General features: G+C 38.9%; 1 long non-coding RNA gene across 1 annotated transcript; it reads right to left on the bottom strand.

Moving 5' to 3' along the window:
- Positions 1 to 34,919: 34,919 nt before the first annotated feature.
- On the bottom strand, positions 34,920 to 38,092 carry LOC133819591 (uncharacterized). The gene is made up of 3 exons (XR_009886400.1): positions 37,938 to 38,092; positions 35,582 to 35,751; positions 34,920 to 35,496 (listed from the first exon to the last, which is right to left on the bottom strand). It is a non-coding gene; the product is annotated as an uncharacterized LOC133819591 (long non-coding RNA).
- Positions 38,093 to 72,089: the final 33,997 nt, after the last annotated feature.

Here is a 72,089-nt window from a genome sequence, read left to right as displayed (position 1 = left end):
GTTCAGCTCGCATTTATTCTTAAATTGATCATGCTTTTGTCAATGAAAATTGGTTTGATCTTTTTCCGTTTGCTTCTGCTGTCTTTAAATGGGAAGTTATATCAGATCATTGCTCTTGTATTGTCAATATTCATTCCAAGGTGAGTTTGGGTACAAAGTTGTTCAGGTTCTACAATTTTTGGGCTGATCATCCTCAATTCTTGGAAGTGGTGCGGTTCAGCTAGCAGTTACCTATTCACGCTACTGGTTTAAGGGTTGTTTTCTTAAAATCCCTGAGGCTGAAACACAGTTTAAAGAAGTTTAATCACAATACCTTTGGAGATATTGGTTTGAGTTTTGATATGGCTAAAGAAAAATATCAGGAAGCTCAGTTAAAAGCTCAAGCTTTCCCGACTGAGTTGTGCTACCAGCAAAGTGCTAAAGAAGCTGCTGAAGCTTACATTATTCAGGAAAAAATGTTTTACAGTTTTTTGTCTCAAAGAAGTAAAGTGGACTGGTTACAGAAGGGAGACTTGAATACCTCATTTTTCTTTGCTTATCTGAAGTAAAGAAGAGCTACTAATGGTATTGCCTCTTTTGTTAATGATCAGGGTCAACTGGTGGATAGTTTTCCTGAGGTTGTCTCTCATTTTGTTGAGCATTTAAGAGGTTATTTGGGGAATCAGAGTTCAGCTTCTGGCAGCATCAATTTGGCTTGTTTAGATTTGGGTCCCAAGCTTTCTATTGATCATCAAACATTACTGTTAAAGCCCTTTCCAGCTAAGGAAATTAGGAGAGCTTTATTTGGTATTCCCTCTAACAAATCGCCAGGTCCGGATGGTTATGGATCTGGATTTTTCAAGGCTGCCTGGCAGATTGTTGGTAAGGAAGTCTGTTCTGCTATTAGTAATTGTTTTGAATCAGGGAATTTTCCATTAAACTTGCATGAAACTTCTTTGTCCTTAATTCCTAAGGTGGCCAATCCTTCTCGAGCTATTGATTAAAGGCCAATTGCGTGATGCACCACATTATATAAATGTATTGCTAAGCTCTTATGTTCTCGTTTGGCATTGGTTCTTCCGGCTATTGTTCAGCCAAACCAGGGGGCGTTTATTAGAGGCCGTTCAATAGCTCATAATATCATGATCTTTCAAGATCTTATTAAAAATTACATTCGAGCTGTTACTTCCCCAAGATGTGCTATAAAGATTGATTTGAGCAAGGCTTATGGTACGGTAGATTGGCAATTCCTTGAGGATCTCTTAAAAGCTCTCTATTTTCCTACGAAGTTTATAGGATGGATTATGATGTGTTTAAGGAATACTTCTTATTATTTACTCATGAATGGTCGTGTTCAAGGTAAATTCAAGGGTAAGAAGAGGCTGCGTCAGGGAGATCCAATGTCTCCTCTTTTATTTGTTCTTATCATGGAATACTTGACTCGGAGGCTTCAACTAGCTGCTCTTGATCCCTCTTTCAAATTTCACCCAATGTGCAAGAGTTTAAAGCTTGTCAATCTTTGTTTTGCTGATGACTTGATCATCTTTTGTACGGGTACTCATTCGGCTGTTTTTTCCTTAAGATTGCACTTGATGATTTCAGTTTGGCTACTGGTTTGACCATTAATTCTGCTAAGTCTCAAATCTTTTTTGGCGGAGTTTCTTCTACTGTGCGGAATGTCATTTCTCAGGAGATGAATCTTATGGAAGGATCTTTTCCACTCAAGTACCTGGGGGTTCCTATGAGGCCAACTAAGTGGCGTCATGAGGATTGTGATATAATTTTGCAAAAAATCAGATTAAGACTTAATTCTTGGTCCAGTAGACACCTCTCCTATGCAGGCCGAATGCAGCTTATCCATTCGGTTTTATTTGGTCTCCGTAACTATTGGATGAGTATCTTTATTTTACCTCAGAGTGTTGAAGGAAATTGAGAAATTATGCCGTAGCTTCCTTTGGGGTAGTGCTGGTATGAGAAGTAAACCTCATTTAGCCTCTTGGAAGAAGGTTTGCCTTCCAAAAGCGTATGGTGGTCTTGGTTTTAGAGATGGCGCTCTTTGGAACAGAGCTATTCTTGCCAAGTACATTTGGGCTTTATCTGAGCAGCCTGAGATCTTATGGGTTAAATGGGTTAACTCTATATATTTGAAAGGCTGTAATTTCTAGTGTTACACTTTGAAATCTGACTGTAGCTGGTATTGGAGGAAGTTATGCCACATAAGGGAGAAATTTGGTCTAACTGAGATTAAGGCAGCAGGTAGTTGTGGGAGGTTTCAGCCATCAAAACTGTATAATTCAGATCAAAACCAGCAGATTGTAGATTACTATTCAGCTGTCTGGTGCAAGCTCTCTTTACCTAAGCATCGATTTCTGCTTTGGCAAGTGATTAATGAACAGCTCCTTACTAGGGATAATCTGTTCAAGCTGCATATTGTGGTGCCTGTTCAATTGTGTCCGGTTTGTGGTTGCTTTCCTGAAAGTCACCAGCATCTTTTCTTTACCTGCTGTTTATCTACTCAAGTGCTTCATATTCTGTTTAGCTGGTTTGGGTTTAGTGCTTGGCCGAGTGATTATTCCAGCTGGAGTATTTGGCTAGCTCTTCCTCGGCGTGGTCTGCTGGCAGCCTTGCTGAACCTTGCTGTTGCTGCCACTGTGTACAACACTTGGAGAAATAGGGAACAGAAGTGTTTTTGATGACTATTCTTTGACAGCTAACTGTCTTGTTAATGAGATTAAATCTGTAATTAAATATAGACTTTACTTGGTTAAGTTTAGAAATTTTTCAGTCCAAGAGCTTTCCTTGTTAAGGCATTTACAATGTAATTAGTGTTGGGGCTGTTGGCAGGTTTTCATTTTCAGTTTTGTAGTGCTTAGCACTCTGTTTGTACAGCTTGTTTTGTTCAATGAAGATCCTTTCCTTCTTGATCAAAAAAAAATATAATAAACCTGAATGCCAAAAAGAATGCAAATCGCATGACAAACATTAGGTAGAACAAACACGATGCACACCTACCAATCCCGAAAATGGAAAAGAGAACGCAAAAGGTAGAGAATCTAAAGGCATGGCAGGGATGGAATTGACCCGATTGGGTATCCAGAATCAAAATTATGGCTTAGAGAGAACAAAGTCAAAACACGACATTAATTGAATATTTATAAAGTCTTATGTTAAGACCTTATAGTTAGATAGAGGGTTGGCAGATGTTTACTGAACACTTCAACAATGCGAACGACTTACCAAACTAGACGCTTCAATGGTAATCCAATGACTGGTCAATATTGCTCATGAGGTCTCTATTCTCACAGATAATATATCATTGTTATTTTCTTTGTTTACTTTCTCACTATCAACTAATCCACACCTGCTTAAACTCCTCTCTTCACCTAAATTTGGTTGCAACTTTTTCACTGCAAAATTGAATGCCAAGAAGCTCTGCATCCTTGAATTGGAGAGTCTGTTCTGGAGCATTAACGACAGACGAAATCAAAATTTGGGGACAAGAAATTGAAAAGAATCACGAAGCTCCATCTAAAAATAAACTGGTGATTAGTGGAGTTACTCATGTTTAATGACTCAATATCCTTATACTTGTTCTATGTGGGACACCATACTCCAATATCCCCCTAAAGAAGGTGACAATTTTTTTCTCACCAATCTTGAATCACCTGATCACAAGTGACTCTTTTTAAGCTCGCTTATTTTTTTGGATCTCAAGTGTCTTTTTGCACTATGCGGATCATGTGCAGCTTATCTCACTATTTGGATCTCAAGTGTCTTTTTGCACTATGCGGATCTTGTGTGGCTTGGCTCGCTCTTTGGATTGGTGTGGATCGAATGCCCGCAAATGAATTGGCTCATGATACCATGACAAGAATCATGAGGCTCCATCTAAAAACCAATTGGTGATTAGTAAAGTTACTCATGTTCTTATTAATGACTCAATATTCTTATATTTATTTTATGTGGGACACCATACTCCAATATAAATCAATAGCGAAAAATGTATGTTATCTCACGTGATTAGCAGGTCCTTTATAACAAGTAGTATGAAAAATAAAATAATAATAATCGGGAACCCATTATATAGAGAACCCAAACTTTTTTGTTCTTTTTTAAAAAGTGACTTCAACAAAATCATGGTGGAGGAAATTTTTCTGTTAAAAAAAAATTATTTTCTTGCCAAAGAGATGCATAATCATATTAGAAGCTGCTGCATTAAAATATTACGATCATATGAGATAGACATGCATCTGAAAAATTGAACAATTAAACTCAAATGGCATAAAAATTAAAAGTGTTTAAGAACTTGAACCTTTTTTTTTTTTTTGCCTCCAGAGCTTGAGCTTCTCCTTAAATGATTGATAACATACCTAAAAATTAAGAGAGATATGCATTGTTAAAAAAAATAAAAAATTAGTGACTAATTATTTTAAAACTATTTTAATTGAAAAAAGAAATTTTTAATTGACAAATAATATATAATAATAATAATTTTTGAATATATGATGTCTTTTTAACTTTTAATGTTAATAAGTAATTATAATGATGGTTATAAATAATTATATTGATATATAGTGAAATATTTTTTTGGATATTGATTATACATTATTCATTGCATATTATTATTTTGAAACGTTATTTACAACAAAGTCAAAATAAAATTGGCACAATAATAATTCAGTAGCATAAGACAAATATAAATGATAAATTATTTCATCCTATTAAGTTGAATTATCGTATGATTAAGATTATAGAGCTAAAATCAATTAGAATATATTTACGCTACCATTTATTTTTCTAAAAATGTTGATCGAATCTGTCAGCAAGCAAACAGATTTGCACATAAATTTTCAAACAGTTAGAACTTGCGCATAGAATATAGAAGTTTTAGAAAGTTATACTTTCTGGGAAACATTGTTCAAACTACCAGAAAAATCAGATTTTATACCCATATTCTAAAAATCATAACTATCAATACATACATATATATATATATATATATCATTTCACTGTGAAATCTTTCCAATTTTAAGTTTTACATGTTAGGAATGCGTCAGAAAAATTTCAAGTCATTCTAATTAGCTTTTCCTAGTGAAATGATTTTTCAAACTTCGTTGGTCAATCTGCCATTTAAAAAAAAAAAACTATTTCACTCTTTGACTTGTAAGAACCATAACAACATGAAAATTTAACCTTTTTAAATGTTTCCAGGACCTAAAATCATCTACAGTTCCTAAACAATGGATTAGAAAAATAAAAGCATTTAAACAAAGTCACTTAGGACTTCCTTGACACGTTGGAAGTCAAGACTAAGAACTGCAAGAATCTAGCTTTGCCTTAACCCTTTCAAACTTGGATTCCTTAGCCCTAAAAGGATTCTAATCTACAAGCATGCAACATATATCCACTATCATCCATCAAGTATAGATTACAACTGTTGTACCTGAAAAACACGAGCTGATGTGTCCTACTTTGCGGTACAGCTGGCAAGAATTTAATGAAGTTGCTCATAATTTTGGGAATGCGGTATAAGTTACCAAATGGGTAGCTCGAGTCAACCGTAGGTCGACAAAATATCTAGGAGATCGTCTAGCCTGATCTTCATATCGTGGCACGAGCTTCTCAATGTTCAGATCGGTTTAGCCTAAAAACATCTAGCTCACATAGTATGCATTCAGCTCACTGCCGACGCATGAAATCCACAAATTGGGAATCCTGAAGAGTCGGAGGCTTTATATGCATAATTAACATATTGTAATCCTTGCATGATAAATGTATAATATCATGCAATCAATGAACTTAAGGTATTTATTTGTACGCTTTGAAAGTTACCCAAACTTGTAAGTTACTCAATATGTCAAGTTACCTAAATTTGTCCATTGAACTCTTATAAATAGAGAGGGAATAGACTGATAAAAGACCAAACTTTGTATGCAAAAACTTTGTCAAAATTGTCTTAAGCAATTTTTTCAATGATCCTAAAGAGAATAACATAAACTAGTGGACTAGGTGAATTTGAATCACTAAACCACGTAAAAATTCTTGTGCGATATTTACTTACGGTTTACCAAAAAGCCTAATTAGGTGTTTCAGACTTCTTAGTCCACTGTTCGCGAAAAATTGTGCCAACAGATTGGGGCTTCCATTGAGAGATCAATTAGGCTTATCAATATTTTTAGCAAATTTTTCATCCAGCCAAATGTTAGTATTAAATTATCAAATCTAAAGTACGCAGCGGAATATATGGACCCATTTTAATAAATATTAATATCAGTCAGAATCATACACATATATAAATAATAAATCACATACAAATAGATCAAGAATTACCTCTTGTCACCTACCAAGAGTTCTTGAATCTTTTTGTATAAATCAATGATTTTCCTATCAAGTGTTCTGAGATCTCACACCCTGATCTTCCAGACCAAGCCTCAAACACACAATGACGTGTGGTGGCACGTACGATTCAAAATGTTGATTTATGTGACTCCCCAGATGTACTCAACACATGAGATCTAGAAAGTTTTGACAGAGATAATGTTTAGAATAGTTTTCAAGTTTAGAGAAAACTATCGCTTTTAAGAGAGAGCCTGATTAACCATGTATTATCTGAATATCACGTATATCACATTTATAAAGATATTTAATCTAATTAAATAATCTTTATTTAATTAAATATAATTAAAATTAAAATTGATTAGATATTTTCATTTAATTATCTATTTAAATCATATTTAAAAGAATAATTATATAACTGATTAAACAAATTTATTCAAAATTCAAATCCTAGGGATAAAAACACTGATGATAGGCGCCACACACTGTACTGTACAATGTGTGGCCCCCAGCCCTATTAGGGTTGCCCTAATTTTCTCATTTGTTTATTTAATCAACTTTTAAGATAAGATACTTATTCCAACATAAATATCAGTTAATTTAAAATTAATTTTATCTTAAAATATCAATTTTAAATTAAATAAATAAATATCAATTATAAATAAGATATTTATTATTTTCTCTCTTTATATTAACCCAAACAAGATTTATTTTCTCTCTTTATATTAATCAAAATAAAATCTATATAGTTAAATAATTTATTAAGTCACAATTAATCAATTACCCATAATTATCAAATAATTATTTCATTGCCCTAGAAAATTAATTCATTTGCAATTTAGTTACTTCTCTTAACAAATCTTTCTTTTGACATCCTTACCCTTGACAGTGTAGGACAGAAGTGATCTGTGGATCATGGACCTATAATACAATGCTCCAATAAACCAGATTATTAATTAAACTCTTTAATCTAATAATCTAATTTATTAATTCCATGATTACTCCACTATAAATATGGAATTGCACTCTAATTATTTATAGAATTATATTACAGAGTTTTCTCTAATAGTCTATCGATATAATCAATATATGTAATTCTGTCCTCCATTATTTGTTTGTCAATTATAGTTGTTCAAAATTATCGTTTTACCCTTCTAATTACCTCTTGATCCTTAAGTACCATTAATTCACTAGAGAATAATTAATCTATAATATAATTATAGATTTGAGCTCAATAACTATTCAGTTATAGAATCAACCCTTACGGGACCCAATATTGTAATTCATGTTCCCAGCCATCCATGATATTGAATCTCCAAAACAAAAGTCATTAACCTCATTATTCTAAGAGACCTTAACGAGTGAATCAAAAGATCCAATAAACATAAACAGAAATTCATAAATACCCAGGATTTAGACTGGTCTACAAATGATCATCTATTATGATAAGAATTAAATCTTTATGTCAAACGACAAGTTTATAAAGATAATTAATTCTCATCGGTCATGTCATATATAATCTCTATTATTACAACAAATTTACTAAGATCTCTATCCACATCAATAATCTGAATCTAGATTACTTGAATCTCATATGCTTAACAAACTGTACTAGTAGCCATTCATTAAAGATTCCTTACTTTAATATGTTACTGACTGTTTTATTCATTATATATGATCTTAATTCTATCGTACTAATACAAGATCATATTCTCGTGAATGAATAGGGCATTTTCTTGATATTATTATATAATTAATTCAAACAATAATTATAACATTCAAATATAATAAAATTGTACTATTATTTAAAACCAATAAAATGTCTTTACATGCTTTTAGGGCATTAATCCTAACAATCTCCCACTTGTCCTTAAAGCAAGTGAGGCATCTCCCTTAATCCCATATTACGCACGTGACCTATGAATGACTTTGTAGGAAGTGTCTTGGTTAACGGATCAGCAAGGTTCTGTTTCGATGCTATCTTCGTAATAGTCACATCACCTCGGTGTACAATCTCTCTTACCAAATGGTATTTCCTTTCTATATGCTTCCCTTTATTGTGGTTTCTTGGTTCTTTGGAATTAGCTACTACTCCACTGTTGTCATAGTACAGGATTAGTGGCTTATCCATATATGGAACAACTTCCAGATCAGTGTTGAACTTCCTCAACCAAACCACCTCCTTAGCTACTTCACAAGCCGCTATGTATTCTGCTTAAATGGTTGAATCAGCTATGCTGGATTGCTTAATGCTTCTCCAGACCATAACTCCTCCACCAAGAGTGAACACTGACCCAGATGTCAATTTTTTACTGTCTTTGTCTGATTGGAAATGAGAATCAGTGTATCCAGTAGGATTTAGCTCACCCCCTGAATATACCAGCATATAGTCTCTCTTTCCAAACCAGGAATTGATTGATAATGACTTACAATCCCAACTGCATAACATATGTCGGACCTAGTACACAACATAGCATACATCAGACTCCCAACTGCTGAAGCATAGGGATACTTTCCCATATCTTCTTCCTCCTGAAGTGTCTTGGGACATTGTTCCTTAGGGAGGGAAATTCCATGTCTAGTCGGTAATTGACCTTTCTTTGAATTCTCCATAAAGAATCTTTCAAGGACCTTATCTATATAATTAGCCTTAGAAAGTGACAAGAGCTTGTTCTTCCTATCCTTTAGGATTTGGATTCCCAGAACATAGCTCACCTTGCCCAAATCTTTGATTTGGAACTTTTCAGCTAACCATTTCTTTACGTTTGACAATGTCTCTACATTGTCCCCAATGATCAAAATGTCATCAACTTAAAGAACAAAGAAAACCACCACTTTTCCTTTGATTTATTTATACACACACGCTTCTTCGACATTCTGTTCGAAGCCATATGTTTTAATTATTTCATCAAAACTAATATTCCAAGATCTAGATGCTTGCTTTAATCCATAAATGGATTTCAGCAACTTGCACGCCTTTTGATCTTCCCCTTTCTTTATGAACCCTTTTGGTTGTACCATATAGATACTTTCATTGAGATAGCCATTCAGAAATGTTGTCTTGATGTCCATTTGCCATATCTCATAATCATTTTCAGTCGCTATGGATAAGAGGATGTGAATGGATTTAAGCATGGCCACAGGAGAAAATGTTTCTTCACAATCAACACCTTCTCTCTGAGTGTAACCTTTGGCTACAAGCCTTGCTTTGAAAGTCTCTACTTTCCCATCTACACCTATGTTCTTCTTGTATATCCACTTACACCCTATGGGCCTGACATCTTCAGGTGGATCCACAAGTTCCCAGACAGAATGAGAATACATCAATTCCATTTCTTGGTTCATGGCTTCTTGTCATTTCTCCTTTTCAGGAACATCCACTGCCTCTTTAAAGGTTAATGGATTGTCCTTGTCTGTATCAGAAACAAGGACATGTGCCTCATGTTCGTAGAGAACAGGTTGTCTCACAATCCTCCCACTACGACGTTGCACCAGGGTTTCTTTTCCAGGAATCATGGTTTCCTCGGTTTGTCGTTTATCATTTAATGATGAAGATGATTGTGATGGAATCTTATCAGCTATGAGTTCCTCCAATACTACCTTGCTCTGAGGATTATAGTTATTCATATAGTCATGTTCAAGAAAGGTCGCATTTGTTGAAACAAATACTTTTTGATCATTGGGACTATAGAAATAACCACCTCTTGTTTCTTGAGCGTAGCCAAAAAATGCACACTTCTAACCTTGATTCAAGTTTCCCTGATTTTGGTCTATGAACATGAGCAGGACATCCCCAAATGCGGAAATGGTGAAAACTAGGTTTTTTTTCAATTCCACAGTTCCAGTGGCATTTTTCTAATGGTCTTAGATGGGACTACATTCAAAATGTATGTCGCTATTTGAAGTGCATATCCCCAAAATGAGAGAGGAAGTGAAGAGTAGCATAAGATAGATCTGATCATGTCCAACAAAGTCCTGTTTCTTCTTTCAGAAACACTATTTTGCTGTGGCGTTCCTGGTGCTATGAGTTGGGATAGATTACCATGCTCCAACAAGAAATATTTGAATTCTAAATCCAAATATTCTCTGCCTCAATCAGGTCGAAGTGTCTTTAGAGTCTTACCCAACTGCTTCTCAGCCTCAGCTTTGAATTCTTGAAACTTACCAAAGGTTTCACATTTCCCAAGCATTAGGTAAGTATGACCAACTCATGCCCAACTCTTGCTTGTACATTGATTAGACCGCAGACATCGCTGTCTACAAGCTCCTAAGGTTCTTTGGCTCTATTTCCTTTCACTGAGAAAGGACGTTTGGTCCTTTTACCTTCTAGACAAGATTCACAAACCAGAAGAGTTCCAACTCTTAGTTCTCTCAAAGGCCCATCTTTTGTTAACTAGTTTATCCTATCTATACCTATATGACCAAGTCTAAGATTCAAAAGATATGTGTCATCCTCATTTGGAACTTTTTGTCTTTTGTCACCTTGCAGTTTTGCTACTTTAAATAATTTTGAATTATTGAGCATTCGTGTAACGCCCTCCTAATCCAGGACTGTTACACTGTGTAAAAATTGTGTCAAACCTGCTAATCAGGTTATTTGGCTTAAAACGTGTAACTAAGGTTAGTGAAAAGGGTTAGGGTCAAAATTTTTGGTTAAAGAACCGTTGAATGTTATTCCAAAAGTATTATATAAACATGGGATCCCAAAATATTACAACACAACTATTAAAAAGGGTAAATACATATTAAAAGTTACATCAGCTGGCCTAAGCAGCAAAACAAGGCTATAACCCTAGTTCCTCTAAGATAACCCTGGTTATGATGGTCGAGCAGCCGCATATGTACACGCCGCCACTGAAGCTCTCCAACTCATGGCTGTCAAGCTTTTCTCTCCCTTTACCTGCACCACAAAGCACACGTGAGTCGAGGCTCAGCAAGAAAACGGAATGTATAACAACAGAGAATATAACTTTAAATAACCATTCAACAATAATCAACAACATTAATTCATAGCCAATGTCATTTAGTTCAAACACACGATCATTGGATCGATCTGGGTCGTTGCCCTGTTCAGTTGTCTTTCATGCCAACTCTCGGCCCTATGCCCTAGCTACGTGACCATAGAGTCACCTAGGGCCTCGCCCTTAGCTCTGTATCACTAGCCATAGAGCTAGCCCAACCCCCGTGGTTCACCATCGACCTTAGAGTCACTCAACGTAATAGTATGTTGCTGGTTTAGGCCAATGCCTCTCGAGCTGCGTACAGCGCGCTATTGCCGTCCTTGACTCATAAGTCAAGTCCTGATCCAGGATTGCATATCTTACTTATAAGAAACAGATGTGAATAGGCACATCCCGAAAAATTAAGCACATATTCATGCTAATCATATAATCCCATTGGATAACCATTTCTACAATACTAAACATATTCACATAATGGGACCACATGCAACAAATATAAGCACTTAAGAATATATCAACAAGCATTTAGAACAATAGCCTAACATAACCAATCCTGAGGCCCAAGCCCTAATCATAACAATATATAACAGACAGGCCAAGCCCTAATCACATACAACACGTTCTGGGTGCAGTTTTCTTACCTTTAATCCAAGCAAGCGCAAACAAGGACGACCCTCGAGCACGATCCCAGTTCCGAGCCCTTAGCGATACCCTTAATAAAAGTTGAATCTCCCAAATTGCTACTGAGTTAATCCCCAAGACCTTAGCTTAAATCCTTGTGTTTCTAACCCAATTCCTCATTTTGGCTTCAATGGTTCACTTGGAAAGTATCTAGAGAAAACGAGAGTGAGAGAGAAGGAAGAGAGGGTCAACTTTGGGCAGAGTTCTAAGTGTTTCTTCCCTTTTGTCTTATCTAACTTAAGTCACTTAAGTCACTTAAGTTAATCCCAAGGCTCAGAATACCAAAGACCTCCCCGAGGGAAAAATGGTACATTTCCCCAATATTCCCTCCTAAACACTCTAACTCCAAATATATCTCCAATTATTTATTTTCATAACCCAATAACCCAAATAAATATCTAATACTCAAAATATCCCTTGACTCGCCCCGAGTCGGGTATCGGGTCCCGTTGTGACTTTCCCGCTAGCTTGCTCCCTAGGATCGCCTCGTGCCGAATAATCCAAATAAACCCACATAATAATGTGGTCTCTCACATATATCACATATATGCACACAGATACACATTTATGCCCGCAACGGGCAAAATTACCAAAATTTCCCTTCTAATAAGAAGTGACCCACATGCATATTTAATATCCCTAAATATGCGCATTTAGTCATATTATCACGTAATTAACATAATAACAATTAACATAGCAATTAAACACATATTTTCACATATTGCCATCTCGACCCCCTAATCAAGGCCCTAAGCCTTATTAGGTAATTTTGGGATGTTACAGCTATCCCTCCTTACGGAAATTTCTTCCTCGGAATTTTATCTGAACAACTCGGGAAACTGAGCTCGCATATCTGCCTCCAGCTCCCAGGTCACTTCCTTGACCCTGTTTTTCCTCCCTAATACCTTAACCAAAGGTATAGTCTTGTTCCTTAGGACCTTGTCCTTCCTGTCGGGAATCTAAACTTGTCGCTCCTCATAAGACAAGTCTGCCTCCAATTCCAAATCCTCATAACTCAGTACATGAGTCCCATCTGACACATACTTCCTCAACATGGAAATATGGAATACATTATGCACACTAGACACTGCAGGGGTAAGGCCAACCTATAGGCCACCTGCTCGATCCTCTCCAGGATCTCAAACGGTCCCACGAACCTAGGGCTCAGCTTGCCCTTCTTCCCGAACCTCTTCACCCCTCTCAGAGGTGAAACCCTAAGGAAGACATAGTCTCCCACCTGGAACTCTACGTTCCTCTGCCTCAGGTCAAAATAGCTCTTCTGCCTACTCTGAGAAGCGAGCATTCGAGCTCTAATCTTCTCGAAAACCTCAATGGTCCTCTGGAGTGCATATGGACCTAGATATTTCCTCTCATCCATCTCATCCCAGTGAATGGGTGACCTACACTTCCTACCATACAACATCTCATAAGGTGCAACTCCGATAGTAGATTGATAACTGTTGTTATAAGAAAATTCTATCAGGGGCAAATATTTACTCCAGGACCCTTCAAAGTCCAACACACACGCTCTCAGCATGTCCTCCAATATCTAAATAGTCCTCTCAAACTGACCATCAGTCTGAGGATGATAAGTTGTGCTAAACTTCAGCTATGTACCCATCGCCCTTTGCAAACTCCCCCAAAACATGGAAGTAAAGATAGGGTCCCTATCAGACACGATAGACCTCGGCGTCCCATGAAGGCGAACTATCTCTCTCACATAAAGATCTCCATACTGGTCAACTGTGTAATTAGTCCTTACTAGTAGAAAATTAGCTAATTTCATGTACTGATCCACAATGACCCAAGTAGAATTGTGTTGGCCAATTGTCCTGGGCAGGCCTACCACAAAATCCATCGTGATATCTTCCCACTTCCACTATGAGATATCCAGAGGCTTTAATAGTCCTGTCGGCCTTTGATGCTTAGCCTTGACCTACTGACAGGTCAGGCACCTCACTACATACTCTGTCACATTCCTATTCAACCCAGGCCACCAATATAAAACTCTCAAGTCCTGGTACATCTTCGTGGTGCCTGGATAAAGAGAATATGGGGTGGTGTGAGATTCATCCAAAATCTCTCGTCTGATCTCAGTGTCCATCAGAACACAAATTCCACCCTTATACCTCGGTAAACCCATACTCGACACCGAATAGTCCTTAGCTACTCCAGCTAGGACGTCCTCTCTAACCTGCCCCAACTGTGGATCATATAACTGTCTCTGCTTGATTGTCTCCAAGAGAGTAGATTGTAAAGTGATATTGGCCAACCGGCCCACCACTAACTATATCCCCGCTCGAGACATCTCATCAGCCAACTTCCTCGATATCTGTTTGGCACTATATAATTGTCACTTCTCCTGCTACTGACGTGTCATAACAACCTACTAACTGGTTCTGATTTGCAGGAAGACTCCAAACTCTTTCTCCTGACACATGCAATATCCTGCCCATCAAAGGAAACTTCTACCTACTGAGGCATTCCTTGACCTTGGCAAATCTCCGCAGAGAAAACATCACGATACCATCGTCCAAGACGATCACAATTCCCATTCAAATAAACCTTTGAATGCTCTATTCATCTGATTCACAAACACTTGGCATTGAACAATTTCCCAAATCATAACTCAGCACTCCCAGTGCCCTTACCTGATACAAACCATCCTTTATTTATCCTTCTCCCTGATCTCTAACTGGTACTAACCAGATCAAAGATCCACCTTAAAGAATACCATCTAACTCACTCGCTGAACCTTTAATTCTTACAACTCCGCTGAGCCATTCAATTCAGTGCCCTAAAACTTGTTTCCATTCCTGACAACAATTCCATTTACCATTCTATCTCTTCACATGCAGGAACCCTGGCAAATCCCCTGGAAACACATCCAGAACTCACAGACTAATCCAATCTGTCCTGACTCCACTGGCATAATCTAAGTGGTATCCACCACACAATCTAAGAGTCCCATGCATCTTTCTGCCATAAAACTCTAGCTCTTACTACAAATGTCATAATCATACAGAATCCATACAATGTGCCAACTATCACAAGGCTTCCCATTCTCAAGCTCAAAAGTTACTATACTTTCCTTGCCATTTAGCATTGCCCCATAATTATTTAACCAATCCATACCCTAGATTTAAACCCAAGCCAGTCATAACCAGCTTTATCAAAATCACTGATGAGTCCTTCCACAATAATTCACCTAATCTCTTAAATTACTAGTATAGTATCACATTTCATCATAACATAACAATATGGAATGTATAGCAACTTTATGCCTCTCTATATGCAACAAATAAAGAACAGCATGGCACCAAATCAGTCAGCACAAAATAAAGAGCAGGACCAAAAACTGACCTGTCACCCCCGAGGAACTAGTCTCGGTCTTAGACTCTGACTGCCTCGGAATAAACACTCAAGTTGGAATCGAGCTGTCTATCCCCTTCTGCTCATCCTCTCTTAGCCTTGGGAAATTCTTCATGATATGCCCAACCATATCACATGCAAAACATGCCTGTGCTCGGCATTCTCCTAGATGACGCCTCTTGCACCGAGTGCATATTGGATAGGTCTTCCAGCTTTTCCTCTTTCTTGCTCCAATAAGTGGAGATACCACTATCTAAGCTCCATGCCCCCTAGCACTCTTCTTCTCATCTTTTATGCTCTCAACAGCAAGAGCCTTCTCTACCACCTGAGCATAGGTAGAGACTTCATGCACTGGGGCAACTCTAATGCCCTGAGCTATTCCAGGATTCAATCCCTAAACAAACTTTTCCTTCTGAGCTACATCTGTGGGTACCATGTCTAAAACAAACTTGGCCAACCCATCAAATATGCTAACATACTCGGTTACTGATGCCTTTCCTTGAACGAGATTCACAAACTCATTCATCTTAGCAGTCTTAGCTGCATCACAATAATATCTTTCATTGAACAGCTACCTAAATTCTTTCCAGTCCATCACAACTATATCTCGTGTTTGGGATACTATTTCCCACCACATCCGGGCATCATCCCGCAGTATAAATGTCGCACAAGCCACCCTATCGCGACCTACCAGCCCCATACTGTCAAGAATGGAACTGATCATGCCCATCCATTGCTCAGCTCCAAATGGATCTAGGCCTCCCTCGAAGACTGAAGGGTAATACTCTTGGAATCTTCCACATAGAAATTCCCATCTGCTCTCAACTCTAGGCTGAGCCAAAGCAGGTGCCACTCCTGGCATAACAAAGGAAGAGGTGCTCCCCAACAAATTCTGCTGTTGCTTCAAACACCTAATCTCTTCCTCATGCCTCTACAATCTTGATGGAAAATCTGTAAACATTTGCTGAAAATTTATAGGAGTAGATGAAGAACTAATACCCTGGCTGTAACTCCCAGCCTCTGTATAACCACCACCAGGCCTTATTATCTGCCTTGAATATAAACCTGCTGATTGAATCTGCAGTCAATAACTTGACCCATTAATCATGATGAGCATATCAAGAGTTTTTCCCCACAGGATCAATCTTACCACACCACATTTACAAACCACTTGCGGTGCTAAAAACATGCCCATGGCATTCATACATCAATTCATGACCCCTACTCTTCCAACATTCACACCATGCCCCCAACTCCAACATGCAAATATTTTAATTATATATTCATGGAGCAGATAATCATATGATCACATTCATATAAATATTCACGGAGCATATAATCATATAGTCAAGAGCCAGGCTCTATCAGAATCTCATGCTCCCTAATACAATGTGCAGGTAAATCATTTACATTCTATTTAAGCAGTTAAGCACATAACTACAGAAATAGTTACCATTCCCTGAGTGAAGCTATCTTTAGTGACGCGTGTACATGCCCAGCTTTTCTTCAGGAACTAGAAACCTTGGCTCGCTCTGATACCAAGTTGTAACGCCCTAAACTCCAGGGACCGTTACGGTGTGCCTTATAAACAGTGCTAAACTCGCTAATCGAGTCATTTGGCCAAAATCGTGTAACTAAGTATGATTAGCGGTTTAGGGATTATAAATTTTAGTTAAGATATAACGTTTCATTAGAACGTTTACTGTATACATTGGGATCCCAAAAATATAATTTAAGGGTCTATTACAAGAAAATATTTACAACCTGCCGATCTAAGCAGCAAAACAGGGTTTGACCCTAGTTTCTCTTTCAACCCTCGGCCGTGGCGGTCGAGCAGCCGCGTATGTACACATCGTCACCTAATCTCTTCAACTCAAGGATGGTCCAGCTTTCTTTTGCCTTTACCTGCACCACATAGCACCCATGAGCCGAAGCCCAGTAAGAAAACTTAATATGCTCATGATCAGTAATAACATGTCATCAAATCATAAGCCACATGCCTAGCAAATATAGCCCTATTCAAGCAGGCAAATAAATTCACGAAATGATGGGCATCCAGGACAAAGAATCCTGCCCTCCTGAATGGATGACTATCAAGTCAATCTCAATCAAATAAGTGATTTAACACTGGTGGTTCCGGTAACCATACCAGGCTGATAGCCCTAAATAGAAGAGTGACAGTTGTAATAGTCACTAAAGTGGGTTCCGTTCCCATTAGCCATGTGACGATAGGGTCACCGGGGCTTTATAGATAAGTGATCATTTCACTAGCTTAAACAAGATAGGTGCTCGATGAACTAGTCACCAATATAACCTATCGCATGACCATAGAGTCACAACTGTAGGATTCCGCTCCCTAGCCATGTGACAAGCAGTCACCTGGGCCTTTGGCCCTGGCTCTAAGTAACTAGCCTAGACTAGTCAAGCACTTATAATTTTCATCGACCTTGGGGTCGGTCCAACATCAATGCTCCCAAAGTCATTAAACGCTGAAATCGATTAGATCTAATCTTTTGTCGACTCTGCGTTCATGACGCTTATGCTGTTCTCGGCTCTTAGGTCCGTAATACGCGACCAGTGCCGACCCTGACTAGTCAGAGCCATACACAAGTAAGCAAGGCTACCAAACATATATCATATGTCAAATATTCAAATACAGGGCATTCAGCATGCTTACTTAACAATTTCTAGCACAATTAGGATCATGCATAAACACAGAGGCACAAGTGATGAGGACATCAAGACTAACGATCCAATTCAAGTTCTAGTTGGTCCGGTGAGGAGGGCGCGAGCTAGGAGATTCAAAGAAGAGCTTAACAACTTAGTCCGGAGAATTCTACAACAGGAAGAGGCCAAGTTCACTACTGAGGGTGAACAAAGGCTTGTGCTACTCATCAAAGTTGATTCAGTTTAGGAACTTGATTCCTTACTTTAATTATTTGTTTTAGTTTGAACTCTATTTTCATGTTTTATTAGAGTCATTGTTGGAGTCAAAGACATGTCGTTTTGGGCTTTTTCATTATGGGTATTTTGGGGTTTTTATATGTCTAAAAACCCTCTTTGTATTTTTCGTCTATATTAGGCCTTGTGGATGGTTTGGAATTCAGATAGTTTTGGTTAATGAAAAAACATTGTGAGTTTTCTTCTTGAGTTCTTGAAGAAACTTTTCAAACTTATCAAGGGTTTCCTTGTGGCGTTCAAATCTGACTTATCAAACGGATAATCCATCCCCGTTTGTGGCGTCTTCCTCATACCAAGGTTCGTGCTTTTCTAAGCATTGGGTCGCGGTTTCCATTCCAAATTCGAGTGTTCTTGGGTTGTTTTTCCAGATTTTGTTTGGGTTTCGTCACAATTGTTGGCGTGGTTCGTATCAACAAGCTCTGACCAATCTCATATTCAATATTCACGGCATGCCCTAATCACATGTTTCTCGTGCATCACATGCATTACATTTAAACTTCCAACATGCATCAAGAATAACCATGCATGTCACATATACACAGGGTGCAGTTTTCTTACCTCTGGTTCGAGTGAGAATTAGAACAAGAACGACCCTTGAGAACGATCGACCCTTTAATCCCTTAGTGGTCACCTAGTCATAAACAAATACAATCTTCGATTAATGAAAATCAACAGAGATAGGGTCTTGATTTAAACCCCACTCTCGGGACCCTGAAATGTACCCACACAATGAGTAGATTCGATCCCAGGCCTTAAAGATTGAAACCCCGAGCCAAAAACCTTTAAAAACACTCAAAACGGGGTTCTAAAGAAACAGGGTAGTTCTACCCCCCCTAGCGCCCCAGTGCTCAAGACAGAACCAAACCGCCCCAGCACCTCCTTAGGTAGCGTTGTAGCGCCCCCTACTGGGCGCTGTAGTGCTACCTTCAGCCAGAAATTGCCCAGAAACTTCTTCCTTCGATTCCACCATTTCTAACCCAATCCAAAAGCTTCCAAACATGAAATTAATTCCCAAATGAACCCAAATACCATCTCCACATGTCCTAGGCACCACAACCCCAAGAACCCTAGCCAAAACTCCAATCAATGCCTAACTTTCCAACTCAAAATCCAACTGAAACTCAACTAAGAAAATAGGGAAAAAACAAGAGTTCTAATGGCTAAAAACCCACCTCAATTTCAGCAACACACCCTCTTCAATGGTAGAGCATAACCCTAGCTTATCACAACTTGGTTCCTTGGCTTGATTCCTCAAAAAGAACTTGAAAATCCAAAGAGAAATGGGGAAGAAAAACCATCAGGAGAGAAGGAAAGTGAGACTCTATTTTTGGTAAGCTTCTACAGCCTTAATGGCTGATATAAATCCTTTAGGGTGAAAAGACCTAAATGCCCTCAAGTCTAAAATAAAACCTTAACAGCCACCAAGGGAAAAATCATCCTTTCGCACCTATTTTGTTAATCATAATTAACACCCTCCAATTCCCGCTATTCTCAAATACCAATAAATCATATCCCATTACCCCTTTAATTTCCCGATAATGTTCTAACCATTAAAACCACCATGTGACTCACCCCGAGCCCCGAACTTAAGCCTGTTATGACCAAACTGAACACTTGCATTTCATGATCGTCTCATGCCGAAAGGCTCAAACAAATCCACATATAATGTGGTACCATTCATGACTCACCCACATGCATGAAAATACACAATTACGCCCTCAACGGGCCAAATTACCAAAATGCCCTTATAATTAAAAATAAACCCATATGCATGCATTTATCATCATATCATAATATGATTCACATAAACATGCATATAATCATTTAATAACATAATAAATCAATTATGGCCCTCCTGGCCTCCTAATCAAGGTCCTCAGCCTTATTAGGAAATTTGGGGCATTACAATCACCTTTCCTGTCTACATAGGTACACAACCCAGACGCTGCCTCGAAGCGTCACAGTAAACCACAAACTTACCTTGATCTGTAGGAAGGCTCAAAAATGGTGTGGTGATCAAACTCTCCTTGAGCTTCTAAAATCTATCTTCACACTTATCTAACCAAACAAATCTCTGATTCTTGCGTGTCAACTCTGTCAATGATGATACAACCTTGGAGAATTCTTCCACAAAGCGCCTGTAATAACCCGCCAAACCCAAGAAACTTCTGATCTCTGAAGTGTTCTTCAGTCTTGGCCAATCTCTGACTGCTTCAACCTTCGCTGGATCTACCTTAATACCATCTTTACTGACTATGTGACCCAAGAAAGTCACCTGTGGCAACCAAAACTTGCACTTCTTGAACTTCGCATACAGCTTGTGCTCTCTCAACCTCTGTAATACCAATCTAAGGTGATGCTCATGCTCTGTCTCCGTCTGAGAGTATATCAATATATCGTCGATGAAGACGATCACAAACTAATCTAGGTAGTCCTTGAACATTATGTTCATCAGATCCATAAATGTTGTCAAAGCATTAGTCAATCCAAATGACATCACCAAAAACTCATAATGCCCGTACCTGGTGTGAAAAGTTGTCTTCGGTATATCTTCCTCCTTGATCCTCAGCTGGCAATAACCAAATCGAAGATCTATCTTAGAGAATACCATTCTACCCTGTAACTGATCAAACAGATCATCAATCCTTGGCAGAGGATATTTGTTCTTGATAGTCAACTTATTCAGCTCCCTACAATCGATGCACATCCTCAGAGAACCGTCCTTCTTCTTCACAAAGAGAACTGGTGCGCCCCATGGTGAGAAACTGGGCCTGATAAAACCCATGTCCAGTAACTCCTGTAATTGAACCTTCAGTTCCTTCAGCTCTACTGGAGCCATCCTATAAGGTGCCCTAAGCACTGGCTCTGTCCCTAGGGCCAACTTAATCACAAACTCAATCTCCCTGTGTGGAGGTAACCCTGGCAAGTGCTCTGGAAACACATCCAGAAACTCACAGACTAATCGAGTTTGTTCTGGTCCCACTGACACGACCTGAGTGGTATCCACCACACTGGCTAAGAAACCCTATGCATCCTCCCTACAACAGGTCTCTAGCTCTAAGTACTGATATGATAGGTATATGGGGTCCATGCACAGTGCCAACAAAAACAAAGGGGTCCTCACCCTCTGGCTCAAAAGTTACCACCTTCTTCTTATAGTCTATCGATGCCCCATACTTCTCTAGCCAATCCATACCAAGAATTATGTCGAAATTAGCCATCTCTAACTCCACCAAGTCAACTGACAACTCCCTGCCATCCACTGTAACTGGTAGTGACCTAATCCATCTCCTGGATATCACTAACTCTCCAGTAGGCAATACCGTACCAAATCCCATATAAAAGAAATCACAAGGTCTACACAACCCATCTATAATCCTACTAGCAACAAAGGAGTGCATAGCACCAGAATCAATAAGAACAGTGTAAAAGGTTCCAGCACTACAAAGCTAACATGTAACCACCGAGGGACTAGCCTCAGCCTCTGTCTGGGTTAAGGTGAACACTCGAGCTGGCGTCAGGCTATCCACCTTCTTCGGCTCCTCCTCTTTGGCTCTCGGACAATCTTTCTTCAGGTGCCCCGTACTACCACAAACAAAACAGGCCTTCGCCCAACATTCCCCAACATGGCGCCTCCTGCACCTAGAACACTCTGGGAATGCCCTCCATGTCTCACCGCCACCCTGGCGGCCCATCTGTATACTGCGTGGCATCCTATCTGGCCCTGGAACTTAAACTGTGTTTGGGGTCTTCCTTTTCTGATCACTGGGGCCTCCGCCCCTACCAAAACCTGGAAATGGAGGTCCCGACCTCCTAGAATCCCTTCTGGATGCATTATCATGCTAGATCTTGTTCTCAACGCTCTCAGCTGTAAGCGCCTTTTCCACAGCTTGTGCATAAGTAGTTGTTCCTGGCACTGTAGTAATACGAACGTCCCGGGCTATCATAGGATGTAGCCCCTGTAGAAATCTCTCTCTTCTGGTCCCATCAGTGGGCACCAAATCCCCAGCAAACTTTGCCAATCTGTCGAACTTCAAGGCGTAATCGGTCACCGACATGTTACCCTGAAGTAACTTGCTGAACTCCTCAGCCTTCGCAACCTTAACTGCGTCATTGTAGTATTTCTCATTGAATAAAGTTCTAAATTCTTCCCACTCCATTGTGGTAACTACCCTAGTTTGGGATACCACCTCCCACCATATTCAAGCATCCTCTCAAAACATATAAGTGGCACAGGCCACTCTCTCACTACCACCTACCCTCATAAAGTCCAGGATAGTGGTTATCATGGTCATCCATTGCTCAGCCTTTAGTGGACCCTAAAAAAATAGAGGGTGCTGCTTCCTGAATCTCTCATATAGGGGTTCCCACCTATCTCCCCCTGTCTGGGGCTGTGGAACTACCGATACCTCAGGTTGTACCACTGCTGGTATCGTGGCCTATAGGTTCCCTGCTGGAACCTGTTGCTGTCTCAAGAGGCGTGTCCCTTCTCCCTACCTCTCTAACCTAGCTTGCATGTCAGCAAGCACTTGTTGCCAGTTCTCTGGAGCTGGCGGTAGGGCCTAGCTCTAAAGATTCCCTCCACTGGCCTGTAACTCTTGACCAGCCAATATCTCTGACCTTCATGGATTCATTCTGACACTCTATCCACCCTACAGAGATCAAATCGGCCATTAGGTAAGTCATAAGTATACCACTTGCTGCCTGACGGTCCAAGATCATCAGATAACATACATATGCAATGCTAATAAGCATGCCATCACACAATATATATATCCATTCATAGTACTAATAAGCACCTCCTGATATCCATCAACAAATAACAATACATACAACCATTTGCAAGTATTTTCACAAATCCAACATATCTAATAAGCATGTTCTTTAATTCCTGTGAGTAATAACAATGCTAATAAACATTTTCCTCTGGCCTATATACAATAATAGTGCTAATAAGCGGTTCCCTTGCATCTAAAAGCAATAACGATGCTAATAAGCACGCCCTTCAACATTCATGCAGCAGCCATGGGCCAGGCCCTATAAGATAATCTCATGCTTCCTAAAAAGGCATGCAGATAAGGTATTCATATCATGTTTAAGCATTTAAACATATAGCAGTTACTGAACCCTGAGTCGAGCTTGTCTTTAGTGGCGAGTGTACATGCCCAGCCAGTCTTCAGGAACCCATAAACCTGGCAGCTCTGATACCAAGTTGTAATGCCCTCCTAATCCAGGACTGTTACACTGTGTACTTAAAATTGTGGCAGGCCTGCTAATCAGGTCATTCTTAAAACGTGTAACTAAGGTTAGTGACAAGGGTTAGGGTTAAAAATTTTGTTCAAAGAACCGTTGACTGTTATTCCAAAAGTATTATATAAACACGGGATCCCAAAATATTACAGCACAACTATTAAAAAGGGTAAATACATATGAAAAGTTACATCAGCCGGCCTAAGCGGCAAAATAGGGCTATAACCCTAGCTCCTCTAAGATAACCCCGACCGTGATGGTCAAGTAGCCACATATGTACATGCTGCCACCGAAGCTCTCCAACTCATGGTTGGTCAAGCTTTCCTTTCCCCTTACCTGCACCATAAAGCACCTGTGACCCGAGGCTCAGCAAGAAAATAGAACGTATAACAATTGAGAATATAACTTTAAATAACCATTCAACAATAATCATCAACATTAATTCATATCCAATGCCATTTTGTTCAAACACACTATCATTGGATCGACCTGGGTCATTGCCCTATTCAGTTGGCTTTCATGCCAACTCTCGGGCCTATGCCCTAGCTACGTGACCATAGAGTCACCTGGGGCCTCGCCCTTAGCTTTGTCTCACTAGCCATAGAGCTATCCCAACCCCCGTGGTTCACCATCGACCTTAGAGTCGCTCAACATAATAGAACATTGCTGGTTTAGGCCAATGCCTCTCGACCAACGCACAGCGTGCTATTGTCGTCCTTAACTCCTAAGTCAAGCCCTGATCCAGGATTGCATATCTTACTTATAAGAAACAGATGTGGATAGGCACATCCCAACAAATTAAGCACATATTCATGCTAATCATATAATCCCATTGGAGAACCATTTCCACAATACTAAACATATTCAAATAATGGGGCCACATGCCCTAACCATAGAATTCATACAACGAATATAAGCACTTAAGCATCAATCAACAAGCATTTAGAACAATAGCCTAACATAACCAATCCTGGGGCCCAAGCCCTAATCATAACAATATATAACAGACGGGCCAAGCCCTGATCACATACAACACGTTCTAGGTGCAGTTTTATTACCTTAAGTCCAAGCAAGCACAAACAAGAACGACTCTCAAGCACAATCCCGGTTCCGAGCCCTTAGCGATACCCTTAATAAAATTTGAATCTCCCAAATTGCTACTAAGTTAATCCCCAAGACTTTAGCTCAAATCCTTGTGTTTCTAACCCAATTCCTTCTTTCGGCTTCAATGGTTCACTTGGAAAGTGTCTAGATAAAACAAAGTGAGAGAGAAGGAAGATAGGGTCAGTTTTGGGCAGAGTTCTAACTGTTTCTTCTCTTTTGTCTTATCTCACTTAAGTCACTTAAGTTAATCCCAAGGCTCGGGGTACCAAAAACGTCCCCGAGGGAAAAATGGTAAATTTCCCCAATATTCCCTCCTAAACACTCTAAATCAAAATATATCTCCAAATATTTATTTTCATAACCCAATAACCCAAATAAATATCTAATACTCAAAATACCCCTTGACTCACCCCGAGTCGGGTATCGGGTCCCGTTTTGACTTTCCCGCTAGCTTGCTCCCTAGGATCGCCTCGTGCCGAATAATCCAAATAATCCCACATAATAATGTGGTCTCTCACATATATCACATATATGCACACATATACACATTTATGCCCGCAACGGGCCAAATTACCAAAATCACCCTTCTAATAAGAAGCGACCACATGCATATTTAATATCCGTAAATATGCGCATTTAGTCATATTATCACGTAATTCACATAATTACAATTAACATAGCAATTAAACACATATTTTCACATATTGCCATCCCGAGCCTGTAATCAAGGCCCTAAGCCTTATTATGTAATTTTGGGACGTTACAATTCGTTCATTTGGTTTGAGCATATACAGTCTGTTATTATGTTTTGCTTGACATATTTTGAAACCATTCTTTGAATTAACAACCGTATTTTTACTAAAAGAAGCATCAAAAAAATGTTCATGGAAAATAGATAAAGAAACTAAGTTTCTAGAAAATCCAGGAATAAAATAAACATTGTTCAAAACTAAATAATTGTTCCCAAAAATTTAACGAACTGTTCCCTTTTCTCTTGCTGAAATGAGTGTTCCACTTCCAACTCGCATGGTCACATCGCCATCTGCCAACTCCCTTGATGACTCAAGTATCTGCATGGAAGAACAAACATGGTTATGGGCTCCTGAATCTAAAACCCAGGATGACATATCTTCTTCCACTGCACAAGATTCAAGTACAATTAAATCATATTTACCTTTCTTTTTTAGCTCAGAGAGATACTTCTTGTAGTTTCTCTTCTAGTGACCTTCAACTCCATAGTGGAAACTTTTTCCTTTTGGTTCTTTCTCCTTGGAGTTGTTATCAATTTTGTTCTCCTTGGTTTTTGGTACCTTCTGGCCTTTATTGGACTTTTTTCCCTTTCCCTTGTCCTTATTATTGTTCTTCTTTCTCTTCTTGGACTTTTCCTCAGAGTTTGAAGATTTCTCCTCTACCCCATTTGCTTCAGTCTCTTTAGTAATGGATTTGTTAAGAGACTCAAATGTTTGTAGTTCATTCAATAGTTGGGTCATGTTGAATTCTAACTTATTCATAATATAGTTGGTGGTGAACGCAGAAAAGGCAGGAGTGAGCAATTCAAGTATGATGCTTACTTGTGTACGCTCATCAATGATGGCCCCATGTATTTCTACTTCATGCATCACATTAATCATGTGTAAAACATGTTCATGTACAGAAACCCATTTCTTCATCTTAGTGGTCATGTAGGTTCTAGTAGCCTCATGTCTACTTTGATCAGATTGCTGCCCTAACATGGCCAGCAGAGAATCCATTATCTCAATTGTAGTTTCCACGATTTCATCCTTTGTTCTTAGATCATCATTCATGCTCACAAGCATATAACACTTTGCCTTATTATTGGATTGAATCCAGGCATCATACTTGTCCCAAACATTCTTTGGGGCAATGGTAGCAGGCTCTTCAAGACATTCCTCAGTCATGACAAATTTGTGGTTCTCACGGATTAACATAATGTTTAGATTTGATCTCCATCTTATAAAATGATCACCATTAAGCTTTTCAATTGATAGTAAAGTAGTTATTGGATTGCCACCGTTCGACATTACTGAAATAAATAAAAAACAATAATATTATCTTTTAAAAAAATATCAATGTTTTGGAAAGTAAACATGATGCATGAATGTAACAATTAAAACACATAAATTAACATTTACTTTTCCACGATAAAACCATCCAATAAATAAAGTGTCGCCTTAGGGTCAGTCAAGTTAAATTCAGATGGCTTATAAGACAATTTTATCTTTATAATTTACAACTTAAAATAACTCTTTATTTTCTCTTTTAAATATAAAGTACTGATGGTTTGTTCAAGATGCAATTATCCACCGAAAAAGTTGATTTACATCTTTATAAGTGTAACCCATTATTTCGGATTTCATGACTTAACTTAGAGAGTGTCGCCTTAGGGTCGGTCAAGCCTAAAATACATCACTTCCTCCTATCTTCGTAAGAAGCCAACCTTGGCATTGACATGTCTAGAAACCTTCCTTAGGGAGGCGGAAACAAAGCCGCCTCGAGGCCCTATTCATATCTCACTGTGTTGTACTAATAATCGAGACCATAGGTCACATTGAGATGTTCACCTTCTCCCACTTACTATTTTAGATTAAATGTGTTTTATTAAACTAATCAATTAATTCCAAATTAATTACTAGTTTATTAATAACCCTATGAATGTAATTAATTACAAAAAACATAATTATAAAGGAGCCTATTTCTATAATTAATGTGATCTAAATAATTACCCATTACATTCAATTAACTTTACTAAAACATTTTTTACATAAAGTTGGCTTTCTTAAAGGCCTATAAAAAACTATTGCCTTTATTATGGTGTAAGTTACCAAGTTATAACAAATTTAATGCTTAGTAGTTTACATGCAATTGATTTCATAATCATGTTTCTAAAAAATGCATGATTAATGAGAAACTGTGTGGGGTTTCATGAATGACGTGTAATTGACTAATGCATGATCATGTTATCAAGCAAACATCAATGAAAATTTATTTAAATAAATACAATAAATAAATAAATAATAAATGATAAACCGAGTACTAATGAGTATTTCTAAGATTTACAATCCTTTGAAAAAATTAGAAATACAATTGCAATCTAAGCATATGTAGCTTTCAAGACTCTCCAAGAATGTTCCTTCTCTCCTTTAGGCTTTCTTGCTAATCTTTAGGAACTTTGTTTTGCCCAACTTATTAATTAAAAAAAATTCTAATTAATTTATTTAATTAAAACTAACTTTTAATTAAATAACCATTTTTGTCATATTTTTAATTTAGTTGATTTAAATAATTATATAATAAAATTCAAATAATTATTTAAACTTAAGACATTAAAATATCTTAACCAACGAAAAGATATTTTATTTTCTAATAAAATAAAATAAGAAAATTAAACTTTTAAATTCATATAATTTAAAAATTAATTGAATAAAAGATATTTTATAAAAACTTAGGAATTAGGGTTTTGGGCACCAAAATGGTGCCCTAGGGCCGGCGGCACAAGGATCCAAGGGCTCGGGATGGGTGGCTGGGCGTGTGCGTGGGGGAGCAGGGCCTTAGGAACCTGGGTGACGCGCGCGGGAGCTGGGTGCTCGGGGCCTAGGTGCATTGCGGGTAAGGCAGCCACGGGGCTGGTGCGTGCGGCTGCAGAAGGCTCAGGCCGTATGCCATGGTTGGTGGCTCGGGTCCTCTTGTTTTTCTTTGTGTATATATTTTTCAATTTAAATTTCAAGAAATAAAATTACAAAAATTTCTATGCCCTTTATGGCTTACAAAAGATTTAGAAAAACAATAAAATTCCTAACCCAATAGCACCATATAATTAACGATCCACCATTCAACCATACATTCAAAAAACATATCCATCTGTTTAATATACATATCAACATACATATAACAAATGCAAGAAACCCACACAATATTTAATATATATTTATTACTGCTCTGGTACAATTTGTTGGTATTAAATGATCAAATCAAATTTATGCAGTGGAATATATGGATCCATTTTAATAAATATTAATACCAGCCAAGATCATATACATATATAAATATTAAATCACATACAAGTAGATCAGAGATTACCTCTTGTAGCCTATCAAGTGTCCTTGAGTCTTTTTGTATAAATGAACGATCTTCATATCCAGTGTTCTGAGATCTGACACCCTGATCTTCCAGACCAATCCTCAAATACACAAGGATGTGTGTAGGCACGTAGGATTCAAAAGGTTGATTTATGTGACTCCGTAGGTGTACTCAACACATGAAATCTAGAGAGTTTTGATAAAGAGAAGGTTTAGAGAAAACTATCGCTTTTGAGAGAGAGTCTGATAAACCATCTATTATCTGAATATCACATATATTAGATTTATAAAGATATTTAATCTAATTAAATAATCCTTATTTAATTAAAATATAATTCAAATTAAAACTTGTTAGATATTTTCATTTAATTATCTATTCAAATCATATTTAAAAAGAATAATTAAATAACTGATTAAACAAATTTATTTGAAATTTAAAATTCAAATCCCATGGATAAAAATCCTGATGTTATGCGCCACACACTGTACTATACAGTGTGTGTCCCCCAACCCTATTAGGGCTGCCATAATTTTCTTATTTGTTTATTTAATCAACTTTTAAGACAAGATATTTATTCCAACATAAATATAAGTTAATTTAAAATTAAATTTATCTTAAAATATAAGTTTTAAATTAAATAAATAAATATCATATTATAAATAAGATATTTATTATTTTCTCTCTTTATCTTAACCCAAAGAAGATTAATATTAATTTTAACCTATATTTTTTCAAAAAAATATTATTTAGTTGAATAATTAATTAATTTATAATTAATCAATTACCCATAATTATCAAATAAATATTTTCTTGCCCTGGAAAATTAATTCCTTTACAATTTAGTCATTTCTCTTAACAAATCTTTCTTTTGACATCCTTACCTTTGACAGTGTAGGACACAGCTGTGGACCATGGACCTATAATACGAAGCTTCAATAAACCATATTATTAATTAAACTCTTTAATCTAATAATCTTATTTATTAATTCCATGATTACTCCACTATAAATATGGAATTACACTCTAAGTATTTATAGAATTATATTTACAGAGTTTTCTTTAGTAGTCCATTGATATAATCAATATATGTAGTCCTTTCCTCCATTATTGGTTCGTTCATTAGAGCTGGTCAAAATTATCGTTTTACCCTTCTAATTACCTCTTGATCCTTAAGTATCATTAATTCACTAACAAATAATTAATCTATAATCTAATTATAGATTTGAACTATATAACTATTCAGTTCCAGAATTAACCCTTAAGGGAACCAATATTTGATTTGTTAGAAAAGCATGGATTCCAATATTGTAATTCATGTTCCCAGCCATCCATAATATTGAATCTCCAAAACAAAATTCATTAGCCTCATTATTCTAAGAGACCTTAATGAGTAAATCAAAAGATCCAATAAACATAAACAAGAGTTCATGAATACTCAAGATTTAGACTAATCTACAAATGATCTTCTATTATGATAAGAATTAAATCTTTATGTCAAACGGCAAGTTTATAAAGATAATTAATTCTCATTGGTCCTGCCATATATAATCTCTATTATATACAAAACATTTACTAAGATTTCTATCCATATCAGTAATCCGAATCTAGATTACTTGCATCTCGTATACTTAGCAAATTGTACTAGTAACCATTCATTAAAGATTCCTTACTTTAATATGTTCCTGACTATTTATTCATTATATATGATCTTAATTCTCTCGTACTAATACAAGATCATATTCTCATTAATAAATTTTCTTGATATTATTATATAATTAATTCAAACAATAATTATAACATTCAAATATAATAAAATTGTACTATTATTTAAAACTAATAAAATGTCTTTACATGCTTTTAGGGCATTAATATTAACACAAAAACGGTGGTAACACGTTCAATGGATGACAATGAGTAAGAGAGGCCCATAAATCATAGAGAGTTTTGTGCAATTCGTCCTGCTGGAGAGGGCACTTATGTACCTCGTCGTCCCGAAAAACCAGGATCTGCTCATCGAATAGCTTTGGTTCCTGCTTGGTTAGCCTGATCTTCTCTTCAAATAGCTTCTTCCAACATAATGAACTCGTCTGCTTAATTTAAATACTCTCTAGTTTAGTGGACGATCTTTCTTCTAAGATTAGTCACTAAAGGACCTTTTACTTGGATCTCAACCATGATGGCCATAAACTTCCCATCGTCATTTTCTGATTTTGACTTAGCAGCTTCTTGCATGAACTGCTGCACATAGACCTTAAGGGGTTCGTTAGACCCTTTCTTGATGTCAACAAGGTTGTTGAGCTCGGATGGTGGGATACGGGCAGCAAAGAATTGTGAGTATAAGAGCCTCACCAATGTATCCTGAGATGTAATGGTTCTTGGTTCTAGGTTGAAGAACCATTGTTGAGCAAAATCAACTAGGGTAGCAGGGAAAATCCTACAAAGAACATCATCTCTTACTACTTGAAGATCCATTTGTATTTCAAAGTTGTTGATGTGTGAAATGGGATCTTACCTTCTAGTATACATTTTACAAGTTGGCATCTTGAACTTGGGAGGGATTCTAAGAGCATTGATATGTTAATTGAAAAGAGATCATTTACTTCTCTCTATATCAATATTAGTGAGTTTTGGATCAGTTAACTCCCGAACCATTTGAGTGAGGGCAACTAGTTGCTATTGGATTGCTGGAGCAACTAGTGGCACGGTTGATGGAGCCACAACTAGGATTGTAGCAGCTCCTACTTGTGGTGCAGGTTGGATTCCTGGTGAAACAGGTCCTTCAACATTAGAACCATTGCCTTCCAAGAGCTGGTCGAGGACATCTCGCAGGTCGGGCCTTGATTAGCATGTCGGGAGGGCATAATTGGTATATGTGTGATTAAATGACTAAATACATTATTATGTGGCATGCATGATTATATGATTATATGAATATGTGACCTGTATGTTTGTGAGTATTAGATATGCATGTGGGCCCTTTATAGCTTATAAAGGGCATATTTGTAATTTTGACCCGTTGAGGGCATAAATGTAATTATATGTGATAAATTGTTGAGACCACATTATTATGTGGATATATTTACAACATATGGCTTGAGACGGTCCTAGTGAGCGGATTAGCGAAATAGTCACAGCGGGCTTCAATACTCAGCTCGTGGGAGTCTAGGGGTATTTTTGGGAATTTAGAGAATATTTTGGGAATTATTAGATATTGAATAAATAACTGGTAATTATTTGGAGTAACGAGATTAATTGGTAAATATTAAGGACATTTGAGGAATTAGCGGGAACTGGGGGAGATGACCATTTTACCCCTAAGAACACTTGAGAAATTAGTAAACTTAGGAGGGCAAAATAGTCTTTTAATGGGCAAGGCATATACTCAAAAACTTAGGAAAATTAGAGGAAACTAGAATCTGAAGGGAAAGCTCTCAAACTCTCTCATGATTTCTCTCCCTCACTCGCACCCTTGAAGGAACATAGAAGAACTTGGGCTTGGGAGCTAAGGAAGAAGAAGGGGGCAGAAAGCTTAGGCTGTGAGCTGAAGGAAATTGAAGAAAAGCAAAAGGAAAGCTAGGGGGATTCAAGCTAGGAACCTAAAGTTGGAATTTGTGAGAATTCAACCATAATTAAGGTGAGTTCATAACCTGGTTTTTTACTGAAGAATCTAGTTTATTAGAATGGGACTTAAGTTGAGTAATTGAACGATGAATTGTCACTGATTTGGGATAGAAACTTTAGTCTGTATTGTGGTAGTTTTATGTTTAAACAGGTGAATTAAGGTCTTGATTTCGTAGCTCACTTGATGTTGAATTATGGAGGTTTGTTTAGGTAAATTCTGGGTTAAGGTCTTGAGGTTCTTGGCTGGAGCAATATGTGAAATACCCAGATTTTTTGGGCTCGAAGGGGGCGTGTCGTGACCCAGCCTTGGGACGCTACGGTGCGTGTGGCCTGTTTGGCCTGGGTTGCTCTCTGAGTTGGGAGCGCGCCACGACCCACTAGGCAAGTTGCGGCCCACCTCCCCTTTGGCTTGGGACCTTGCTCTCTGACTTGGGGGCAAGTCGCGACCCGCCTGGGGATTTTAGCCTTAGAATTGGTAAGGCTTGGGGATTCGAACCTAGGCACTCGAGACAACTTTTACTACCCGGTTTAATAGAAATTTAGGTCTCGAAGGCTAGTTTCTGTCTTCTAAGTATTTATTTGGATTGGAAGTTGATGATTTCCCCTTTGGACAATGTGACTAGGTTTATTGCTAGGGCTTGGAACTGAGGATCATGCTCGGGACCACTTCACTATCTCCGTTCGAAATTAAATGTAAGAACTACACCCTTGTGTGGCTATGTTGGGACTGAGATCCCCTGTATTTGAATACAAATGTTGTATGATTGTTATATGCCATGTGAGCATGAAATAAACAGCCTAAGAGAGCCGGGGTTGAAAATTTGTGCACAGGACGCGGCTCGGCCACTATGAGCTGGGGTCAGCTAGATAAACTCTGGACTTCACCTAAGCGAGACGGAGTCAGTGGGTTAAACAGAGGGTGCGGCCTAAGGGCGTCGACCCTGAGTTTTGTGTATTGATTGAGATAGAATGTTGAATATAAATGGTTGTTGTTGTTAGCTTGATGCTATGGCTCATTGATTATCTGATTACTTGTCTTGTGAATTATTTGATTATCATTATTGATTATGTTATGCTCTTATGGTTTTCTTACTGGGCCTCGACTCATGGGTGCTATGTGGTACAGGTAAAAGCAAGGGTAAGATGGAACAACCATGAGTTGGAGAGCTCTGGGGGCGAGGTGTACATTGTCAGCTGCTTGTCCGCCACGGCCGAGGGATGGTACAGGGACAGAAACCTAAAACATGTAATTTGACATTAGAGTGGCCATTGATTGTATAAAGTTGTTTTTTTTAAGTTGGTAAATTCGTATTTTAAACCCTAATTTTGGGATCCCATGTGCTAAACATTTATTTTAATGAAAATTATTTGTTTATGACCAAAATCTTTTAACCCTAACTTGATTAAGACTTTAGGAACACATCTTTATTCAAATGACTTGATTAGCAAGTCTTGCACTATTTTAAACACATAGTGTAATGGTCTTGGTTACCCAGGGCGTTACAGGCCCTCTATTCCCAAGTCTATTGAAGACACTCCCTCCTTTGGGCCGCCCCCAACATTCTAGCTATCTGCTCGAGGAGGGCCAGGAGGTGGTCTCTCTAGGCAGTTTGCTAGCTCTTGCTGCCTTGGTGGGCAAACGGTCCTTCAGGTTGCACATTTTCCCTAGGTGGGATATCTTGAGGCCCATGTATTCTTGGCAGAGCAAATTGTCCTCTTGGAGGCCCATCACTACGATGGTCATCATAATATTAATAGTCACAAGGTTGGTTATAACGTCCCTAATTTGTTGATAAGGCTTAGTGGCTTAATTACTGGGCCAGGAGGGCATATTTGAATGTTTATGTGATAATATGATCTAATTGTGATTATATATGTGAATCATATGAGTTATACCTTGATATGACTGTTTATGCATGTTTAAGTAAGTAAAATATGCTTATAGGCTCGTTTCTGTTAAAAAAGTGCAATGTCTTAATTTTAACCCGTTGAGGGTATATCTGTAATTATATGTGCCTTGTGAGTGCGACCACATTATTATGTGGATATATTTGGCATGTGTGGCACGAGATGATCCTAGTGAACAATTTGGTGGAAAAGTCACATCGATGATTAATACCCGCCTCGAGGTGAGCCTAGGGGTCACTACTACAAAAATTGGCTTTCTCGACAATTTTTAATTGTCGCTATTAAGCAATGACGACAGTCGACTAACTGTTGTATTTTCCTATACCGGCGTAGGGGTAGCTACACCGACATTTAAACACTGTCATTGTTGCAGGCAACGACGATAGTTATTAGGTGTCGCTATTGCTGGCAACGCCGACAATTATTAAGTGTCGCCGTTACTGGCAACACCGAAATTTAATAGGTGTCGCTGTTGCTGGCAACGCCGACAGTTAATAGATGTCGCCATTGTTGGCAACGCCGATAGTTATTAGGTGTCGTCGTTGCTAGCAATGCTAACAGTTAATAAGTGTCGTTGCTGATTTCAAAATCAACACAACAATTGTAGTAAAAGAATGCACATCAAAAATTAAATTAAATTAACATTGGTAACATTAACTTTATATTTGATTAAATCTAACACTTTCTAATAAAAGAAATACATAGTTCCAACAAAGTTTGTGATAAAATGGATATCTAGCAAAGTTTAAAAAAACCTAGTTTGTCATAAAATGAATATTTAGCAAAGTATGCACATCAAAAAACTAAATTAACTCAACCTATAATTTGTTAGATTGATTATGTATTTGGTTAGTTCTAACAATTTCTAATAAAAGAAATACAAAGTTCCAAAAGTGACTAAATCTCCTCACATAAGTACTAAGCACGCCTGCCATCATTTCGTCCTGTGTGGTGATTGTATTTGTTCTGTGCCCGCACACCTTGTTTCTTTTTTCTTAGCTCTGCCCACTAAAGAGATAATCTCTTAGCAACGAATCCTTCCCAATCATCTTGTTTGATCCAGTTGCTCCATGCATTTTGTGGATGGGCAAGAAGTTCAGGAGCTTTTTTTTTTTTTGTATTTTTCAACTTTATTTTTTGTTAGCCAACTCTTCCAATCTCTCCATCGGTCTCCAACTTCACTCAAAACTTTTGCTTTAGATGTGGCCTATACATCGAATGACTCCTACATAAATAAACAAAATAATTAATCAATTAATAAACAATTACATGTTCACTCATATACAAGTTAATAAAATTTAAAAACTTACATTAATTCCCTTCCAAATTAGCTCTTTAGTTTCATTTGGGACCAAACTCCAGTCATCGATATTCAAAAGAATGTGACAACGTGCCAACACTCCAATACGACTTGCCATCTTCGTTGCCCCCTTTCCAATTGATATCCTCAATTGATTATACTCAATTGACAAAGTTTCCTCTGTTAATACAGCATATCCAATTTAGAATATGAACTAAATTTATAGTAATTAAAACAAAAATAATATAACACATAATTATCATGACTAAATTTAAAACAAACAGCACTTCTCTTATATTTGTAACCTAACCATCTGTCAATACCAATTCAAATAATTCAATCAATTCAAACAACAAACAATTTTTCTTCCTTATATATCTCCCCCAGCACACAATTATATGTATATACATATATATATTACAGAACCTACTTCACTAAGACATGCAAGTTCTCAGCCTTCCGTTATCACCATAGCACACAATTATAATCTCAAAACCTACTGCACTATGGATGAATATTTAAGATATTCAAACTCCTCTAACATGTACTTGTATAATATTAAAAAGAATAAAAGATTTTTTCTCTTCCAATCAATAGCAAACTTTCTAATGATCTTTGCTAATTCCACTACCTAAAAATAAAATTAATGATTGAAATATTATAACATGGAATATATTGTACTCAAAAGTAATACAAGTATTTTTAATTAATTTTGTGAGTATAGAAATAAGTGTTTTATATGTATTTAGTCAAAATTTTCATAAATAAATTTTTTTTAGGCATTTTTGTTGTAGCAATGTCCATTTGATGCTACAACATCAATTTTGAGCAAGCTCTCTGATTTATTTTTGCTGCAGCAAAGTTCATGTAATGCTACAGCAAAATTTCAGTGGACAAGGACAACTCTATGCTTACTTTTGCTGCAGCAAAGTTCGTGTAATGCTACAACAAAGTTTCAGTGGACAAGGACAACTCTTTGACTTACTTTTGCTACAGCAAAGTTCATATAATGCTACAACAAAGTTAGTAGTACTAACTTTATGCGTTATGTATTAGTACTTTTACAAAGAATGATCCATACCTCTCAACATCATTATAACTATATTATATATCATCAAAGTTTTTTTTTTATATTTTTCCATACTCAAAAGTTTCAATCAACTAATTTTTTTTTTCTCTCTAACACTCTATATTAAAACAAAATCAATAGATCAAAATTTTCAAACTAGAACAAGATAAAGAAAATACAAAATATCAAGGCAATACACTTAGTGCATTTTATCAAAAACTTTGTGTGCAACTCAAAATCCAAATTAAAACACATAGCTATTTACCAAAATACATCCATAAATGACAAAATAAAAGGTAATGTGCATATAAATGAATGTTATTTTGCATGAAAAATATATACTAACCTTGAATTTAAAAGAATAAATTTGGGTCCTAGAATTTGAGATTTTAGGGTTTTAAACTTTGAAATCTAAATCTAACAAAAAAATCAAACAATAAAGATATTTTTTTTAATACCTGAAATTTTTTTCGAACTATGTGCCTGGACAAGATAAACAACAATCAAAACAGTTACAATAAAGATAAACAAACATAAAAGCATCCAAAAACAATAACTCGATATATTTACTAAGGTATGTCCTGACTGAATTATTAGTTAGATGTCCCAACATTGAAAAAAAAGGTCTTTACATATGGTGATGCTTGGCACCTCAAAACTCAAGTCCGTAAGAAAAGAGCGAGAGAGAGTTTTTTTCTCCTGCCCAAATAAGTCTCTTCTAGCAAGCTTCAAACATGGAACGATCAAATTTTACCAAAACAAAAATCATACAACTGATTATATAAGTACTACTTCATCAAAATTCTTTTTTTTTTTTTTAAAAAAAGGTTTATGAACAAAAGTTTATATACCAGAGAGAGAGTTACTTATTAAACAAAGGTTCATCTGAACTCTTACATGAGTTTTCATCATTACCCTAAAACCTTCGTACAAAAACATCTCTACATGACTAGCTTCGTATTTGAATTCCTAATAACATCAAATTTATCCTAAAAATAATCTTTTTCATATACATATAACATATATATAAATATATATACACACATACATGTAAACGAAATAAAGCAATTCACGAAAAAAGAAGATAAACACTTAAACGTAGCAATTATATAGTATTTGAGCAAGAGTGTTGACCAAAGACCTCTAAAGCAAATATACTTAATTCAATGAAAACCATTTGTTGTGCAAGGAATTGGACTTAAAATCTCTGGCAAGACTTTCGAAAGGAACAATAGTAGCAATTGTCATAGTTTTCATATGTGTGTATATAAATATAAAATTATATTTATGTAAATACCTGTAACGAGCCGACTCTTGCTCCCTTTTTCCATATCTGCTCATTTCAGTCACAACACTGTTCTTAGTTTGAGCTTGACTGTTTATTGAATTGTTGGAAAATAAGAAGAATTTTGGAGAGAATACTTAAATGGAAGAAGTTATATTTTATATCTCAACTTGTGTGATTTTTGACTTGGTACAAAATGATGGGATTACATCTCTATTTATAGGACTCTATAGACTAATCTAGAAACATTATTAAATGACTAGCTTCTACATTTTTCTACATAATTCCCACTACTAACACAAGTGAAAGATAATTCTAGAAAATTCAAGAGTACTCAAACAAACAAGAAAACTCTAGAAACTTTAGTACATATAGGAATAGTCTAGAAACTTTAGTAACAACAAGAAAATTCTAGAAATTAACTATATTAAATCAAGTTTAATATTTCAACACCCCCCCCCCCCCTTAAACTTGATTTGTGACTCCAATAATACTTCGTAGTTTGATGAATGTTTCTCTCTTGAGTGGCTTCGTAAAAATGTCTGGTGCTTGATCTTGAGATTTGACATATTCCACTCTTACTTATTTTCTTCCAATGCATTCTCTTATGTAATGATGGCGGGTGTCGATGTGTTTGCTTCTTTCGTGAAAGACTGGATTCTTTGCTAGTGCAATTGCTGATTTGCTATCAACACGAATCTCAGTTGGCTCCTCTTGTGGCACGTTCAAATCCTTTAGCAAGTTTCTTAGCCAAATAGCATGACAAACGCATGAGGTTGCAGCAACGTATTCGGCTTCACAAGTCGATAGCGTAACGATTGGTTGCTTTTTTGACATCCAAGTAAATGTTGTGTTTCCCATGAAGAACACAAATCCAGTGGTGCTCTTTCTATCGTCCAAGTCTCCACTCCAATCGCTATCACTATATCCAACTATCTCATAATTGTTAGAGGATGAATAAAATAGCCCATAATTGGTTGTACCTTTGATGTACCGAAGTATTCTCTTTGCAGTTTTCAAATGGGTTGTTGTTGGAGCTTCCATAAAGCGGCTAACGATTCCAACAGCATAGAGAATATCCGGCCTTGTACAAGTTAGGTAGTGCAAACTTCCAACAAGGCTTTTGAAAAGAGTTGGATCCACTTTTCCTCCTTCGTCATGCTTTGACAATTTTATTCCACATTCTATTGGTGTGCTAACTGGATTAGAATCATCCATCTTGAACTTCTTAAGTACTTCCTTAACATAGCCTTCTTGAGTGATGAAAATGCCTTCGTCTTCTTGCTTCACCTCAATGTCGAGGTAATAAGACATGAGCCCAATATCTGTCATCTCGAACTCTTTTGCCATATCTTTCTTTAACTCCTCAAACATACTTGAGTTGCTTCCAGTGAAGATCAAATCATCCACATACAAGCATACAATCAAGATATCTTCATTCTTAATTTTGATATAGAGTGCATGCTCATATGGACACTTGGTGAAATTCTTGTCTTGAAAGTACTTGTCGATTCGAGTATTCCAAGCTCTCGGCGCTTTCTTTATGCCATATAAAGCCTTCTTCAACTTCAAAACTTTTCCTGCATGCCCTTTTACTTCATAGCCCAATGGTTGCTCGATGTAAACTTCTTCCTCGAGGAAACCATTTAAGAAAGCAGACTTTACATCCATTTGGTGGATCTTCCATCTATTTTGGGCTGCTAAAGAAATTATTAGTCTAACAGTTTCAAGACGAGCAACTAGAGCAAATATCTCATCATAGTCGATGCCTTCCCTTTGACTATAGCCTTTTGCCACCAATCTTGCTTTATATCTCTCCACCTCGCCTTTAGCATTCTTCTTTTCTTTGTACACCCATTTTACTCCAATTGGCTTGTATCCTTGTGGAAGAGTAGCTGGCTCCAATGTGTCGTTTTTTGTAATTGAATTGATTTCTTCATCCATCGCATCTCTCCATTTCTTGCTTCTTACTGCTTCTTGGTAGCTTAGAGGTTCACAATCACCAAATAGACACATAAGAGAAATGTCATTTTGATTCTCAGTTACCTCATAAAGTTCTTGCAAGCTTCTAAAGCGTGGCGTCTTTTCATTTGAGCTCTCACTTGAATCTTCTTGTATATTTCCAGTTGGCGAGATTGGTGGAGTAGTAGGTTCTTGAAGTTCTTCTTCCATCCATGGTTTCTCCGCTACATCTTCCTCTTCAAAGTAAGGAAGAAAATCATACTCGCCTTCTGCTGTGTTCCAATTCCAAGAATCTTCTTCATCAAACTCTACGTCGCGACTGATGATAGTTTTTCCGGTAATTGGGTTGTACAAATTGTAGCCTTTGGATCTTGAGTCATAGCCGATGAAGATGTACTTCTCACTTTTGTCATCAAGCTTCGTTCTCTTCTGATCGGGAACATGAACATAAGCAATACTTCCAAAGACTCTGAGGTGAGAAATTCCAGGTTTTCTTCCACTCCATGCTTCTTGAGGTGTCTTCTCATGTACACTTCTTGTTGGAGAGCGATTCACCAAGTAGACTGCGCAAGCTATCGCTTCAGCCCAAAACTCCTTTGGCATTCTTTTGCTTTTGAGCATGCTGCGAGCCATGTTGAGTATGGTTCGATTCTTCCTCTCTGCCACTCCATTTTGTTGGGGGGATCTTGGCACTGGTAATGGACGACGAATTCCATGATCTTCATAGTATTTGTTGAACTCATTTGATGTGAACTCTCCTCCTCGATCAGATCTCATGGCCTTAATAGGAAGACCACTTTCTTTTTCAACTAGAGCTTTGAATTTCTTGAAATTCTCAAACACTTCTGATTTCTCCTTCAAGAAATAAGCCCATACTTTTCTTGAAAAATCATCAATAAAGAGGAGGAAGTATTTACTCTTACCAAATGAGTTTGGTTTAATTGGGCCACAGACGTCAGTGTGTACGAGCTTAAGCGGCTTTGTGGCTCTTGATAGTGACTCCTTTGGAAAACTTCTTTGGGATTGCTTTCCAAGCAAACATCCTTCACAAAGTTGATCTGGTTGGTTGATGCATGGAAGGCCTCTCACCATCTCCTTCTTCTCTAAGAGTTTAAGCCCGCCAAAATTGAGATGTCCAAAGCGTAGATGCCAAAGCCATGATGACTCATTGTAGCAGACCTTTAAACACTTCGGAACATCATGTTGAATATTCAAGAAAAACATTCTTTTCTTTGTCATGGGAACCTTGGCGATCAAATTACTTTTATCATCTCTTAAGAAAAGGTTATTTTCTTTTAAGTGAATATTATAACCTTTCTCTAGTAATTGACCCAAACTCAAAATATTATTTTTCATGTTGGGCACAAAGTAAACATTTGAGATGAATTTATGGCCTCCATTTTTCAAGCGTATAAGAATCTTACCTTTGCCTTCCACGGGTATTTTTGATTCATCTCCAAAAGAGACATTCCCTTTTACCATTTGATTGAGCTCCACAAACATTCTTCTTTCTCCGCACATGTGATTGCTAGCGCCGGTGTCAAGATACCATTTATTTTCTTGACCTTCATCTTTGTCTTTATAGGCAAGCAACAAAGTTCCTTCTTCTCCACCTTTGTCGTCGGCGAAATTGGCTCTTTCTTCGACCCTCCTAGATCTACATTCGGAGGCATAATGACAGTACTTGTTGCAATTGTAGCACTTGATGTGAGATTTGTCACTCCTTGACAATGAGTTGCCTCTTCCGCGCCCTCTTGGTGCTTGTGAATTTCGACTTCGTTCTCCATTGTTGAAATTGTTGTTATTATTGCCACCCCTTCCTTCTCTTCGTTGTCCTCGACCACGTCCACGTTCGCTTCCTTGGTCACGTCCTCTTCCTTTTTGATCTTTACTGTTGTCAGAATTTTCTTCTTCCAAGGTGAGCTTTAGTAATTGCTCCATTTTCTCCTTTGGCTTCTTTTTCCTTTTTTGTTTCTCCTCATAGGCTTGTAAAGAACCCATGAGTTGCTCAATAGTCATGGATTCTAAATCTTTATTCTCTTCAATGATTGTAGCAATGTACTCAAAGGTTGGACTCACAGTACGAAGAATTTTTTCTATAACCTTTACTTCACTAATTTCTTCGCCATTTCTTCTTAACTGATTGACAATTGATAATGCTCTAGTGAAATAATCAGAAATTGATTCAGTATCTTCCATAAATGAAGTTTCAAAATCACCTCTAAGAGCTTGAAGACGGGTCTTTTTCACTTGCTCCGCTCCTTTGTTGCAAGTTTGAAGCTTCTCCCACGCTTCTTTGGCCGTCGTTGCATTTGAGATTGTGGATGCCGAAAATCCACCAAATAAGAAAAACACACAAAAGAAGTTTCTAGTCCCTTAAAGAAGTAAATAGCTAAGGGGCACCAAGGGCGCCAAGTACGCAATGAAGGCAGAAGGTAATTATAGGCCATCGAAGTGTTAGACACTCGCAGAGATCTAGGCCTCATGAGGTCATTCCAGGCCTCCAAGCTGCATCACCTTGTTAGATGTGTTTGTCATGCACACATGGCCCTTATTCGTGCCCCTCGAAGTTAAGGCCCCAGCCTCGCGAACACCACTCCAGCAGCGCCCCGCGCATGCCAACACCTCATGCGCCTAGCCTTGCCCCGAGGTGTCCCACACCAAGGACCTCACGCCAAGAAGACATTTCGCACCTAGGATGTATCCCATGTCTCATCAAGGCATGCGCCTCGCGCCCCGCGCGCACCAGGGGCCTCGCGCCCATGCGCCTCGCGCCCCGCGCGCACCAGGGGCCTCGCGCCCGCGCGCATCAGGGGCCTCGCGCCCGTGCGCCCATGCGCATCGCGCCCCGCGCACACCAGGGGCCTCGCGCCCCGCGCGCACCAGGGGCCTCGCGCCCCGCGCGCACCAGGGGCCTCGCGCCCCGCGCGCACCAGGGGCCTCGCGCCCCGCGCGCACCAGGGGTCTCGCATCCGCGCATGTGCCTCGCGCCCCGCGCGCACCAGGGGCCTCGCTCCCCGCGCGCCCATGCGCCTCGCGCCCCACACGCACCAGGGGCCTCGCGCCCCGCGCGCACCAAGGGTCTCGCGCCCGCGCGCCCACGCGCCTCGCGCCCCGCTCGCACCAGGGGCCTCGCGCCCATGCGCCTCGCGCCCCCACGCGCACCAGGGGCCTCGCGCCCCGCGCGCCCATGTGCCTCGCGCCCCGCGCGCACCAGGGGCCTCGCGCCCCGCGCGCTCATGCGCCTCGCGCCCCGCGCGCACCAGGGGCCTCGCGCCCCGCGCGCACCAGGGGCTCGCAATGAGGTATGGCCTTTCCCATGGCCTCGTCCATGGCCTCGCCCATGGCCTCGCCCATGGCCTCTCCCATGGCCTCGCCCATGGCCTCGCCCATGGCCTCGCCCATGGCCTCTCCCATGGCCTCGCCCATGGCCTCGCCCATGGCCTCTCCCATGGCCTCGCCCATGGTCTTGGAGGTGAGAATACTCACTAAGGGCAAGGTACATGCATGAATATGGAATGTGCCTACAAACCTAAAGAAGTCAGAGTACAAATATAGTACCCTTACCAGACAAGTAGTGGGAATGCCAGGAGTGGTTATGCAAGAATAGGAGTTATGGTCCATACGTCTACGGCCATGGGTCAGAGCCGACACCACTACCTCCTGCGCCACTATGCCTGCCACCACGCATTAGACATGGGTACCGACAAGTAGTGGAGACATCCTCCTGACACCTGCTTCTGTACGGGGTGTACGACCACAACCTCTGAAGCCACTCCCCTGACACAGTACGTATGTACCACTTGGTCCCCTGGACCACTATGTATCTAAGGCCATTAGAGCCTACTATAAAAGGAACCCTAAGACCACCTGAAAGGGGGTTGGAAAATTCATTGTAAGGAGAGGCTATTGAGAAATATACCGGGATTTGCTCCATCATTTATCTGTGTCTACTTTTTCTTAAAGTTTATTCTTAGTTCTTACAAAAACCTCACTCGACTTACCTTTGAGTTTTCCGATCTAATTTCGTTGACGAGATTTCACCGTCAACAGTTTGGCGCCGTCTGTGGGAAGAACAAGCATCAAGCCAGTGTTCTTCCTTCATTTCCAACAAAGAAAGATGCTAAGACGTTCAAAACGCCTACGGCAAATACAAAAGGTGGAGGTTCACCGAGACGAAGTAGAGCGGAGGCCTTCCAAGAAAGACCCCCCTCTGCCCGAGCATGGAGATGGACCAGAAGAACCTCTTCCCCCGGAGGAGGAGAGGGAAGCATCATCCTCAGCTACCCCGCCCGACGGAGTTCAACCAGAGCCGCTAGTGTATCCACTTAACCGGCCCCGGTTGACCCCACGCTCAGGCCACCGGGACCCCAGTCCCTCGACGCACTGGCCAGGCAAGGGTCCCGGGGTACGCTCGGTAAGTTCCAGCTCAAGGACGCGCTTCTACAAGGATGAGATTCACGAGTTGTATAAAAAGACTAGGAGGCTGGAAACCATGATGGAGAACATGCAGAAGGTTTTAAACAACCTACGGCAAGGGAAGTCAAGCATGCCCCTCCCAAAGCATAAAGGGAAGGAGCATGAAGAAGGGGAAAACACTATCCCCATAGACGGTGGGGGAACCCAAATTTCTGCCAGTGAAACCCCCCAGGCAAAGTACCATGGGGGACATAGGCCAACGAATTGTCCCCAGGAGCATAGGCAGAGAGAAGATGAGGGTCATAAGAAAGATGTCGAAGTCCCCCCAAAAGGGTCACCCCCTGGCCTAAGAAAAGGGCTCCATGAGGAGAGGTCAGAAGTGAGAGACGCACCCCCCGCGGTTCCACCGAGGGACACAACCAAGGAGAGGGATCAGCCCGAGAACCCGCAAAATTCCTTATACGAAAAGAGGAGGGGACTAGACACCAAAATGCGATGCCCTCAAGGCAAGATCACCACTGTACTTGGGGGGCACATGGATGGCGGAGAATTCGACCGTGACTCACCCTTCACAAGGGAGATTCAGGCTGAACAAATGCCCACTGGCTTCAGAGAGCCTCGCATGACTCCGTATGAGGGTACTACAGACCCAAAATATCACTTAGACTCCTTCAATAACTTGATGAGGTTAAGGGGGGTCAACAACAGAGCAAAATGTCATTGCTTCGTCGTTACTCTTAAAGGAGTGGCGTACAAATGGTTCAGGAGGTTAAGGCCAGGAACAATCAAGTCATGGCAACAATTCTCTGATGAATTTCTTCAGCAACACCATGCAGCGTGTGACTACGTCATGCCAACTACCAGCCTCGCTAACATCAAACAAGGCGAGAATGAAAGTTTGAAGGACTACATCCATAGATTCGGTATAGAAGCAACAAAGGTGGGATGTTTAACCAAAGCAGAGCTCAAGATGGCTATTACAGCCGGAGTTCGTCCAGGAAGCAAGTTATGGAGTAACATGCTCAAAAGAGAAGTTTCGGATTTGGACGACTTCTTCGACAGAGCACAGAAGTACATACGTGTGGAAGAGGGCCATAAGAACTTCCATGTCGAAGAGAGCGAACCTTCCTCCAGTGGCCATACTACCAGTATGTCTGGGGATTCCATATAGAAGGGGGGCATCGTGCTAGAGGGGTCCCTGACCAAATTAGAGATCGAACGAAGACCATCTAGCCATGAAAGTCTCCACCTGAGGGGAGATCACCTCAAAAGTAGACGCTTGCAAAAAGGGTCTCCAAAGTAGACGCTTGCAAAAAGGGTCTCCAAAGTAGACGCTTGCAAAAAGGGTCTCATAAGTAGACACCACCAAAAGGGGTCTACAAAGTAGACACCTCCCAAAAGGGGTCTCCAAAGTAGACACCTCCAAAAAAGGGTCTCCAAAGTAGACGCCTCCAAAAAGGGTCTCCAAAGTGGACGCTTGCAAAAAGGGTCTCCAAAGTAGGCGCTTTCAAAAAGGGTCTCATAAGTAGACACCACCCAAAGGGGGTCTACAAAGTAGACACCCACCAAAAGGGGTCTACAACGTAGACACCTCCCAAAAAGGGTCTCCAAAGTAGACGCCTCCAAAAAGGGTCTCCCAAGTAGACGCTATCCAAAAGGGTCTCAAAGTAGACGCTTCCGAAAAGGGTCTTAAAGAAGACGCTTGCAAAAAGGGTCTCAAAGAAGACGCTTGCAAAAATAGTACTATGCCTAATGACGAGAAGGACGCTTCTCGCAAGATATAATAAGCGCGCGCGAAGATATATAAAAGGATAACTAGAACCCAAGGGGTCAATATATCCTTACAGGTGCAACTAAGACGCATCGCAGAGAGGCCTACCGAACCCCCTTTTCGCGTGGGTTCCAAAGGACCTCGAACATGATAAATATATAAAAAAAAAAAAAAAGAAGAAGAATAAGAGAATAATAAAAAGGAGCGGAAGAGTCTACAAGAACGCCTAAAGGCCTCCCTATAGACTGGGGGGTAAGTGTGGATGCCGAAAATCCACCAAATAAGAAAAACACACAAAAGAAGTTTCTAGTCCCTTAAAGAAGTAAATAGCTAAGGGGCACCAAGGGCGCCAAGTACGCAATGAAGGCAGAAGGTAATTATAGGCCATCGAAGTGTTAGACACTCGCAGAGATCTAGGCCTCATGAGGTCATTCCAGGCCTCCAAGCTGCATCACCTTGTTAGATGTGTTTGTCATGCACACATGGCCCTTATTCGTGCCCCTCGAAGTTAAGGCCCCAGCCTCGCGAACACCACTCCAGCAGCGCCCCGCGCATGCCAACACCTCATGCGCCTAGCCTTGCCCCGAGGTGTCCCACACCAAGGACCTCACGCCAAGAAGACATTTCGCACCTAGGATGTATCCCATGTCTCATCAAGGCATGCGCCTCGCGCCCCGCGCGCACCAGGGGCCTCGCGCCCATGCGCCTCGCGCCCCGCGCGCACCAGGGGCCTCGCGCCCGCGCGCATCAGGGGCCTCGCGCCCGTGCGCCCATGCGCATCGCGCCCCGCGCACACCAGGGGCCTCGCGCCCCGCGCGCACCAGGGGCCTCGCGCCCCGCGCGCACCAGGGGCCTCGCGCCCCGCGCGCACCAGGGGCCTCGCGCCTCGCGCGCACCAGGGGTCTCGCATCCGCGCATGTGCCTCGCGCCCCGCGCGCACCAGGGGCCTCGCTCCCCGCGCGCCCATGCGCCTCGCGCCCCACGCGCACCAGGGGCCTCGCGCCCCGCGCGCACCAAGGGTCTCGCGCCCGCGCGCCCACGCGCCTCGCGCCCCGCTCGCACCAGGGGCCTCGCGCCCATGCGCCTCGTGCCCCCACGCGCACCAAGGGCCTCGCGCCCCGCGCGCCCATGTGCCTCGCGCCCCGCGCGCACCAGGGGCCTCGCGCCCCGCGCGCTCATGCGCCTCGCGCCCCGCGCGCACCAGGGGCCTCGCGCCCCGCGCGCACCAGGGGCTCGCAATGAGGTATGGCCTTTCCCATGGCCTCGTCCATGGCCTCGTCCATGGCCTCGCCCATGGCCTTGCCCATGGCCTCTCCCATGGCCTCGCCCATGGCCTCGCCCATGGCCTCGCCCATGGCCTCTCCCATGGCCTCGCCCATGGCCTCGCCCATGGCCTCGCCCATGGCCTCGCCCATGGCCTCTCCCATGGCCTCGCCCATGGTCTTGGAGGTGAGAATACTCACTAAGGGCAAGGTACATGCATGAATATGGAATGTGCCTACAAACCTAAAGAAGTCAGAGTACAGATATAGTACCCTTACCAGACAAGTAGTGGGAATGCCAGGAGTGGTTATGCAAGAATAGGAGTTATGGTCCATACGTCTACGGCCATGGGTCAGAGCCGACACCACTACCTCCTGCGCCACTATGCCTGCCACCACGCATTAGACATGGGTACCGACAAGTAGTGGAGACATCCTCCTGACACCTGCTTCTGTACGGGGTGTACGACCACAACCTCTGAAGCCACTCCCCTGACACAGTACGTATGTACCACTTGGTCCCCTGGACCACTATGTATCTAAGGCCATTAGAGCCTACTATAAAAGGAACCCTAAGACCACCTGAAAGGGGGTTGGAAAATTCATTGTAAGGAGAGGCTATTGAGAAATATACCGGGATTTGCTCCATCATTTATCTGTGTCTACTTTTTCTTAAAGTTTATTCTTAGTTCTTACAAAAACCTCACTCGACTTACCTTTGAGTTTTCCGATCTAATTTCGTTGACGAGATTTCACCGTCTACAGAGATCTTCTCGAACGCATCTTCATCCACCGCTTGATAGATGAGGTAGAGAGCTTTCTTGTCCCTCTTTCTTGAATCCCTTAAGGCATCTCGTTGAGCTTGGGAAAGAGCAACATCATCTTGCTCCTTATGACCTTTCTCAACAATATCCCACACATCTTGAGCTCCTAGTAGTGCCTTCATCTTAATACTCCAATCGTCATAGTTGCTCTTGGTGAGCATTGGAACTTGGAAGGGGATCATTCCTCCACTTGCCATTTTTCTTCACAAACCTGGCTCTGGTACCACTTTGTTGGAAAATAAGAAGAATTTTGGAGAGAATACTTAAATGGAAGAAGCTATATTTTATATCTCAACTTGTGTGATTTTTGACTTGGTACAAAATAATGGGATTACATCTCTATTTATAGGACTCTATGGACTAATCTAGAAACATTATTAAATGACTAGCTTCTACATTTTTCTACATAATTCCCACTACTAACACAAGTGAGAGATAATTCTAGAAAATTCAAGAGTACTCAACACAAACAAGAAAACTCTAGAAACTTTAGTAAATATAGGAATAGTCTAGAAACTTTAGTAACAACAAGAAAATTCTAGAAATTAACTATATTAAATCAAGTTTAATATTTCAACATGCCTGTGCCCTCAAGCTGGAAAATAAAAATAACCAGAGTATTCAAAATCACTAGTCAGAACAAAGTCCTTATGCAAAATACTTGGCAATATAAATAAATATATATATATATAAACAGATAAAACTGTAAATGGGACACCGAGAGTTCATGACTTCGGCAAAGCTTGAGAGATTGAGGGAGATGGAGAGAAATAAGGGAGTTAAAGCCAAAATGATGAAAAACTAGGAAGCCCATAAAACCAAAATGATGAAAAATGGGCGGGTGTAAGTGGCGGCAAATCAAAGACATAAAAATTTGGGGGTGGGTATAAAATCACTAAATTGAAAATAACATGTAGTACGTTAGTTTTGATTTTTTTTTTTTAAATATCAGTTCCTTCTTAACATTATGATTTAATATTTTCATTTTATTTATGGTTTTATTCATATGATTTTGTTTTTTTATATCGTGAGGGGATTTTTATAAATATGTTAATTTAACTATATTATTCTTTATATCATCACTAATTTAAATTTTAATATAAAAATTATTATAAATACAAAAGTTAATAATATGAAAAATTTAGAAACAAAAAAAAACTAGTTTTAAAAGTTGTTAATAAATGCATAATTTTTATAAATATATATATTTACATAATTTAGTTTATTTTTAAAATTAAATTATTCATTAATTATATTTTTAGATTTTTTTATTTGAAATTTTGGTGACATATTATAACTGTCGGTATTGGGCTTTTATTAACTGTCGGCGTTGAGGTCGATAGCGACAATTTTTAACTGTCGGCATTGGTCTCGAATTAACTGTCGGCGTTAGGGTCAATAGCGACAGTCAAAAGCAACGGTGACAGTTATTCACTGTCGGCGTTGGTTTCTATGCCTATAGTTTTTAACTGTCGGTGTAGAGTCGCGCTAAGAAATTACGAAAGTCAACAGAGTTGACTGTCATGGTTGGGTGTCGGGAAAGCCCAATTTTGTAGTAGTGGGTATTTTAGTAATATGTTGAATTGTCGGGGGTATTGGAGTATGAGTTATAATTGTGGGGGGGGGGGGGGGGGGGGAATATTAGTGTTTGGAAGATTAGTAGAATTAATTGAGAATTTTAAGTGAAATTCTGAGGTTAAGCGTGGATTGGTGTCATATGACTAATATGCCCTTAAGGATTTAGGAGAGAGGCTTAATAGGCAGGGGCATTATAGTATTTTCCTTGGGGCCTAATTCAAGACTTAGGAAATATAAGTTAACCTCACTCTAAGGAACGGAGTTTTGAAGCTTTGGAAAGATTTCAAGCTTGGAACAATCTTTGGTGGATTTAGAGGCTTGTTGCTGAGGATTGAGGATTGCTAAGTAGGGAAATTCAATTGGGGAGCTCAAAATCAGATGTATGTTTAATTCTCTAAGATTTTGAGTATTATTTTTGGTGTTTATGGGAAATCATTTGATATTGGATTTTTTGTGGTTGTATGTTGTTCATTTGAGTTGCTAGTATTTTTTTTATGATTGCGAAAGGTTGAAATGTTGTTTTGGGAAGGTTTTGGGTCAGTTTGCGATTTCTAAAATCGCAAGTTTTCTGGGTTCTCGAGGTTGCGTCATGGCGCTGCTCTTAATGCGCCACGACCCGCATGAACCCACAGGCTGGGGCGGTTCTTTGAATCGTCTTAGCACCCAACGCCTTATGGTCTACACCACGACACATGTCTAGGGAAATGGTTTATTACACTATGACTTGTTGAGGGCTGCGACGCTTGTGAGGGGCGTCGCGGATCAAATTAGAGTTTTTTGAAAAATGAGGTTTTTGAGTACGGGAACTCAAACCTAAATGCTAGGGAACGATTCTACTACCCGTTTTAGTAGAATTCGGGGTCCCGAGGGCTAGGGCTTAGTTTAGAAACCTTTATTCGCTCGTTATTGATGTATATTCGCTATTATGTTTGTGGCTAGGGTACCACTAGGGATCGGAAGGGGATCATTCTTGAGGTTCATTTCTATTTACCAAGTGCTTGGACCAGAGGTAAGACAATTGTCTCATGCACCTGGTGTAGTGCTTGAGCCCTTGATTATAAGGCACGGGAATTACTGTGTCATGAATTCATTTATAGTTGAATGTCTGTTGTGTTTGAATCTATGATGATATACTTGTTGTTAATGATTGTTCAGTTGGGAGATCGTTATCGGCTTGGAGGTTGTTATTGACACTACATGGTAATGTAGGCCGTAGTGGCGGGGCCAGGTCGTAGTGGTGGGACCATTACATGGATGCGATGTGCATCTATTCAGCATGAGTCTTCATACTTGTTAATTATCCACGTATATATGGTTATGATTTATAAAGTATGTATTTGATAGGAATTCTTATTTGAATATTTATCTTACTTTGTTAAGTTTTCTTGATGGCCTTGGCTCACGGGTGCTTTGTTGTGGAGGTAAGGGCAAAGAGTAAATTGGACCAGCCATGAGTTGGAGAGCTTCAGGGCCGGTGTGTACATATATATCCTGCTCGATCACGCACGACTGGGATTGCTTTGGAGGAATTAGTGTTAAACCATGTTTTGCCGCTTTGGACGACTAGTTTGTATCTTATTTGCCTGTTATCTATCTTTAACACTTTTTGGGATCGCGTGTATAAACTAAACACTTTTAAAAGGAAATGATCACTTCTTTGTCCAAAAATTTTAATATATAACCCTTGTTTAGTTTTAATTACACATTTAAGTCCAAATGACTTGATTAGCAGGCTAAGCACCATTTCAAACACACTATGTAACAGTCTTAGCTGGCCTTAACGGCCTGGAGGTCATTATCGGCACTACATGCGTAATGTAGGTAGTAGTGGCGGGGCTAGGCCATAGTGGTGGGACCATTACATGGATACGATGTGCATCTATTCAGCATGGGTCATCATATTTGTTGAATTATCCACATATATATGGTTATGATTTATAAAGCATGTATTTGATAGTAATGCTTATCTAAATATCTGTCTTACTTGGAGTTTTCTTGTTGGGCCTTGGCTCACAGGTGCTTTGTGGTGCAGGTAAGGGAAAGAGTAAACTGGACTAGCCATGAGCTGTAGAGCTTCAAGGGCAGTGTGTACATATGCAGCCTGCTCGACCGCCACAGTCTGGATTGCTTGGGAGATATTAGGGTTGAACCCTTTGCCGCTTAGGATGACTAGTTTGTATCTTATTTGTCTTTTATCAGTCTTTGAACACTTTTTGGGATTCCGTGTGTATACTAAACATTTTTAATAGAAAGTGATTACTTTGTTGGCCAAAATTTTTAATACCTAACCCTTGTTTAGTTATAATTACACATTTAGTCCAAATGACTCGCTTAGCGAGCTAAGCACCATTTTCAAACACACTCTGTAACAGTCTTGGCTAACCAGGGTATTACAACTTGGTATCAGAGCGGTCTAGGTTTATGGGTTCCTAAAGATTGGTTGGGCATGTACACTTGTGGCTAACGATAAGCTCGACTCATTGTTCGGTATCCAATAATGTGGTTATGGGTTTAATTGCTTAATTAAACATATGTTCCTTATCTGCATGCTAGAATAGAAAGCATGATATATATATACATCATGGGAGCAAGTCCTATTTATTGATGCATGAATGTTATAAACTTGTGTTATGGTATTACTACTGTATGTGGTTGTTGTGTTGTTTGGTTCTGCTCGTGGGATAATTCTGGATGTGATCATCATGCCTAATAGGTTAAGTCATTGACAGAGACATATTCAGAGGTTATGTACCCCAGGCAATCAATTGGATCAGGCAGAGTTAATATCGAGGCTGCATATGATAATCAGAGCCGAAACCCTCCATCCGCCCCCTAAAATTGGCAGCAGATGTTTACTAGTATGCAGGCAAGATGGTAGAGGCAAGAGGAAGAGATTAGAAGGTTGAGGTAGCAGGTTCGGCAAGAGAATATTGCTCCTCTTGTTTCGCCGGTTGTGGGTCAACCTAGGGTTGGGAATAGGTGGGAACCACTAGTTGAGAGGTTCCAGAGACAATACCCTCCAGCCTTCGACAGAGGCCTAGATCCACTCAGAGCTGAGCAGTGGATGGGCATGATTAGCTCCATCCTCGACCTTATTAGGGTTACAGGAAAATGATAGATTGGTATGTGCCACGTATATGTTACTATATGACGCTCGAACTTGGTGGGAAGTTGTATCCCAGACCAGGAACGTTGTTATCATTGGCTGGGAGGAGTTTAGGCAATTATTCAATGAGAGATATTATAATGATGCAATTCATGCAGCGAAGATAAACAAATTTATGAATCTAGTTCAGGGAAAAATGATAGTAACATAGTATGCCATTAATTTGATGGGCTGGCCAAGTTTTCTTTAAACTTGGTGTCATCTGATGTGGCTCGGAGGGAGCGATTTGTTCGAGGGATGAATTTTAGGGGAGCTCAGGGCGTCAGAATCGCCCTAGTATCTGAGGTTTTTACCTATGCTCAGGCAGTAGAGAAGGCACTTACTGTTGAGGCAACATAGGATGAAATAAAAAGGGAAAGTGTCGTAGGGCACGACGCTTGGAGAGTGGTACCATTGTGTACATGATTAGGTAAGGGTGGAGGTCCCATTGAGTAGAAAAGAAAAGACTATGACGTATTTGGCACCCCTAGGATAGAAAGAAGATTATGAGGCACTTAGAATAGCCGACAGGGCGAGGGCAAGATGTCAAAGACCTACCCAAGTGCATTCGGTGCAGGAGACACCATTTGGGAGAATGTTGAGCTAAGACATGTTTCCTATACGGCATGGTGGGTCATTTTAAGAGAGATTGCCCGCAAATGGGAAAGAATGAACCAAGGGAGGACAACAATTATGTTCCGATTTGAGGGGGGTTGCTTTGTTACAGACGGAGGCTGAGGTTATTTCCTCCATGGCGATATGTCAGACTCTAGTATTTACTACTCTTTCATGGTAGGAGTTTATTTTGAATTTAGGCATGTAATTGTTTATTTTGTAAGACTATAGTTGAATAGAGTTGATTTTTAGGGTTACCTATGTTGTGGACAATGGGGGTGTTATCGCCTATTGAGAATTAGTAGCCTCTAAAGGTGGAACTGGACCATTACCGATAGAGGTGAATAATAGAGAATGGTCTATGGACCTGATAGAATCAACAGTGAAAGAGTTTGATGTGTTATTGGGTATGGATTGGTTGTCCGAGTGGGAATGATCATGCATCATGAGAGAAAGATGGTAATCTTTTGAGATTGAAGGAGGAAACCTGCTTGTGATTGCGGGCGTTCTGAGCAGGCTTCACAATCCAATGACCTGGGTATTAAAGGTTAGAAATATATCCCAAGGAGGATGCGTGGAATTCCTAGTAAGTGTGGTGGATATCACGAGGGTTTCATAGGTTGGATCAAAGGGTCTACCGTGATTTCCATCGCATTGGGAGATTTAGTTTGTTATTAATTGACATCAGGGCTAGAGTCAGTATTCAAGGCACTGTATAAAAGGGCACTAGCTGAGTGGAAAGAATTGAAGGTTTGGTTGAAGGGGTTAATTAAATTGGGGAGTTATTTAATCGAGCTTCTCACTACGCGATACGTCAACACCATTTGTTAAGGAGAAGGACAAGTCATTGAGGACATGTATCGAGTATGGATAGCTATATAAGGTAATTGTCAGGAATAAGTATCCATTGCTAAGGATTGATGATTCGTTTGACCAGTTGCAAGGTAAGACAGTGCTCCTAAGAATTTACCCTCAATCTGGTTATTACCAACTAAGGATTGAGGAAATAAACATTTTAATAATTACCTCTCGCACTAAGTATGGAAGTCGTGGATTTTTAGTGAAAACCTTTGAACTGACCAATGCTCTAGCGACTCGCGTGGATCTAACAAATAGAGAGCTCAAGGATTATTTGGACAGTTCATATTTTGGATTTTTCGAGAATGCTTTGGCCTTCTTCCAGCCAAAGGCAGAACACGAGTGGCATCTTTGATGATATTACAAAGACGAAGGAAGCATGGATTATAGGTAAGGTTTCGGTAGGGATGAGTTCAGATTTCTTTGAGTCATGGTTGGTGTCACATTATGGGAATGAGGTGATCAAGCCTAATTTAGTTAAGATCAAAGTGGTAAAGGATTTGCCAAAGGAACACTTTAGAGGTTAGAAATATTGCAGGACTGGCGAAACACATATGCATTTACTTGAAGCATCTTCAAAGACTGTGATACCCTGGATTGAAGTAACGTGATGACCTGAGGTTTTGTTGAGCTGATGGATGCAAACCAGGTTTCCAAAAGTTAAAATAGAGGTTGATTATCGTGCCATGGTATCAGTATTTTCATGTGGTGGACCGATATATGAGGACGACATAGTGGATACTGTCTTGGTTGTTTAAGAATGAGTGATTCATAGTGTTTGGTGGCGCGACAAGGCAGGGAATAGGATGTGTCCATGTGTAGGTTGGAAAGATGATGACTTACGTTTCATGAGGGTCAAAAGAATAAAAATATAGATATTTTACACGGATACCTCAAGTTGGAAAGGTCCAAACTAGGTGTTTGATTCGAAATAGACTGCATCTAAGTTAGTTGAGGAAATGACTAGAATTAGCATGAGATTTGTATTTAACAATCGGCAAGTATAACTTTATAAACAGTAAGATACAGAATGACAATCTTATTGGAATGTTGAAGGACCCTACTAATTCCTGGATATAACGAGCATGGGGTGGTATAAAAATCCATCCAGAATTTCAATTTTTATGCTAGCATCTACTGGAACATGTATCTGATTCTCTATCTTAACATGGATAGGATGAGATAGAGAATCAAATACATGTTCCAGTGGATGCTAGCATAAAAATGGAAATTCTGGATGGATTTTTATACCACCCCGTGCTCGTTATATCCAGGAATTACGAATGGGTATCAAGACCTAAAATTTGTATACCGGTGGCTAAGTGCCTAACCTTTCAGCAAGTAAAGGCTAAGTACCATAGGCCAGCGGGGCTACTATGACCCTAGGACATTCCAGAGTTAGTATGGGTGGATATAATAATGAACCTTATGGATGGATCGCCTTGGATTGTGGGAAAATGATTTTGGTATGAGAAGTTGCGACTCGATATACTAAAGTAACACACTTCTTGTTTGTGCGCATGAATCATAATATGAATTAGTATATGTGAAGGGAAATCGTACATCTCTGTGGGGCACCGAAGTCGAGAGTTCAAGAATGAAACCCTATATTTATTTCCATGTTTTAGAAAAGCTCAGAAAGGGCGATGGGTATAGGATGGAGATTTAGTAATACTTGTTATCCTCACCCAGGTAGGCAATGTGAGAGGATAGATTAGATATTAGATGTTATGCTTTGGGCATGTAAGTTTTAGGGACACTGGAGATGGGAGATAGAAATTATTATGGTCCTGGAATGGTTCAGAGGACCAACGACGTTACTAAAGATCATTAGAGAAAAAATATTCGCTTTATTGAAAAGACATAAAATCGACGTAAATTCAAATATAGGAACCGTGGAGTTCCAGGGTTGAAGATTTTACTTCTCCAGGTATTGTTGATCCAAGAGATAAGATAATTTGGGGAGAAAGAGAAATTGGGCTCTAGGTTTGTTAGGCCTTTAAGTTCTTGACAAGATTTAGGCCAGGGGCCTATAGATTAGCCTTACCCCAACATGGGTGGAGGTTCATAGGGTGTTGTAGGTGTCAATGCTAAGGAAAGAGTTATTGAGCGCTATACTTGTTGGGTTAAGAGACCCTGGAATTTCCGTGAGATATATCATGTGAAGAAAATCCAGTGAAGATTCTTAATGGAAAGGATAAAGTCTTAAGGAATAAGACTGAAACCTTAGTAAGAACATTATAAAGAAATAACAAGGCAAGGAAACGACTCAGAAGTTAGAGTCAGATTTGCGGGACCAGTATCCCGAGAGTTTTGAATAAATTTTGAGGATGAAATTCTTATAAGGAGGGATAGTTGTAACGTCCCGAATTCGCTAATAAGGCTTAGTGCCTTGATTATTGGGCCAAGAGGGCATAATTGGATGTTTATGTGTTAATATGATCTAATTGTGATTATATATGTGAATCATATGAGTTATTCCATGATATGACTATTTACGCATGTTTAAGTGAGTTAAATGTGCTTATAGGCCCGTTTCTGTTAAAAAAGGCCATTGTCGTAATTTTGATCCACTGAGGGTATATCTGTAATTATATGTGCTTTATGAGTGAGACCACATTATTATGTTGATATATTTGAGATATGTGGCACGAGACAATCCTAGTGAGCAATTTGGCAGAAAATTCACATTGGGGATTAATACCCGACTCGAGGTGAGCCTAGGAGTATTTTACCAAGGGTGAGCCTAGTAATTTGGTGAATTACCTGGGGTATTGGAGTATGCATTATAATTGGGAGGAAAAATATTAGTTTTTGTAAGATTAGTGGGATTAATTGGGAATTTTAAGTGAAATTTTGAGGTTTAGCGGAGATTGGTGTCAAATGACTAATATACCCCTGAGGGCTTAGGAGAGAGGCTTAATAAGCAGGGGCGTTATAGTCTTTTCCTAGGGGCCTAATTCAATACTTAGGCAATCTGAGGTAACCATACTCTTACGTTTTCTCATTCTCTCCCTCTCACTCTACTTGGTTCTAAAGAAGGGACTTTTGAGGCCTTGGAATTATTTCAAGCTTGGAACAATCATGGGTTGATTTAGAGGCTTGCTGTTGAGGATTGAGGATTGCTAAGCTAGGGAAATTCATTTGGGGAGCTCAAAATCTAAGAGGTAAGTTTAGTTCTCTATGCTTTTGAGTATTCTTTCTGGTGTTTATGGGAAATCATTGGATTTTTGGTTTGGGTATGTGTTGGTGGTTTTTGGGTTGTTGTATGTTGTTAATTTGAGTTGTTGGTATTGTTTTGATGATTGGGATAGGTTGAAATGTTGTTTTGGAAGGTTTTGGGTCGGTTTGCGATTTCTGAAATCGCAAGTTTTCTGGGTTTGCGAGATTGTGTCGCGACGCTATTCTTGGTGCACTGCGGCTTGCATGAACCCAAAGGTTAGGGCGATTCTTTTAATCATCTTGGCATCGCAGCACCTTGTGGGCTGCATCGCGGTGCATGTCCAAGGAAATGGTTTACGACTCTCTGACTTGTAGAGGGCCGCGACGCTTGTGAGGGGCATCGCGGATCAAATTGGGATTTTGGCCAAATAAGGTTTTTGAGTACATGAACTCAAACCTAAATGCTCAAGAAGGATTCTATTACCCAGTTTAGTAGAATTCGAGGTCCTGGGGGCTAGGACTCAATTAAGAAACCTTTATTCGCTCGTTATTGATGGTTATTCGCTATTATGTTTGTGACTAGCGTACCGCTAGGGCTCGGAAGGGGATCGTGCTCGAGGGTCGTTTGTATTTACCTAGTGCTTGGACAAGATGTAAGAAAATTGTCTCATGTACCTGGTTTAGGGCTTGAGCCCTTATTATAGGGCACGAGAATGATCGTGTCATGAATTCATTTATAGTTGAATGTCTATTGTGTTTGAATCTATGCTGATATACTTGCTTGTAATGATTGTTCAGTCGGGAGATCGTTATCGGCCTGGAGATCATTATCGGCACTACATACGTAATGTAGGCCATAGTGGCAGAGCCTTATCGGCCTGGAGGTCGTTATCGGCACTCCATGCGTAATGAAGGCTGTAGTTGCAGGGTCAGGCCAGGCCATAGTGGTGGGACCATTACATGGGTGCGTTGTGCATCTATTCAGCATGAATCGTCATACTTGTTGAATTATTCACGTATATATGGTTATGATTTATAAAGCATGTATTTGATAGGAATTTTAGGCCTTGGCTCATAGGTGCTTTGTGGTGGAGGTAAGGTCAAAGAGTAAGTTGGACCCGCCATGAGTTGGAAATCTTCAAGGGCGTTGTTTACATATGCACCCTACTCAACCGCCACGGCCGAGATTTGCTTAGGAGGAATTAGGGTTGAACCCTGTTTTGCCACTTAGGATGACTAGTCTGTATCTTATTTGTCTTTTATCATTCTTTAAACACTTTTTGGGATCCTGTGTATAAACTAAATACTTTTAACGGAAAATGATTACTTTGTTGACCAAATTTTTTAATACCTCACTCTTGTTTAGTTTTAATTACACATTTGAGTCCAAATGACTTGCTTAGCAGGCTAAGCACCATTTCAAACACACTGTGTAATGGTCTTGGCTAACCAGGGCGTTACATTGGTAGTATCGACTATCCCACTCTTGATCATCATAGCATCTATGTGTGTTGTTTGATAACTACTACTGGCTTCTTGATCATTCATCCTTCTATATCTTCTATGAGGATGACCATAATTGTGTCCAGCATGTCGATGTGAACAGCCTCAGTTTTGGCTAGCTGGTCATTCATTCCTTTATTGTCAAAATTGCTGCCCAGCAATAGGATTAGGAGGCTGGCCTCCCCATGAGACTGCACACCCTGGTTTTTCATTAGCATGCCTTCTAGTTCTAGACACTTATCTGGTGTAGCCTTGCTCTCTATTGGGAAAAACTTGCTCATCTTGATGAAGTGGTTGCTGCACTCTTGGCTGAGCCCCTTGTTGGAGTGTTGACTCCGAGTTTACCCAGGGGGAACTACTTGGTCCTGAGACCATATGGTTGAATAGGTTTTAGGACCTGACCAGCTGGTCGTCGGGCTTTAGAATTTGCCTGACCAGTGTTTTCAAGCTGCAGATTCACTAGTCGGGGTCTTGTTGCTTGATTCCATGACAAGACAACCTCTAAAAACCCTGTCGCCTCTGCATTGCGATGGTCAGCTTCCTCTTGATGGGCCTCAAGGGCTCGTTGCCTTTGATCCATCCAAGCTTAGAAATCTTATCTTTGTTTATTGAGGGGTTATGCTATAGCCTCTCGAATTGTTGCATGACTCTCATGCATGGCAACGAATTGTTATTGCATTTGTCTGATCACTCCTTTGAGCTACTCAATGTTGGGGTGTAAATCCTCCCCTAAGTCCAAATGGGGCTCATCATGTCCAATTGTTGCTAGTGGTGGTAGGTGTCCAGGAGGAGGAACCTAACGAGTTAGACGTAAAGGAGGGATCTGACTGCTCGAGGAGCGATCAGGATGACCAATGTTAGGGTTCCCCCTTGTGGGTCTTGACTCTCACTTCTAGTAGTGATAACCATTATTTTATATGGATCTAGTAAAGTGGTATCTTGGATTTCAGCTTTCAATGAAAGCACCAAAATATTGATCAGCGTTTTGGTCAACGACACTGAGTCAATTAATACGACATGAATTAATAAAATGAACTAAAATCAAGTAAATGACACACATAATTTTATAGTGGTTCGGCACCAAGAGTTGGTAATGACCTACTTCCACTTGCACTTTTATTAATTTAAGAAGTCTCACATTCAAGATCAAGAAGAAACAGGGTAACTTGAGTTTCCCAACCCCAAGAGAAAAAGAATACAATTAAGTAGGGTTTGGTAAGTAAAGTGTGTACAAATTCAGCTTAGAAATAAAAACTAAGAGAGATATCTATTTATGGAATCTCTTAATGGGCTATGGACACTTACAAATTAATCGATGCCCTACACGTGTAGTATGGGATTGTTATAACAAACTACAAATTCAAATAATACGGAGATAATACAATTCAAATATCATTTACATAAATAGCTTGGGATATTTTGCAGTATCTCGTGAATCCGGATCTTCGGGTGAAAAATGTGTCATACATCGAGTAAGTCCATCTTCGACCAACGTCATATAACAGCACCACTCTTCTCCTCTTGAGCAGGTTCTAATGTAGTTCTTTCGAGCAGCTACTCCTTTTTCGACCAGCCATATGCATTCATTGTTGTTTATCACTGCGTGTTCCCTTTCCAAATGCCACGTCACTGAGTCCAAAATTGGGTTAAACGCATTAGAAATTATAAAAAAGAAATTACATCTTCCTTGATAAATATTGCTAAGTAGTTTGATTCCTCTCTTTACTTTATTTTTTTTATTGATATATTGTGATTATTTTGGTTCTTTAGGTTTCCTAGTTTAGACTTTTCTTTCTCTTTGCCTTAGTTTTCCTTAAAATTAAGGTCTTCCTTTAAAAAAAAAAAACTGCATACAATTGTTCATAAAATTTCAATCATAAAACATTTAGTATTGGGAACAATTGTGTTATATTACAAAAATGGTAAAATACTGATATTGTTCTGTCTAGAAAGATTGGTTGTTAAATAAGGTTTGTGATAGCGTTACCCTCCACACTTACCTGGGAACCTCGGGGAGTTCTGTCTAAGGAAAGTGTGGGTCTAAAGCAGTATCTTGGAAACCTTCCCAATATGCATGAGAACATTTCGTGTGTATACCTTTGCACTATTATATTTTTTAACTTATTACTATTAAAAAAAACCAAGCTTGTTTTGTTAAAATAAGTAATTTTACTTTGCTTAAAGGTTATTTGGTCGAAAATGTTTAACTTGTGATCCTTCATACTTACTCAGTAATCTTGGGGAGTTCGAGTAAGGAATTTGAGATCACCCCTAAACCTCCAAATCTGCCTGGGAACATGTTTAACAAAAAAAATATATTATCATTTCTGAGAGTGGATGAATCGTGACGAAACTTCTAGTGAAACTTTTTCAAATTCATCCACTACTCCTTAAACAATTCCTTCTTCTCCACACACCTTGGTTGGTGATAATCTGTTTGCAATGGCTCAAAATGATTAAATCCAACCAAGAACCTTATATGACTACCTCCATCCTACTCGCACTTCCATGCCTTCATGCATTATATTCCCTCTTAATATGCCCACATTGGACATTAAACCCGGAATGATTCAACTATGGCCCACATTTCATGGAATGGAAAACAAATTTTCATATGTGCATATTAGAGAATTGGAGGAGGTAGTACCCACATTCTATAATTGAGCTTAAAACGACGATTTTGTGCGGTTAAAGTTCTTCCCCTTCTCCTTGATGGACAAAGCTAAAAGCTTGTTATACTCTTTGAAACCTAGGTCTATTGGAACATGGGAGGAAATGACCAAATCATTCTTTCTAAAACATTTCCCTAGCAATAAGACCAATGGTCCAAAACGACAAATTTCCACATTTTCCCAAAAAAACAGTGAAACGTTATATCAAGTCTGTGGAATATTCAAAGATCTATTAATTCACTGACCTCACCATGGCTATGAGAATTGACGTTTAGTCAGTTACTTCTATGAAGGCCTCACAAGTTGTGATCGCCAATTTGTAGAAATGTTATGCAATGGTGAATTCCTCGAAAAATAGCCAGACAATGCTCTTGAATATCTCGAAGACACTGCAAAATAATCTCACACCTAGATTGGTCCAAGTGCTACTAATAGTACCAACCGATATAAACCATCTGGGATCTATCAACTTTGAGAAGAGGATAGTGTTAAGGCCCAACTTAAAGCTTTTAAAAAGAAGTTTGAGGTCTTAATGATGAAAAGTGGTCAAAAATCGCACATGATCGCTAAAACGGAACCCTAAGAACCTTGTTTAGTTTATGGAGAGATAGAGCATTTAGCTAAGGATTGCTTAGCTTTAAATGAAATGAAGGGAGTTTATGAGGATCAATGCATTGCCTTAGGGGCATATAACAAGCCATTTTCCCGTACGTACAACCCTGGTTGAAGAAACCACCCAAATTTCAGTTGGAGAGATTCCAACCAAGCTTAATCGTCCAAAAACCAATGGAGAAACAAGTTTCAAGCTCAACCACCAAAGGTGTATTCTGCGACTCAATACAATGCTCATCCACAAAGGAATTCTCTTGAGAATACCCTTCATGCATTCATAGAGGAAGAAACCAAACTAAATCGCCAAATGATGGAAGAAATCAAGGAAATTAAAAGTTAATTTTCAAAACTGACTGGATCTGTGGCTATTTCTGAAAATTTCCTTCGCAACCTCTATTCAATGCACAAGGGTAACAATAAAATAAAACAAAACACAAGCATAATATTGTACAAAACTCACAATTTGACTCGAAACTAAGACTAAAACACACTCTAAAACTACCCTAAACTAGACTTATCAACATATGTCCCAATCCTCCAACTTCAATGATCAAAACGTTGAGGAGGTCAATGTCGTCACAACTATAAGTTGTAAAACTTTAGAAGATCCATTAATAAAACCATTACTTCAAGCACTCCAAATGTTATTCCTGTGAGTGCACCACCTAATGCTTCTACAAAAGTTCCATTTGCTCAGGTTTTGAAATCTGTTGGGAAAATTCCTGAGAACCGAGCTTAAATCCTTGAGCACTTGACACAAGTGAAGATTAATCTTCCTTTTCTTCATATCATAAAACAAGTGTCAACTTATGCCAAAATAATCAAGGATCTATGCATTGCAAAAAGGAAGCATTATGTCAAGAAGACTGCTTTCTTGACTAAACAAGTGAGTTCGGTAATTGAACAAATGACACTGCCAAAATACAAAGATTCTGGTTGTCCCATCATTTCCTGCCAAATTGCGACTCATGAAGTCAGCCAAGCTTTACTTGACCTTGGTGCGAGTGTAGATCTCATGCCTTATTTTATGTACTCGCAATTCGGTCTTGGAGAAATGAAGCCAACATCTATTGTGCTACAGCTTGTTGACTGCTCCATCAAAAAGCCTATGAGTATTGTTGTGTATGTTCTAGTTCAAATTGAAAAGTTCTATTATCCCTTGGATTTCCCTGTTCTTGATACCCAATCTGTGGTAAACATGGAGTCAAAAATTCCTATTATCCTTAGAAGACCATTCCTTGCTACTATAATTGCTTTAATCAATTGTCTGAATGGTCTAATGAAGATATCATTTGGAAATATGACACTTGAGGTAAATATTTTCCACATTGAAAAACAACCCCAAAAGGATGACGAGTGTTATCAAAATTTTATGATTGACACTCTAATTCTAGAGGAGATTCAATTGCGAAGCAATTTTGATAATCTTGATGATGAACTCCTCCTTATGTTTGAGTATGAAAGTCCCAACCTTGTTGAGTCCACTCTTGAAATTTCTTATCATAAAGACTCACAACATAGAGGGAAAAAGTTTTGGAAGACTCGCTTTGAAGAGCTACCTCGTGAGAGAGCACAACAAAAAGCTTCAGTTGAAGAGGTTAAAACTGTTCAATTGACCCAACTACATGGGTTTTAAAACTTGTCTTCATGGGAGACCGTGAAACCTTTCCAGTTATCATCTCGTCCAACCTTCAAAATTCTCAAGAATTGCATTTACTAGAGCTACTGCGAATGCATAAATCTGCGATTGGTTGGACACTTACTAATATCAAAGATATTTAGCCCTCTAAATTGCTCCCATCAAATCAATATGGAGGATGAGGCTATCCCTTTAAGGGATACTCAAAGGCGACTAAACCCCACAATGAAAGAAGTTGTGAAAAATGAAGTACTGAAATTGCTATACGCTGGAATCATCTATCCAGTGGCTGACATCAAATGGGTTATTCTAACTCAGGTAGTACCTTAGAAATTGGGTGTAACCGTTGTTCAAAATGAAAAAAGGGCCCTTGTCACCACAAGAACTGTGGCGGAATGGTGCATGTGCATTGATTATAGAAAATTAAATGCCACCTTCCGTAAAGGTCATTTTTTGCTTCCATTCATTGATCAAATCCTTGAGCATGTAGCTGGTCATCCTTACTATTTCTTTCTTGATGGCTACTCAAATGATTATCAAATTTAGATTGCATTAGAGGACCAAGATAAGACCACTTTCATTTGTCCTTTTGGCACTTATGCTTTCTGGCGTAGCCATTTGGGTTGTGTAATGCACCAGCTACTTTTCAAAGATGCATGATGAGTATCTTCAATGACATGATTGAAAAATTGATGGAAGGATTCATGGATGACTTAAACGTCTTTTGAAAATATTTTGATACTTTCCTTCTCAACCTTGAAGTCATTTTAAAACGATGCATCTAGCAAGATATTGTGCTTTCCTGGGAGAAGTGCCATTTCATGGTATCTTTCTGAAAGAGGGAATGAGGTTGATCAATCTAAAATTGACCTCATCACAAAATTGCCTACCCCTAAGACTGTCAAAGATATTAGGTCATTCCTTGGTCATGCTGGCTTTTATCCGAGGTTCGTACAAAACTTTTTAATGATTTCTCATCCATTATGTAACCTCCTAGCCAAGGATGTCACACCAACGCATGAGGATTCATTTCGAACACTTGTGACCTCACTCACTTCCTCTCCCATCATTCAGTCACCCGATTGGAGTCTTCCTTTCGAAATCATGTGTGATGCCAGTAACTTTGATGTGGGAGCTATGTTGGGAGAACGAAGGCAGGTGAAACCCTTTGTTGTCAATTATGCAGGCCTCAATAGTGATCAAATGAACAGTTACACTACTGAAAATGAGTTTCTTGCCATGGTCTTTGCTCTCGACAAATTCTGAGCTTATTTGATTGGGTCACCTATTATGATCTTCACAGATCACTCCGCCCCTATGTATCTCATTTTCAAAAAGGATGCTAAGGCGCGATTAATACGATGGGCCCTTCTCTAGCTAGAATTTGATATGACAATCAAAAAGAAGAAAGGTGTCAAAAATGTCATCGTGGACCATTTCTCCCAACTTGAATTCAACAATCTCACTGTTGGTCCACATATTCATGATGATTTCCCTGATGAAAAATTGTTTTATGTCATTAAGTTGTCGTGGTTTGCACACAATGTTAACTACTTAGTAACAGGTGAACTTCCTTCTGAATGGAGTTCAAAAGATAAACACAAATTTTTGGTCGAGGTGCGCAACTTTTTTTTGGATGACCCATACTTATTCAAGTATTGCCCTGAAAAAATGATGTGAAGATGCACACACGACAATGAGGTGTCTAGTGTGCTCAATTTTTGCCGCAATTATGTGTGTGGTGGTCACTTCATTGTGAAGAAGATTGCTGCAAAAATCTTACAGTGCGGTATTTACTGGCCCACTTTGTTTAAAGACATGAATGATTTTTGTCGTTCTTGTATAAGGTGCCAAAAGTTAGGTTCCTTGTCCCATCAGCACATGAAGCCCTTGATCCCAATTCTTGTAATCGAAATATTTGATTGTTGGGGGGTAGAATTTATGGGATCATTTCCACCTTCTTTTGACTACCTTTACATTCTTCAAAATGGATCGATGCAGTACCATGTTGAACTAATGATAACGTTGCAGTTGTCAAATTCTTGAAAGAAAATGTGTTAACAAGGTTCAGTACTCCTCGTGCTTTCATCGGTTATCAAGGCACTAATTTTGTAACAAATCTTTTGAGGCTCTTATGCGTAAGTACAGTGTACTTCAAAAAGTTGCGAATGCCTATCATCCACAAACTAATGGCGAAGTTGAGTTAGCCAATAGGGAGATAATACACATTCTGGAAAAGATGGTAAATCCCGACCGCAAATATTGGTCCACATGTCTTCTAGATGCTCTTTGGGAAAACTGCACTACTTTCAAATTCCCTCTTTGGATGTCTCCATATCTGCTTGTCTTTGGAAAAGCCTGTCATTTACATGTCGATCTCGAGCATAAAGCTAATTGGGCTATCAAGGCCCTCAACTTTGATCTTAATGCCGCATGTATCAATCGAAAACTCCAGTTGTCTGAAATTGAGGAGTTGATAAATGATGAATATGACAATTCCAGGATCTATATAGTGAAGTTGAAAGTTGCTTACGATAAACATATCATGCAAAAAAACTTTGAGTCAAATCATAAAGTGCATCTATATGATTCTCGTTTACACTTGTAGCCCAGTAAATTAAGATCTCGATGGACTGGTCCATTTGTGGTGAAATATGTATATCCCAACAGTTCTGTTGAGCTTAATAACCCAAATGATGGGAGAATTTTTAGAGTTAATGGCCAAAGAGTGAAGCATTACATGGAGAGTGTGAGTCACGTTGAAGAGGTCCTTCTTAAGGACCTAGTTTATACACTCTTAAATTCTAAATGGCTTATTTATTTTCTTTTATTTTTATTTTTCTGTTTTTTTTTGTGTATTTTTCGTTTTTTTATTTTGTTTGATTTGGGGTACTGTTATCAGGTTATTTCCTCTCTCTTCTCATGGACATTGTCATCATCCAGGTGTTCTCTTTCCTTAGCTTTTCCATTCAATATTCATTTTGACATTGAGGACACTATCTAGTTTTTGGTAGGGTGTGGTGAGTATTCATTTGAAAAATCTTATTTTCTTGTTGAATTTTTTAGTCAAATTTTCTCAAAATTATCTCAGAATGCATACAACATGTTGGTTTGAGCCATTTTTTACTATGTTTAGTTATTAAGAAGTGATTTCAAAAATTATTTTGTCCACTTTCCAAACATGTGGTAAAATGGTTGTTAACATAAATAGTTGAGAAAAATTTTAAGTCTAAAGTTTTTTCATTTTTTGGTGAGTTGTGAGAGTTGAGAAATTTTTTTTAACTTTTGTTGATCATTTGAGTTGGTAAAATCACATTTTTTAAATTTAAAACATGACATTTACTAGAGGGATAATTTTCATGATAGAATGAGCTTTTGTAATAATTGTTATATTTGTGTTTTATTTATTCTATTTTCTTGTAATATTTATTTATGTGTTGCCTCTTGTAAAAAAAAGTGTGTATAAATATAAAAATAAAAAATAAAAGAAGAAAAGGGTAAAGTACAAAAAAAATGAAAAAAAAAAATAACAAGAGCAACACTTTCTCATATTAATTTGTAATTTTGTATTAAAAAAAAATTCTATTATTATTTTGTTGTTTTGTGTAAATATATTTATGAATAATAAAAAAATCATAAAACTATTCAAAAAAAAATTATTAATAGTTTTCCTTTCTTATTTATTATTTCAAGTTAGTTGAGTCTTCTCTTGTAAATCTCAAAGGTTGTTTGTCATTTGAATTTCAATAAGTTGATATGTATATCTTGTGATCAATATTTGTTCAAATTGTTTGTCCTAAAAAGTGTATCTTCTCTCATTTGAGCGTTAACTGCCACATTTCCAACTACAAGAGTATTATCCTTCCCATAAAAATACTGTCAATGCCCATGAGGAATTTGAAGTTGTGAACTTATACTTTTGAGATTTTTTGATACTATTTGTGTTATGACTTGCAATAAAAATGAATATGGTTTTGTGCACAAACACGACTATGGAATTGCACTGAAGTAGCTTTGATAGTAATTTCTGACTTCTTGCTCATATTTTGAAAATGCTTAGATGATTTTGTTCGGTTTGACTTGATTATTCAACTTGATAATTTTCTTCTTCCCTTGAATTGCTAGGGACTAGCAATAAACTAGTTGTGGGTTGTGATTAGTGCTTAAAATTATCATTTTATTAGTTTTAAAGTTTAAAATAAATTAAGTCTTAATTAATATTTTCATGGATTTCTTGTAATATATTTTATAATTGAAAATATTAATTTATTACTTAATTTGTTGTTATTTTGTAGGAATTAATTTGCATTTTTTGACATTTGGAAAAGCAAGAAAAATAATTAAAGTAAATTTGAAAAGAAGAAAGAAAAGAGGATATTTTGGAAGAAGCAGCCCAAAAGAGAAGCCCAGACATTGGCCCAAAAGACCCAGGCCCACCTGCTTCTCTCTCACTCTCCCCAGTCGCCACATGGTGCTTCCGCCTTCTGCCATGCGTCCACCTAGCTGCAAGCCGACCCGCCTGCCTGCACCTAACCCATCAGACCCGCTCCGCGTGCCCGCCTAATGACTCGCGACCCACAACCGCTGCGCAGTTCGCTTGGGCCTTTTCTTTTCCTCTTTGAGCATGGCCGAATGCTCCACAACCCACCTAGGCTTTCTTTCCTCAACCTTCAGCAGCTACTCAACTCGCCACATGGAATTTTTCCTTTGGCTGCACCTGGGGACTACTATTTGGGATAACTTGAAAAATACCCAGTTTTAGAATTAGTTAACTAAAAATAGCTACTAATAATATTTAGTTGAATATTACCCACTTTTTTAAGCACATTTCCCATATTACCCTTAAAACACTACTAGAAGTCCAATGTAAAAATCTCAATCTTTACCTCTGTCGTGTCATTACTTCCCAATCTTTTTTTCAAGTATATATATTTGTTAGGATCGTATATATATTTATATATATAAATGAATATAACAATTTATATGTTCTTGCTGTATGAATTTTAACGTAGAAGAGTTTAGAATTATGTGAAAAAGATAACCATGTATTTTGGGTATAATGGGTAGAGTCATTAATATTTTGGGTATTAATCTAAGAGTTTTAAAATGAGGGTAAAAATTAAAGAGGTTAACTTAAATTGGGTACTAGGTGTAATTTTCACCTACTATTTCTGATCATTTTGGGTCAAAATAATGGCCCATCAGCTTATCTTTCCTTATTTTCCTTATACTCTAACTTTATACAATAATATAAGACCAAAATAAAAATGATAACTACATAAATAATAATAATATTAATAATATAATTTGATTTTAAATAATTCAAGTTTTATTATTTATATTTTATTTATTTGCAAACCGAAGTATATTTCTATTTTGAATTTTACCCTCTTTTGAGACTATAATTAGGAGCTCATTTTATTAGTTTTATATGTAATTTTTAGAGTAGAGAAACTAGAGTGAAATTTCCTCACTTTTCTTCTCATATTTCTTTATAGAATTTTTGTGAGAATGATATGCATAATGCCCTAATCTTCCTTGGAAGGTTAGGGATGATTTCATACGCAAAATGATGTTATTTATATTTTTGATTCAATATATGTGTATTTAAAGTTTATACATTTTAGAAATTTATGTTCTTCTATCATCTTCTTGGTCTTTATTTATTTTTTGCTAATATTATATATAGAATTAGTCATCCTTATTCTATGTACTTAAATTTAGTGTAAATAATATTGATGCTTAGTTTTATGTTTAATCTTTTATTGCATTACCTAATGGTATAGTGTCATTCTTAGACTTTTCATAAGAATAATATATTACTTCCAAAGTAAGAACATAAGTACTAAAATATACTTTTGTGAAACATGCATGCACTTTAATGTTAAATCCTTCAAATAAGTAGTTGGGATGTGAACTATTTGTTTATATAATTTTGTGAATAAAAAATCTAAATGATTAAACAATGCATATGGGTAACTTTTGATACATTTATATTCTCTACTCTTGGATTACATCTTATTTTTATTTGCTTTATTTTACCATCAAATTCTCAAACAAAAAATCAATTCAATTTCCATTGCTTTTCACTAACTTTTTGTGTTTATTTTTCCACTAATATTTTTGTTCTTAGTTATCTCCTTGTGGAATTGACCACCCGATCTATACTATAACCACTGCTAGTGGATGTCACATTTTGGGCGTTAAACAGTTCAGAATATGTTTAATTTATATAAGCTATGTATGGTGAGAAAAGCCTAGTTGTTGTTGTACATGACCAATTTTAAGTTACAAGTTTCTTAAGTCTAAATGTCATGTATAGAAATGAAACACTTGAACAACAAGGCTCGTTAATGGAGATTTTATATAAGAATATAGCTGGGAAATATTGAGCTTGACAGAAAGGCGACGGTCGTATTGGTGATAGTTTAGATAAAATGGTGTTTTCCCGAATTGCCACAGAACTTGGTGTTATCACAAATTAATGTCCATATCATCGAGGTTATTGATCTACCGACACATCTCAAGAAGATGCTAGAGCTGACCCCCGTTAAAGGTTTTTGTTATGCTATGTTGGGTTAAAATGCTAGCATTGTGCTAAATGTTGTAGTTGAATGGTTACATAAGTGGATGTTCTGACCGCTAAGGACTTTTTTGTGATGTATTACCATAACTGTTGATTCTCCCAATGTGCCTTATTGAAATGCTCGGGTTGAACCTTATTTGAGGGCTTATGTTATGCTTAGTATTGGAATATCAGATTAGAAATAAGTTTATACTGTTTTAATAGTAAATAAGTGTTGGCACTAAGTTGACATATGAATAGTTTAACAGTTAGGCTTGACTTTATAATATTGGACTTGTCGGTGACAGATTTGTAGGACTGAGATGTCAATCCTATGTTTTCACTTTCCGTCATGCATCATCAAGCTCATGATATATGTGTACGTGCCAAAATGAATTGCATGAGATTTGTTTACTTAGTGTTAGCTAATTATTTTGTTGTTCTAACCTTTTTTGGGAGTTGATAGGTGCATGGACAGCTCATGGAGTTCGGACTCAGTAGCAAGGACCTTTATGTATAGAAAATTCTAGAGTTATGAATAATTTATTAAGTTTCTCTTTATTTTCCTACCTATGTAGAGGTTGTAAATTTTAATAAAGTTAAAGTTAAAAAATTTATGCATTTTTACAAATATTATTCTATAGCTTTTGCCGACACTTTTTGTGCTGGAACTGTAATGCCCTACTTCCTTAGAGTCGTTATTATGTGAGTTCAAAATGTGTCATTAGCTTGCTAATCGAGGTTTTAGGTTAAAAGTGTGACTAAACTGAAGTTAAACTTGTTTAATGACAAAAATTATAAAATTTGGACATTCATTGAAATTATTGAAAGTTATACAGTTGGGATCCCAAAAATATTGTGTAGAAAATAGTATTACAACTCAAAATATAAACACGGTCGACCTAGGCGACAAAACAACCATTACAGTATATTTTCCCAAAAATAACCCTGGTCGTGGTAGTCAGGCAGGCCGAACATGTACCCGTCGCTCCCCGATCTTCGTTCTCATCCTTGGTCAATCTTTCCTTTGCTCTTACCTACACCATAGAGCACCCGTGAGCTGATGCCCAGCAAGAAAACGCAACATATAACATATGACATAATATTCAACAATATATAGCAACGTAGCCAGCGGTCTAAACACATAGCGGCCTACGTCGTCCTAGGCGCTTTACCAGGCCCTAGGTTCACATTCTTCACCGAGCAGGTGGATACAGCACCCTAAAAGGGTCTCACCCTAGCAGCCTGCACTCAGCGTGCTCAAGCCGATCTAGACCCCTTGCCGTACTCGGCTTCTTGTTGTTCTCGGTCTTCGGCGTTCTCGGCCTCGCCGTTCATTGATAAACATACATAATATTAACAGATATTTAAATGCATACTAAACATAAACATTAGGGCCACGCCCTGCAATACAAACATTAGGGCCACGCCCTGCTCTACGGGTACAACAATTTTCTACTTGTATCCTGAGTTATGTGAATACCGCAATCCCGAGCACAGTCCTCTAACCCGAGCCTCGTTGAAAACCTAGTCACAACGCATTCATAATAACCATCCATCAAGTTCTAAACCAATAA

Source organism: Humulus lupulus, chromosome 1 (genome assembly GCF_963169125.1).
Source record: "Humulus lupulus chromosome 1, drHumLupu1.1, whole genome shotgun sequence".
NCBI classification, from domain to species: Eukaryota; Viridiplantae; Streptophyta; class Magnoliopsida; order Rosales; family Cannabaceae; genus Humulus; species Humulus lupulus.
This window is presented reverse-complemented; position numbering and strand designations above follow the sequence as displayed.